Raw genomic sequence first — 72,089 nt, 5'->3', positions numbered from 1 at the left:
ACCCCATTTTGCAAACTACACCCCTCAGGGAATTCATCTAGGGGTATAGTGTACATTTCAAACCCCCAGGGGTTTCACCAATTTTGATACAACTGGGCAGTGAAAATGAAAAATGACATTTTTTTACACAAAAATGCAGTTCTGGCTCAAAATTTTTTATTTTCAGAAGGTATGAAGGAGAAAAAGCACCCCAAAATCTGTGCCCCAATTTCTCCCGAGTACGGCAATGCCTCACATGTGACCAAAAAATACCAGTTGGGTGCATGGCAGGACTCAGAAGGGAAGGAGTGATTTTTGGATTTTGCGGCTCAGATTCTGGTGGAATGAATGGTGGGTGCTATGTGGCATTAGCAAGACCCCCGAAGCACGGTGAAATTATGAACCTAATAATCCATAGATGTGTGGTATAATTTAAAACACTCCTTTATACATAGGCCGGGTTTGTCGGGGCAAGTGTCACACTGGAAAATAGTTTGCTTTTTTATTCCCTTTTTATAGCAAACTTTGCACCTTTTTTGTGTCCTGCCCTTTTTTCCAGTGGAGGGGATTTCATCAGGAAAATGCTGCCCTGGTACAATACGGGGGACAGTACTAGAAGTACTGGGGCCCTCTGCCTGCTGGTTCCCAAATATTAGGCCCTTTATGACTTCCTCTTGAAAGTGCATAAATGTCCCCCTCTGGCCGGTAGAACGGAATAGCACGTAAGCGTTATACAGTGCCATCTGGATGATATACACGGCCACCTTCTTGTACCAGATTTTTGTTTTCCGCAGGGCACTGTACGGCTTCAGTACCTGATCTGAAAGATCCACTCCGCCCATGTACCTATTGTAATCCAGGATACAATTAGGTTTTGAGGTGTGGGTACTGGTACCTCGTACAGGGACGGAGGTGGTACTGTCTCCGTGAATTGTTGTCAGTATAAGGACATCCCTCTTGTCCTTATATTTGACCAACAACATATTTTCGGTGGATTGTGCCCTGCTTTCACCCCTTCTCATTACTTGGGCAATGTGCGTTTTTGGGAGGCCTCTTTGGTTCTTGCGCACAGTACCGCAAGCTGCTGTACCTCTTGAACCAAGGGCCTTAAACAGGGGGATGCTAGTGTAAAAGTTATCCACATAGAGGTGATAACCTTTATCCAGGAAGGGGTGCACTAAATCCCAGACAATTTTTCCACTAACACCTACGAGGGAGGGGGGGCATTCTGGCGGTTCAATTCTTGAATCCTTCCCTTCATATACCCTAAACCTGTGAGTGTACCCTGAGGTGCTTTCACACAGCTTATACATTTTTATGCCATACCTTGCCCTCTTACTGGGAAGGTACTGGCGGAATTTAACCCTTCCTTTAAAATGTATAAGGGACTCGTCTATGCAAATGAATTTATCTGGGATGTACATCTCTTCAAATTTGGCACTGAAATGATCAATGACCGGCCTGACTTTGAATAGCCGGTCAAAGGTGGGATCATCTCTGGGTGGGCACTGTGCATTATCGTTGTAATGCAAAAATTTAAGGATCGTCTCAAATCGAGCCCGGGGCATGGCCATATGGTAAAATGGGGTGCTGTACAGAACATCTGTACTCCAATATTGCCTAATTTCTGGCTTTTTTACTATGCCCATATGAAACACCAGACCCCAAAACGTCATCACCTCTACTGCATCTACAGGGGTCCACCTAGCAAATGATGACGTGGGGTTTTGAGCAATAAACTGCTGGGCATATAAATTAGTTTGGTCCACCATTAAATTTATAAAATCATCAGAGAAAAATAATTTGAAAAAGTCAATTTCTTTGAGACCTGTGGAATCAAATTGGATTCCTGGCATGGCCAAAAACTCAGGAACCTGGGGCTCAAAATTGTCTGGTGGTGGGGTCCATACGAGATCAATTATTGGGGGGGGGGTCTCAGCTGCTCTACGGGGGCGTCTTTGAGGGTGTCCCTCATCACCAGAGGAGGAAGAGGAGCTTAAGGCGAATCCTTCAAATTCCCCGCTTGCATCACTGGCTGTGTCAGAGTCAGAAGCAAGCATGGCATATGCCTCCTCCGCTGAATACATTCTTCTGGATGACTGGGATGACATTTGGGATGACATTTGGGATGCCATTTTTATGTTACTGGTAGTGAAATGTTTCAACACGTGTATAGTGTAGGGGGGGGTACAAACTTTATTTCAACCCGGGGGGTATGTAGTGTGTAGTGTGCATGTAGTGCAGAAAAAAAAATGTTTTCTGCACTACATACACAACAAAAAAAAAAAAATTGAAGGGGTTAAAAAAAAAAAATTGAAGGGGTTAAAAAAAAAATTGAAGGGGTTAAAAAAAAAAAAAAAAAGGTCCTGCGCCAAAAATTGAGCACAGATGTTGGTCAGTAACGTCCGTCACTGAACAGCGCTCAAAGGCAACAGGAATTTGATCAAAAAAAAAAAATAGATCAACCCTGTGCCGAAAAAGCTGATCAGTGATGTACGTCACTGATCAGCGCACAGTGGCCACAGGACACCCACAAAATCACAGTGTGTGTAAAAAAAAAATTAAAAAAAGACCCCACAGCACCCACAAAAAAAAAAAAGGTGATCAGTGATGCGACACTGATTACCAGTGAGGGGCAGCAGGTGCACAACCTTTGGTGCAACTGACAGTGCAACTGGCAGCAACTGACAGGTATATATAAAAAAAAAAACCTCTGCACCCCCAAAAAGTTGCTGATCACCTCAGATATAGTGATCAGCACAAAAGGCGGGGGCAGCAGACACAAAATTTAGCACTCTCTATCACTCTCTGTCACTATCTCTTTCTATCTCTCTATCTCTCACTATCTATCACTCTATGACACTGCAGCAGCAGCACTGACAGTTATATATATGAAAAATAACCCCTGCACCCCCAAAAAGTTGCTGGGGGTGCACAAAAGGGGGGCAGCAGACACAAAATATAGCAGTCTCTATCACTCTCTGTCACTATCTCTCTATCTCTCTATCTCTCACTATCTATCACTCTATGACACTGCAGCAGCAGCACTGACAGGTATATATATATATATATATAAAAAAAACCTGCGCCCCCAAAAAGTTGCTGATCAGTTAATTTATACTGATCAGCACAAAAGGGGGGGCAGCAGTCAGTTATATAAAAAATATATAGCACAATCTGTCACTATGGGGGAAATTTACCAATATGAAAAACCTAGTTTTTCGTATTGGTTGTTTCCCTACGACTGCATACGACTGTTTAAGTCGTATGCAAAGTCGTGTTCCGGAGGGGGATTTACAAAGCAGTCAGATACGACTGCTTTGTAACCCTCCGATGGTGTAATGATTCGTATTAGCGGCCGTATATACGGCCGCTAATACGAATTATTTCTAGCAGTCTGCACGGATCAAGTCAGATCCGTGCAGGCTGCAAGGTGTAAAAAAAAATAGAAAAATAAATAAATTTAAAAAAAAAACGGCGTGGGGTCCCCCCCACAGCCGAAACCAGCCCCAGGCTGAAGGAGCCGGGGCCGGTAATTAAAAATCAGGGAGCCCGACAAATAGGGGTTCCCCGATTTTTAACAACCAGCCCCAGGCTCCAGGTCCGGGGCTGGTTCCCAAAATACGGGGGACAAAATGAGTAGGGGTCCCCCGTATTTTAAGAACCAGCCCCAGGCACAACCAGCCGGCAGGGTAATGTCACAGCCGGGGGACACTTATAATATAAGGTCCCGCGGCCAAAACATTCTCCCTACCGACCAGTCAGCCTGGCCAGGGGCCCTGGGGGAGTGGGGACCCCCCCAATAAAGGGGTCCCCCCCCTCCAGGACTTACCTGACCAGGCTGAAGCCTGGTGCTGTCCTCGATGCCCCTGGGCGGTGGGCATCGAGCTGATAAATGTTGTAAAAAAAAGATGAACCTATTGTTTTTTACTGTGGCACTACAAGTGCCAGCAAGCCTCCCCAGCAAGCTGGGACTTGGAGAACCACAAGTCCCAGCCTGCTGGGCATTAAAGGGCCCGCTGGCCCTTGTAGTTCTACAGTTAAAAAAATAGTGCACAAAACACACTGACACACTTTTAAAATAAAACTTTATTACACACAAAGCCCTTACATACTGATACTTACCTATCTTCTCTCCGTAGGTAGCCCTGATGTCCTGTGTCGGCGTCTTCTGGTCCTGTGTCGTCTTCTTCCTCCATGTCGACGTCGCTGTCGGCGATGGTGTCCCCGTCCGGATCCGAAGAAATCCATTTGGGAAGCTGTGGAAGGAAACCATACTCACCTGTCCCAGCGCGACGTAGTCCAGGTAAGGGTCTTTGCAAAAAAATAAACCGAAAACCCCGAAACCAGACCGGACACGACGGAGACACACGGTGTGTTTATTTACATCGTGCGGCTCCGCCTCCCGAATGCCGCTATTGGCCGCCTTGCGGCCTAGCGGCTCCTGATTGGCCGCTAGGCCGCAAGGCGGCCAATAGCGGCATTCGGGAGGCGGAGCCGCACGATGTAAACACACCGTGTGTCTCCGTCGTGTCCGGTTTGGTTTCGGGGTTTTCGGTTTATTTTTTTGCAAAGACCCTTACCTGGACTACGTCGCGCTGGGACAGGTGAGTATGGTTTCCTTCCACAGCTTCCCAAATGGATTTCTTCGGATCCGGACGGGGACACCATCGCCGACAGCGACGTCGACATGGAGGAAGAAGACGACACAGGACCAGAAGACGCCGACACAGGACCAGGGATACCTACGGAGAGAAGATAGGTAAGTATTAGTATGTGTGGGCTTTGTGTGTAATAAAGTTTTATTTTAAAAGTGTGTCAGTGTGTTTTGTGCACTATTTTTTTAACTGTAGAACTACAAGTGCCAGCGGGCCCTTTAATGCCCAGCAGGCTGGGACTTGTGGTTCTCCAAGTCCCAGCTTGCTGGGGAGGCTTGCTGGCACTTGTAGTGCCACAGTAAAAAACAATGGTTTATCTATTTTTTACAACATTTATCAGCTCGATGCCCACCGCCCAGGGGCATCGAGGACAGCACCAGGCTTCAGCCTGGTCAGGTAAGTCCTGGAGGGGGGGGACCCCTTTATTGGGGGGGTCCCCACTCCCCCAGGGCCCCTGGCCAGGCTGACTGGTCGGTAGGGAGAATGTTTTGGCCGCGGGACCTTATATTATAAGTGTCCCCCGGCTGTGACATTACCCTGCCGGCTGGTTGTGCCTGGGGCTGGTTCTTAAAATACGGGGGACCCCTACTCATTTTGTCCCCCGTATTTTGAGAACCAGCCCCGGACCTGGAGCCTGGGGCTGGTTGTTAAAAATCGGGGAACCCCTATTTGTCGGGCTCCCTGATTTTTAATTACCGGCCCCGGCTCCTTCAGCCTGGTGCTGGTTTCGGCTGTGGGGGGGACCCCACGCCGTTTTTTTTTTAAATTTATTTATTTTTTCTATTTTTTTACACTGCAGCCTGCACGGATCTGACTGATCCGTGCAGGCTAAAACGCAAATAGAACAGGAAAATGGTGTTCTATTTTCCTGTCGTATTTGCGTGGGTGTTTCACACCACTAAGCAGCCGTATTGTCAGTACGGCTGCTTAGTAAATCAGAAACCACCATTCTTTTGAATGGTGATTTCTGTCGTATCCTATCGATGGTGTAGGGCATTCGTATTTGTAACTACAAATACGAATGTTCCATCTTTAGGACTACGAATTGTTGTATTTTTGGGATTGTAAATCCCGAAAATACAAATTCGTAAAAAAAAGGTGTATTTCTCCCTACGAATACACCTTTTTTCTACGAATCCATTTTGGTAAATGTCCCCCAATCTCTCTATCTCTCTCTATCTCTCTCTCTCTATCTCTCTATCTATAACTATATCACACTGCAGCAGCACAAAATATAGCACTCTCTGACACTATCTCTCTCTATCTCTCTATCTCTCTCTATCTATCTCTCTCTATCCTAACGCTATTACACTGCAGCAGCACAAGTTCACAACACAGGAAGTCACAAGTAGTAACAGGATCCAGGAAGCATCCAGCACACTACAAGCAGTGATGAAGCAGTGATCAGGTAAGTATTTTGCTCGGTTCAGGTCAGTATACTGCGGCAGCTAGGCACGGTGACCGCACTGCACGCAATTCCAGACCGGAATGGCGTCTGCAGTGCAGTCACCGTTAGTTTAAATCCCCCTCCTTGGCTGTGATTGGTCCGTCGGTCCGACGAACCAATCACGGCCTTTGGGGGCGGGCGGGGTGAGGTGGGGTGACACCAGTGTCACCCTTACACCCCGCGGTGATTGGTGCTGTACTTTACAGCACCAATCACCTCCGATCGCGTGTCACCGGCGAACGTTATTCGCCGGTGACACAGAAAACGCTGTGAATGGCTGTTCACACTGAACAGCCAATCACAGCGATCGCCGATGGGGGGGCGGCATCGCAGCCCCCCCTGGGCATGCAGGGACATGTCTGCTGTCAGGGACAGCAGACATGTTGAAACTGTCACCGCGTCTATAGACGCGGTGACAGTTACAAGCCATGACGTACATTTACGCCATGTGTCGGGAAGTACTTCCCGACCATGACGTAAATGTACGTCAAATGTCGGGAAGGGGTTAAATGTCCCCCATCCCACCCTTCCCTTTCCACCTCTTCCCCTTTTTCCTGAAATAACCAAAGAGTCATTTATTTATGGCGAATTAAACAATATCTGCTGTAACTAGATGCTTCTTGGATGTTTCTCCTTGTTCGTCCAAGGGTGGGTGGGTGGGACAATCCTTTCTGCATCACCTGTTGCTATTTCTGATCCACCCCCTATACCTGTCCTGTCATTAAGTATGGGTATACGCCCCTGGGGAGGGGCCTGCTCCATATAGCCCTCTCTCACCTTCCCCCTTCTTTCCTCCCCTATCTCTTCCCTTCTATCTCTAATACCAGCAAGACAATGGGGCACACCTCCTGGCCTTGGGAGCCCAGACTAATAGTTTATGGTCTCTCTCTCGGCTAGTCGCCACTCGCTCCTATTAAACCTCTGAGCGTCTGATGCTCCCGCCACACTTTTACCCTTAAAGAGACTAAGAAACCCCATCCCCTTAAATGTCCCCCATCCCTCCCTTCCCTTTCCACCTGCTCCCCATTTTCCTGAAATAACCAAACAGAGACATTTATTTATGGCAAATTAACCCCTTGAGTGGTATGCCGGGAAATGTCCCGGGCTCAGCTGTGCTGCCGCAGCGGGCTGTCCAGGAAAATTTCCAGGCATACCACTAACATAGAATAGATGCGCGCCAGTGGTGTCCAGGTGTGCACCACTGGCGCAGCAACTCTAGAGCCCCCCTTTCCCGGTCACATCCTTTCAGTCCCCCCCAGCCATTGCTCCGGCGATCGGTGTACCGGAGCTCCCTGCCCTGACCCACCTGCCCTCACTTATTTTACAGTGATGTCGGCAGTATGCCGCGAACATCCCCCAGCCTGCCACCAACGTCACTGCTAAATGTGACAGGCGGCTAAGGCTGGCAGCAGGGACAGCGGCTGCAGGGAAGCTCCGGCGTACTAATGCCGGAGCGGAGGTGAGGGGGCTTCCAACTTCATGTGGTTGGTTTTGCTGGGGCAGGACAAACCTGCCCTGGTTGGTTTGCCCTGTCCCAGAAAAAACCCACCACCCAAGGAGTTAAAGGTCACATTTATTCATCAGATTACAAAATAATCTTACTCGCTTAGGAAAGCACTGCGGTTCACCAGCCCTCGAACGTAACTGAATCAAGCCGACCGTGAGGGGGAGGGGGGTGGACCCTTTCTCGAAACTGAAACCTATAACCGACCTGGGTCCCCAATTTGGCCCCCCCCGACGCCAGGCCTTTGAAGATCTACACCCCCTTTATTGGGTGCCTCCGCTTCCTGGCACCACACTTTGGCTGCGCCGCAGGTACATCCACCAACGCTAGGTTCCCAGAACCGTAGCACGCCACCTTACCGTGACCTTCCCTCACCCTATGACTCAAACCTTCATAACGACCCACTGCACACAAATTACATAAAATGACCAACCACAGGAGACCCTTTGCTCAGGCAGGGTGTTAGGTATGCATCAATTCCTTTCACCCAGATCTGATGTACTTCTTGTAGCTAGCTGAGCGCCCCCTCCCGATGCATTTTATCTCGTTCTCCGAACACTCTGCTTCAAACGCTGTGGTGGCTGCGCCAATTCTAAACGAGGACATACCATACTCCTTTTCCTGCTGACCGTTAGCCTTCACACATCACTTAAGGAGGATTTTAAATTGGTAAGCCGTGAGTGGGGACTCATCCGCGTGTGCCAAAAAAGCCTCAGACCCTCCCTTACCCTCGTTGGGGGTAACCTAACGGGGCATGTCACTGGGTTGCTTCCTTACCGCAATGCCACCCATTTTCCTTTGCCTTGTTGGTCTTTCTTAGACCTGTGTATTTTGCAGGCCACCACCGTTCCGCTCACTGATACTTTGCCCGCCAATATGCCTGACCCCTTGCAAGCTTTTGACGCTGCCACCAGCTCACTAACCCTAAATGCCCCATGGAATTCCATTGGAAATGCTGCCCTGAGCAACGCTGTTTCAAACACCCCTTTGCACATGTCTTTTGCTGCCGCCATGAGCTGCCCCAGCATTGTCTCTGTAATGGGCCGCCTAGTATCAGGCTCCGTTGGGCTCCTCCTGCCCCAACCTTTCATCATTTGGCTGATGGTAAAACTCTTTGTAATGTCCTCCTCCCCTGCTACCTTTGTAAAGATAGCAATGGCTGCCAGCGCTAGCTACCCTCGCTTGCGCCCTAGACTTCCCGTCTTTGTACATTCCCCACAGTAATACTTTTAGTGCTTCGCTTTCCAGCTTACCCTCCTTCGCTGCTGTTTTCTTTGTTACCCCCATTCCTCCCAAGCTGCCCTGTAGCTTCTCCATGTAGCAAACGCTAACGAGTATTTCACTAGCTTGTTCACGCCATCTTGACGACCTTGATACATGAGGAGGACATGAGGTGCCGCTTCCCTAAAGGCTTCCCACTTTCCCCTTGAGAGGGCATGAGCTATGATGTTATCTACCCCTGGGACATGCTTGGCGCGAAAGTTAATGAAGTGCCGCAGGCAAACCAATAGCAAGTACCTGATCAGATTGATCGCTGGTTGGGAGGAGGCACTCTGCCTGTTGATCGCCTGAACCACCCCCAGGTTGTCTTACCTGAAGGATATTTCCTTGTTGGCTAACCTGTTACCCCATATCTCCACCGCTCCTATGATCTGGAACAGCTCTAGCAGCAGCATGTTTCTGGTCAGCCTTGCTCCAACCCAGCTCTGCGGCCACTGCGATGCGCACCATTCTCCCTCAAGATATGCCCCAAAACCACAAGACCCTGCTGTATCGGTGCACATCTGCAGCCTCTTGCTCGACACAGATGTGAATACCATTGAATTCCCTTAGAGCGGTCTACCACATCAACACGTCTTCTCTGATTTCTGTTGTCTGCTTAATCTGATGATGCGGCTTTCTTACCTCTACTGTGGCCCTTTCCAGCTGTCAACAGAAGATTCTGCCCATTGGGATAACCCTGCATGCGAAATTCAGTGACCCCCACAACGATTGGAGCTGTTTTATGGTAATCTTGTTTGCTCTGGCATTCTCTCCAATCTGCCTCATAAGGCCGGCAACCTTGTCTTCTGGTAATCTACAAAGCCTGTCCATGGTATCTATTTCTATTCCCAGATACGACAGTTTGTTCGTAGGCCCCTCTGTTTTTCCCAGTGCTATGGGAACCCCAAAAGTGTGGAAAAGCGCCTGCGTGGATTTTAACAGCCGCTCGCATGTGTCAGTGTTTGCCTGGCCGACCATTAGAAAGTCATCCAGATAGTGCGCAATTGTCCTGCAGCCCATCCCCACTTCAACGCACCAGTGCAGGAACGTGCTGAAATTTTCAAAGAATGCGCATGAAATGGCGCCATCCATGGGTAAGCATAGATCCACATAATAACTGCTCTCAAACTTTAGTACTGTGAATCTGTGACTATGTGGGTGAAGGGGGAGGAGCCTAAATGCTGGTTCGATATCTGTATTCCCCAATTGGGCCCCTACCCCGCAGCTGCGCACTATTCTGAGCGCATCTTCAAAAGACTGGTAAGTGATGCTGCACTGTTGCTTTTCCAAGGCGTCATTCACTGATTTTCCTGCTGGGTATGACATGTGTTGGATGAGCCCGAATCTCCCATGACCTGGCCTTTTGGCATGCGCTTTGCACTCCCTGCGCTAACACATCTGACCTGCAGCTTCTCCGGGCCGCTGTCACTAATGCTTTCTTCGCTATGGCAAATGTAAGGCTCTAGCTACTTTATGCACATACTAACACAGCATGCGAGGAAATGTATGGGCCATTGGAACCTGGTTATACCATCATTTTTCCACCACACTAGAACTCATTCCTGTCAAGAAAGAGTACGTTTTCATACTACACTTTTGGCATTGCTGTAGCTCAGCGTCCGCTCAGGTCATCAGCCGGGCCACCCCCCCCCCCCATCCTTAGGTATCTGCAGGTGGAAGAGGAAGGGTTGCACTGCGAGGTGACATATTACACGTTAGTTTGTACTGTGTGTAAATACATTGCACCATGCAGCCTCCCAAACCTGAGCAATAATCCTATAATGCCGCCTTCCCTGCATCCTCCTTTTTCAATTTCCTACCCTGCCTCTATCTGATACAAGTGACTGAATAGCTACCCCCATGGAATTTATAACGTCCCATTAAGCCCTGTTGTCATTAGACTTTTCACTAAGCTTGTTCAGTAAATAGTGCATTACCTTTGTTCTAAATGACCGTGAAAAAGAACTTGTACTAAGCTTCAAAAGAAGGGGCTGATATCCCTTGTATTAGCATAAAGGTTGTAAGATGTTGCCACCACATTGCTGGCAGGTGCACTGCACATAGGTCTCCTTGCACCCTTCTGATTCCTGTACATAATTTGCTCTACACCCTGCTCATGCTATTGCACCTGTGACTGTTTACCACCCAAGTTACACAAAATGACTTAGATTTTGCTGTGATTATTCTGCTTTGCTTATTCCATTTCCAAATTTCCAGCACATTCCGCCTTATTGGCAAGCTAACGTGCACTGAGCGGTTATCTGCCCTGTGTAGTTATCCGTAACCCATTTTTTAAAATGTTTTTTTTTTTTAATGCGTAATCTGTTAAAGGGCCCATCTACTTTGCACCCAGCTTCAGCAATATTACTTCCCTGCTAAGTCAAAGCAAGTACCCCTTAAAAACTTAACTTAGTTGCTGTGAGAACTATGGTTCCACCCCTGTGCCCTAATTATATTCATTACTTCTTATACAATTGCATGAATTGACTTTAACCCCTTCCCGACGCAGCATGTTTTTGCCTTCCTGACAGAGCCCTTTTTTTCAAATCTGACATGTATCACTTAAGTGTGGATAACTTTTTTTTGCTTTTACTTATCCCAGTGATTTTGAGATTGTTTTCTCATGACACATTGTACTTTAAATTAGTGGTAAATTTTGGTCGATACATTTTTTTTTTTTTTGAAAAATACCAAAATGTCGTAAAAAATTGAACATTTTGCTATTTGCAAAATGTTAAATTTTCTTCTTGTGAGACAAATAATCATACCACTCAAAATAGTTCATAACTAACATAGATCATATGTAAACTTTATTATTACATCATTATTTCAACTTTCTTTTATTTTTTTGGACACTAGGGGGCAGCAAAGTCAAAATTATACACATAACACATAAAACGCTGCAATTGGCTGTTCACATTTGAACAGCCAATTGCAACGATCGCCGAACGGGGGGGGGGGGGGCATCGCTGCCCCCCCTGGGCAATGAGGGAAGATGTCTGCTGTCAGGGACAGCAGACATCGTCCCTCTGTCACCGCGTCTCTAGACGCGGTGGCACTTTAAAGTCATGACGTACATTTACGTCATGTGTCGGGAAGTACATCCCGACCATGACGTAAATGTACGTCAAATGTCGGGAAGGGGTTAACAGAATTCTAACAGCAAAAGATTTTGTATAAAGCAGCAGATTACCCCAAGCGCTTTTCAGGAAGTAACGTAAGTTGCTCTGGCCTGAACGTATGGCGATTCAGTATTCACTGACAGAGAGCAGTGAATAAATTACATAGGAAAATTGCATCTCATTGCATCGCATGTCATACAATACTGTGATTTCACTACATTTGCTTAAGTAGTAATATCAGGCGCCGTGCTAGGAAAAAAGTACCTATAAATACACTGTACTTGTTACTCGCTGTTACGATGTATTCCTAGTTTTATTTGTGTTATAATGATACAAATATTTCTTACAATGACAAGCTGACACATGTTTATGTATATTATTGGTGTTTTTGCTTATACTCATATTGATATATTTTATAAAAAATGTGATAAAATTCTAACTGCATTAAAGATTAAATTCATAAAATTACAGAGACGTTGGGAGTTTGTAACAGCAGATTGCAGCAGGGTGGCCGGGTGCCAAATATGGAATTAAGTAAAAGAATAAGAAGGAATACTTGCAAATAAAATATCCCTAGATACTTATCATAATATTTCTGGTTCATTCCTCTGCTGCTTTCTGGGTGTTCTTGCTGGATAAAGACAATCCTTTCTGCATCACCTGTTGCTATTTCTGATCCTCCCCCTATACTGGTCCTGTCCTTAAGTATGGGTATACGCCCCTGGGGAGGGGCCTGCTCCCTATAGCCCTCTCTTACCTTCCCCCATCTCTTCCCTACTATCTCCTTGCCCCATTCCTAATACCAGCAAGACAATTGGGCATACCTCCTGGCCTTGGGCACCCAGACTAATAGTTTTTGGTCTCTCCCGGCTAATCGCCACTTGCTCCTATTTCTGGGAATCAGTAGTTCAGTGGTTGCAAACTTAGATTCTTCACGGTGCATTCTCCCCCTATTTGTGGGGGATCTACCTGCAGTCTGTCCACTGGCATCTCTCCTGGATGCATTGCTGGGGGCATTTTATGCCTCACGAGGTTTCCTACCACTCACCCAGACCATACTCTCCAAAGACTCACACCTCCTGTCCTGCTTCTAGGGTACCTTGAAAGTGGGGATCTTCCTTGTTTCTTCCACTGCTGCCTCATGCTGTGGCTGCTTACCTTCCACTGATCTCTCCTGCTGCTCTCACACTGTGCTCTCCTTTCCATAAGGCCAGGGGCTATGGAATATAATACTGCCTGTTCTCCACACCCCCAGCCTGGGCTCTTACCCCTGGACATGCTCTCCTGTGTATTGTATTATCTTCCTCAGTTCACAATCAACTATAGCCTGTCCTTTTTTCTAAAACCGTAACATCCAGTCCTAACTCCCTTCACTTCCTGTCCTATCCCCTTACATGTAGTAGGATCTGGAAGAACTGGTTTGGGGATCATTAACTCCCCCACTCACTGATAAGTCTGCATAGCTATTCTAAAACCCCTGCAATGCCTGCAGTTCAGCTAAAGGCTGGGATGCCACATACACCCCTGCTATAATCTTGCATGTCCTCATGCAAACCGATCCTTAACATAAAACATGATAAACCAGCATAATTGGAGTATATAAGAGAGACTGCGAACCAAGAATACTGTTACAGCTGCTGTATATGGGAGTGTGTAAGGCTCCCTACTAAGTACGAATCAAGAAAAAGAAGGATATACAGCTCTTGGGTTAGTCTAATCCAAGTGCTGTATATCCTCCTCTTTCATAATTGGAGTATATATTAAACAATATAATGAGCACCTGAACAGGAAACATGATAAACCAGCATAATTTCAGTATATATTACACAACATAACGAGCACCTGAATAGGAAACATGACATGCAATACATCACATAAAACACATACTGCTTCCTTTTTACTGTGAATTACAGTCCTGAGTCACAGATTTTAAATGTTTGAACATCTTCTGGCAATTGCACTGAACACTAAAGGCCCCCATACACTATGCTGTTTGGTCCCAATTTCACCCGATTCAGATGGATCGGGCAGTGAAATCAGGCCAAATCGCAGGTTTAGACACCGGGTCCGACCCGATGCACGGTTCCGTGTGCATCGGGTCAGAGACGGCAGGTCGGACCGGCTGCACATAAGATTTGCTAAATCTTATGTGCAGCCAGGCAGGAGACACAGTTGTGGTAGGTGGCGGATACCGGCAAGGGAGGGGGCGGGGGATGCCGGATAAGGATTCGGGCAGGGGGAGCCAGAGCAGGGAGCTGTCAATTATCCATCTGGGCAGGTGGATGGAGCAGGGGCCAGGGGACGCTGCTAGTAGTGCAGAGGCAGCTGCCACTGCGGGGCACACAGGCGGTAGTAACATAGAGCCGAGCAGGGGGAGCTGGGAGCTGTCAGTACTGAAAAAAAAGCCCATACAATGAATGGGCAGCCTGTGATTGGCTGAGTGCTCTCTCGCCAGTCAGCAATTGGCTGAGAGAGCGATCTCCCAATCATTGTATGGGATTTTTTCAGTACTGACAGCTCCCGGCTCCAAAAAAAGGCACATTTGTCTTATAGTTTGCCCTCAGCAAACAAACCCCCTCTTATTCAGCTCCCGGCTCCCCCTGCCCGGCTCTATGTTACTGCCGCCTCTGTGTCCCCCAAAGTGTCCACTGCCTCTGCACTACTAGCAGCGTCCCCCCCAGCCGCCTCGCAGTGTCCCCCACCCGCCACCTCGATGTCCCCCGCCCCCCTGCTTCCTCCACCTTGCAGCTTCCTGGGAGTTGCAAATGATACATTATTTGCAAAACTTAGCACATCAAGTGCCAAAACGTGTGTCCCCCTCCCGGGGAGCTGCAGGGGGAAATCAGGTCCGACTTGTCCTTAGGACAAGCCGGAATAATGTATGGGGGCTTTTAGAACCTGCTTCTGCCGGTCCTTCCTCCCCAGTTCACTAAGTCAAAAGAGATAGGTGGGTTTCATGGGCCACTCCCAATAAAGTTTTCCCCAAATTGTCAAATAAATTGCAATGTTGTTTGCGGATGCCAAATGTGGTTCCCGGGCCGGGGGATTGGAGTGGAGGAAAGATTGGTAACAGCAGGCCATCTAGTCACAATCAGCAAGCAGTTTATTCACAGTACAGACAGAATTATTGTCATGGTTATCACATATTAATCCTTATTCTCTCTCCAGCACAATCTTCATATAGGTTACATCATATTGCAACAGTTCAGCTTTGACTCTCAGTCGCTTCAATGGCAACAGCAGCATAAACAATGATGGGACAGCAATACATTACATCCAAGTGCATTCTGGGAATCAGTACTGCGGCGGTTGCAAACTGAGATTCTTTTTGTTGCATTCTCCCTCTATTCACTGGGAGATCTATCTGCAGTCTATCTACTGGGATCTATCCTGGATGCATTGTGGGGGGCCTTTCATACCTCACGTGGTTTCCTTCCACTCACCCAGACCATCCTCTCCCAAGACTCACACCTCCTGTCCTGCATCTAGGGTACCCCTGGGGAAGTACATAGAAGTCTTGGTTGTATTGGTCAGACATTTCTAGCTGTGTAACGTCACATTATCTTGCTGGAAGATCCCAGCCACCCCAGCATGTATGGTTGCATGTTATTTGCAAGGATGGATTCATAACTAAATTGGTTGAGTGCTGCCACATGGATGACTGGGTCCAGAAAATGCCATGATAACATTCCCCAGACCATAACACTGCCGCCACCAGCTTGTGTCCATCCAACAATGGTTGCAGGGTGATTGTTCTCAGATGTTTCTCATCTGACATGCCAACGTCCATCCATTTGATGAAGCAGAAAACGTGACTCATCAGAGAAGGAAACCCATTGCCAATCAGCGGAGGTGTAATTCTGCTGGGAACATTGAAGCTTTTTTGCCAAAACACCTACTTCCACATAGATGCAGAGATCGTCATTAGTTGCAGAGCCCACATGCAGCAGGGATTGCTGAGCTGTCTGGTAGCCCTCAGGTTCATGTTGATGGTGAGCTGCTCCACTGTAGCACGTCAGATGTCCCTCATGCACCTTTGGAGCCAACGTTCACCTCTTACATCAACGGCATTTGGGTATTCTCAGTTCTTACATCAATTATTCACAATGGTCCCATCTGCCCAGTCACAATACACAATAACCACAGCGGCATGTTAACAGATCACAATCTGCGCTGTTTCAGAAATACTGCCACCCTTGCCCGAAGGCTGATAATTATCCCTCTTTGCACATCAGATAAATTCCCCCTTTTATTTATGACAGAATTGAGTGAATGACCTTATATACCCACCAAGCCAGTGTATGACACATGAAGTACTTCATGGGCTACATGCTGCTGTCATATGTAGGAGTTCATCATAATTATGTGACTCATTCAGAACATTTATATGGTTTCTCTCCTGTGTGACTCCTCAGATGTAGGACAAGCTGTGACTTCCAGGGAAAACATTTGCAGCATTCAGAACATTTATATGGCTTCTCTCCTGTGTGAATCCTCTGATGTAGGACAAGCTGTGACTTCCAGGGAAAACATTTGCTGCATTCAGAACATTTATATGGCTTCTCTCCTGTGTGAATCCTCTGATGACTGACAAGCTGTGACTTCTGGGGAAAACATTTGCTGCATTCAGAACATTTATATGGCTTCTCTCCTGTGTGACTCCTCTGATGTAGGACAAGATGTGACTTCTGGGGAAAACATTTGCTGCATTCAGAACATTTATATGGCTTCTCTCCTGTGTGACTCTTCTGATGACTGACAAGCTGTGACTTCTGGGGAAAACATTTGCTGCATTCAGAACATTTATATGGCTTCTCTTCTGTGTGACTCCTCTGATGTAGGACAAGATGTGACTTCTGGGGAAAACATTTGCTGCATTCAGAACATTTATATGGCTTCTCTCCTGTGTGACTCCTCTGATGTATACCAAGCTGTGACTGCCGGGAAAATTTTTTGCTGCATTCAAAACATTTATATGGTTTCTCTCCTGTGTGAATCCTCTGATGTATGACAAGATATGACTTACGGGGAAAACATTTGCTGCATTCAGAACATTTATGTGGCTTCTCTCCTGTGTGACTCCTCTGATGTCGGGCAAGATCTGACTTATGGGAAAAACATTTGCTGCATTCAGCACATTTATATGGCTTCTCTCCTGTGTGACTCCTCTGATGTAGGACAAGATCTGACTGCCGGGAAAAACATTTGCTGCATTCAGAACATTTATATGGTTTCTCTCCTGTGTGACTCCTCTGATGTACCAGAAGCTGTGATTTATAGGTAAAGCCTTTGTCACACTCAGAGCACACATGTGGTTGTTCTCCTGTGAGACTCATCATGTGTGAGACAGGAAAAATTAATTGTTCAATGTTTCTTCTATTCAGAAAATAAAGTCACTTCTGTTAATCCTCCAGGTGTAAGAATTAATGATGACTTTAGTTGGCTGGATCAGAGAACAACGTCCCTTTGAGCAGGATTTGGACTAAGAATATCAGAATATCCTGTAAGAAATGTAAAAAGTAAATAAAAAAAGTTAACATAGTCTAACTGTTACGTCTGGGTTATATTGTGTAAGGAACATTTTATATATATATATATATATATATATATATATATATATATATATATATATATATATATATATATATATATATACGATGAAGAATAGACGTGTCACTCCAGGGGTCTTTTTCAAATGGTTTTATGTATCAAACGAGCAAAGTAGTTACATGACAAGGTCAACGTTTCGATACTCAGAGGTATCGTTGTCAAGACAGCATGTAACAAGCCTGTTTGCTTGTTACATGCTGTTATGACAACGATACCTCTGAATATCGAAACGTTGACCTTGTCATGTAACTACTTTGCTCGTTTGATACATAAAACCATTTGAAAAAGACCCCTGGAGTGACACGTCTATTCTTCATCGTATCACACTCCTTCTCGTTGGCACCCGGGGCAATTTACTCCTTGGATACCTGAGTGCCGGTTCGTTTCCACGTTCTATATATATATATATATATATATATATATATATATATATATATATATATATATATATATATATATAATATATATAATATACATACACAAAAATAATGAAAAAGATACCTGTGGCCTCCTCCCTGCACTGATCCTCTTCCGGGTGCAGGGAGGAGGAGAGCCCGGCGCAGCAGCAGCAGCGCCGGGTGTGTGAGGGAGGGGGGAGCCGCCGGGACCTGCTGGGACCCGGCGACTCTCACCGCAAAGGACAGCTCTTAACGCAAGAGCTGTCCTTTGCTATAATTATCGCATTTGTTACAACATATGCGATAATTATAATTGCGAAGACAGGCGAAGGGGGGCGGAGATTCTTAGAGAATCTCCCCCCTGGTCCTCTGGTGAAGGATCCCGGCATCTTCTCTTCAAGTCGCGCTTCTCCCGGCTGCTGGTACCCGCTCAGACACTGGAGAGACGCAGAGATCCTTCATCTTCTGCGCCTCTCATCCGAATGATTCTATTGGCCAATCAGGAGCTGACTTTCTTGGCCTAAAGCCATGTCGTCCTAAAGTCATGTTGATCTAATTGCATGTCGAACTAGCCACATGTCGACCTTTCAGAATGTTGACCTAATGGTGTCGACCTAATGCTTGTTGACCAACTTGCTGTAGACAAAACGATCCCAACCTGCCCGGGGAATGCGCACTCGGCCACCTGAAGCCATTAGGTCTTGGGGGGCTGGGTCTCCAGATTGATTGATTGATAGATTGTTTTTTATATGTATGTGAATAAAACCAACTGTACTTCACTATATACATATATTTTTTTATCCTTTTATGCCCTACTTGAATGATGGAGGTATATCATCATTTTGACTTACCAGCGCAGGCTAAGTGTCATTATTCAAATTTTTATGTCTTGTGTATTTACGGGGAAGGAATAAGGAATCCTTTTCTTAGGATATTGCACACAGCGTATATCAGGGTTGCCTACTTTGTTATTCTCCTCTCCGGGAGAAGCCCGGAGAGGAGAGTTTCAGCAGCCGCTCAGGGGGCGGGGCTTAAGCGTGACATCACTAAGCCCCGCCCCATGATGCTAAACCAGAAAATTTACGGATCTCCGTGGAGGGGGCGGGGCTAAAATGCCGAGATTGTGTCATTTTAGCTCCGCCCCCTCCTCTGAGACCCGAGGATTGCGGGGGTGCCCCCTGAATCCGGGAGGGTTGCCCACCCTTCCGGGGGCCGGGAGGGGGGACACGATTTTGGGGAGACTCCCGGAAATTCCAGGAGGGTCGGCAACCCTGGCGTATATATACATTATACACTTTCACCCTTTTTCCCTCTTGCAAAGTATCTCACTCCCTGTATACTGTATATCCCCTGTATTACACTGTATCTCACTCCCTGTATACTGTATACAACCTGTATTACAATGCATCACACTTCCTGTATACTGTATACCTCCTGTATATGGCTGTATTCATGTAACACAACTGTCCTGTTACTCTCTGCTGAAGCAGTTACACAGCATATGCCCAGACCTGGGAATTACAATGTATCTCACTCCCTGTATACTATATACCCCCTGTATTACAATGTATCTCACTCCCTGTATACTGTATACCCCCTGTATTACACTGTATCTTACTCCTGTATACTGTATACCCCCTGTATTACACTGTATCTCACTTCCTGTATACTGTATACCCCCTGTATTACACTGTATATCACTCCCTGTATACTGTATACCCCCTGTAATACACTGTATCTCACTCCCTGTATACTATATACCCCCTGTATTACACTGTATCTCACTCCCTGTATACTGTACACCCCCTGTATTACACTGTATCTCACTCCCTGTATACTGTATACCCCCTGTATTACACTGTATCTCACTCCCTGTATACTGTATTACACTGTATATCTCTCCCTGTATACTGTATACCCTCTGTATTACACTGTATATCACTCCCTGTATACTGTATACCCCCTGTAATACACTGTACCTCACTCCCTGTATACTATATAACCCCTGTATTACACTCTATCTCACTCCCTGTATACTGTATACCGCCTGTATTACACTGTATATCACTCCCTGTATACTTTATACCCCCTGTATTACAATGTATCACACTCCATGTATACTGTATTACACTTTATATCTCTCCCTGTATACTGTATACCCCCTGTATTACACTGAATATCACTCCCTATATACTGTATACCCCCTGTATTACACTTTATCTCACTCCCTGTATACTGTATACCCCCTGTATTACACTGTATCTAACTCCCTGTATACTGTATACCCCCTGTATTACACTGTATATCTCTCCATGTATACTGTATACCCCTGTATTACACTGTATATAACTCCCTGTATACTGTATACCCCCTGTATTACAATGTATCTCACTTCCTGTATACTGTATACCCCCTGTATTACAATGTATCTCACTCCCTGTATACTGTGTACCCCCTGTATTACACTGTAAATCACTCCCTGTAAACTGTATACCCCTGTATTACACTGTATATCACTCCCTGTATACTGTATACCCCTGTATTACAATGTATCTCACTCCCTGTATACCCCCTATATTAAACTGTATCTCACTCCCTGTATACTGTATACCCCCTGTATTACACTGTATATCACTCCCTGTATACTGTATACCCCTGTATTACACTGTATATCACTCCCTGTATACTGTATACCCCTGTATTACAATGTATCTCACTCCCTGTATACCCCCTATATTAAACTGTATCTCACTCCCTGTATACTGTATACCCCCTGTATTACACTGTATATCACTCCCTGTATACTGTATACCCCTGTATTACACTGTATATCACTCCCTGTATACTGTATACCTCCTGTATTACAATGTATCACACTCCCTGTATACTGTATACCCCCGTATTACAATGTATCTCACTCCCTGTATACTGTCTACCTCTATATTACAATGTATCTCACTCCCTGTATACTGTATACCCCTGTATTACATTGTATCCCACTCCCTGTATACTGTATAACCCCTGTATTACGCTGTATCTCACTCCCTGTATACTGTATACCCCTGTATTACAATGTATCTCACTCCCTGTATACTGTATACCCCCTGTATTACAATGTAGCTCAGTCCCTGCATACTCTATACCCCTGTATTAAAATGTATCACACTCCATGTATACTGTATTACACTGTATATCACTCCCTGTATACTGTATACCCCCTGTATTACAATGTATCTCACTCCCTGTATACTGTATACCCCTGTATTACAATGTATCTCACTCCCTGTATACTGTATACCCCTGTATTACAATGTATCTCACTCCCTGTATACTGTATACCCCCTGTATTACAATGTATATCAATCCCTGCATACTGTATACCCCTGTATTAAAATGTATCACACTCCATGTATACTGTATTACACTGTATATCACTCCCTTTATACTGTATACCCCTGTATTACAATGTATCCCACTCTCTGTATACTGTATACCCCCTGTATTATACTGTATCTCACTCCCTGTATACTGTATACCCCCTGTATTACAATGTATCTCACTCACTGTATACTGTATATCCCCTGTATTACAATGTATCTCACTCCCTGTATACTGCATACCCCTGTCTTACAATGTATCTCACTCCCTGTATACTGTATACCCCTGTATTACACTGTATCTCACTCCCTGTATACTGTATACCCCCTGTATTACAATGTATCTCACTCCCTGTATACTGTATACCCCCTGTATTACACTGTATATCACTCCCTGTGTAATGTATACCCCCTGTATTACGCTGTATCTCACTCCCTGTATACAGTATACCCCCTGTCTTACAATGTATCTCAATCCCTATATACTGTATACCACCTGTATTACAATGTATCTCACTCCATGTATAACCCCTGTATTACAAGGTATCTTACTCCCTGTATACAGTGTATCCCCTGTATTACAATGTATATCACTCCCTGTATACTGTATACCCCCTGTATTACAATGTATATCACTCCCTGTATACTGTATACCCCATGTATTACACTGTATATCACTCCTTGTATACTGTATACACCCTGTATTACAATGTATCTCACTCCCTGTACACTGTATACCCCTGTATTACAATGTTTCTCACTCCCTTAATACTGTATACCCCCTGTATTACAATGTAGCTCACTTCCTGTATACTGTATACCCCTGTATTACAATGTATCTCACTCCCTGTATACTGTATACCCCTGTATTACAATGTATCTCACTCCCTGTATACTGTATACCCCTGTATTACAATGTATCTCACTCCCTGTATACTGTATACCACTGTATTACAATGTATATCACTCCCTGTATTCTGTATACCCCCTGTATTACAATGTATCTCACTCCCTGTATACTGTATACCCCCTGTATTACAATGTTTCTCACTCCCTGTATACTGTATACCCCCTGTATTACACTGCATCTCACTCCCTGTGCACTGTATACCCCTGTATTATAATGTATCTCAGTCCCTGTATACTGTATACCACCTGAATTACAATGTTTCTCACTCCCTGTATACTGTATACCAGGGTTGCCGTCTTTAAGATTCTCCTCTCCAGGAGAAACCCGAAGAGGAGAGTTTCAGCAGCCGCTCAGGGGGCGGGGCTTACGAGTGACATCATTAAGCCCCACCCCCATGCTGTTAAAGCAACAAATTCACGGATCTCTGTGGAGGGGGCGGGGCTAAAATGACGCAATTGTGACGTTTTAGCTCCGCCCCCTCCTCTGAGACCCGAGGATTGCGGCATTTTAATGCCGCGATCTGGGGGACAGCGGGGGTCCCCCCTGAATCCGGGAGAGTTGCCCATCCTACCGGGGTGCCGGGAGGGTTACCTGATTTTTGGGAGACTCCCGGAAATTACGGGAGGGTCGGCAACCCTGCTGTATACCCCCTGTATTACAATGTATCTCCCTCCCTGTATACTGTATACCCCCTGTATTACAATGTTTCTCACTCCCTGTATACTGTATACCACCTGTATTACAATGTATCTAACTCCCTGGTACTTGTTTCCTAGAACGGCCACAAATCTTGGCCATTGGGGGTAATTTTAGTGGCCTGCGACGCGACCGACGCGATGCCCCCGATTTTTCCATTGAAATGCATTGAAAACAGTGAAAAATCGGGTCGGTCGCGTCGTGTGCGCATAAAAATGCTTAAATGGTCCACCCGCGATGGCCGCGATTTCCCCATAGGAAACAATGTTAAATGGGTCAATTTACCCAAATCATCATAGGGAAGAATGGTAAATGGGCCAGAAAGCCCAAAAAAAACCCCTGACCAGTGAAATGTCCCCCAAAAAGTAGTTCACGCCACCCCGCGATGAACGTGAACCCGAAGCGTGGCGAGCGCAGCGAGTCCGCGAGGGGCGGCGGTACGCGTTGTGACGACCCCAGGCTCATACTGTGCATTACTTTTGCCTCAGGTATTTTCCGCCTTGAGAAAGGCAGCATTTACAGCTTTGCACGGGTCCTGGGGCCACACACGATTCTGCGATCACACAGAAAGCACGCAATAGCAAGGTCCAACGGAACCTTTATTACATAGAGACTAAATAAAACATGTAAACCGTAACCACACTATGTACATATATATACAGGTAGCATTAACATTAAACACAGTTATGAATAGACCAATATGACTAGAACCACACAAAGCAAGAACCCCTGCCCCTATACCGGGAATATCCACCTCAGGGAATACTTGCGTCTGCTGGATGTTGGTTGCTGGGAGGGCGATGATGGTGTCCTGCTGATCTTGGCCTGCGCCAATCACTACTCCTGGGAGTAGGGCACCATGCCAAAGTCACCCAGCTCCTGCTGGCACACTTAAGCCAGGCACCTGTGATGCTCTGGTGGGGGCAGTATGCTTGGCTGTGTCCCCATCTACCAGCACCAGGCGGACAGGCTTGGTTCCTGGCAGCCGCCTCTCTCTGCAGTCTCTCAAACTCAACAACCACCCCCACCCCTGGTGCGTGCCCTCTTCAAAACTTCCATCCTCCCAGAATGCTCCGCTCCCCTGGTGACCTCACGGAGTGTCCTGATTGGAGGGATTTCAATCCTGCTCTTTAGAAGGTGTCTCAGAGCTATGTGGAGACCCCCTGTGGTTTTGGAGACATGTAGTCTGCAATGACTGCCCTAAGAACAAAGGCCAGGTAATTATGCTGATAAGGAAAATGTCCACTTTGGGATTGTATAATGAGCCATGTTAACCCCTTGTAGTCATTTGTGATGTCACAGCCCCCTCAGCTGATTGCTGCTTCCTGTGCAGGGGGGTTGTGAGCGCAGGGGGAGAGGGGGGGTCAGTCCTGGCTTTCCCATGTATCACTCACACACTGGATGGCAGGAAATTGCACACATGCAATAAACAGTACATTACGGAGACAGACATCTATCAGGCTCAGGGGTATATGCCCTGATAGGCACAACACTTATAAGAACAAGGGACTACTTCCCGAAACAACTGGTATCTAATAAAGTCACATTTTATTACTATAGAACACACAGTCCTGTGGATAGCTCCATTAGTGTGAGAGGCACAGCTCCCAGGAGGTTGCAGTCTATGAATTCAGCTAAGAGGGTGTCTGTGTCTCTGGGCTGTATTTAGGAATTTTGGGGTGTCTACCCCCTCATGATCCAGGTGCGGGGGTGCCCAAATGATGGTTCATGACACACCTCCCCCTTCCTAAATCCGGTCAGAGGGGCTAGCTCCGCGATCGGAGCCAGTCAGGATGACCGGGCCCAGAGATCGCATGCGGGCATGGTCCCGCTCATCCTGTCGGGACAACCCACAACCCTTTGGGTGTTCCTTCTTCCTCTTGGGTTTGGCGAATCGTCCCAGGGGCTGCGGGTCAGGTATAACCACTACCCCTGTGGCCTGGGCCGACATCACCCCTTTCCCGCCTGGGTCACCCCAAGGTGTGCATATGTTACCCTTGGGGAGGACCGGCTCCTGTTCCGGGTGAGTGGGGTCTGAGGTCAGCAGTTTACCATTTGTAACACACCTTCCCGCATCCCCGTGACCGGGTTTTCCCCTGTCATGTGGAAAGCTTTCCTCCTCGCCTTCCCTTTTGGTTGTTCCTCCTCCCTCCGCCTCTGGCGCAACTGGGAGGGGCCTGATCTGCGCACTCAGACCAGCATCATGGAACCTGGCCGCTCTCAACAACAGTGCTGATGTTGGCTGTAGAGGAGTGGTGGGTACCGACAATGTTCCTCCCTCCAACGCCTTCACATCCACCCCACTTGGGTCGGAAACCTCCCCCAGCCCCGGAAACTGCTGGGCCTCCACTGGGCAACCTTCCATCCATGTCTGTTCATCCACCTCGCAGGGCTTCCGCACACTGTGCCCCCACCTGCCCCTAGCAATAGGCAGTGGCCCAGGGAATTCTCCTCCACCCCATGGCTGCAGAAGAGCAGGGGGTATCCGCAATCCTTCTCCTGCTCTTCCCTCAAAAGCTTCCCCCTTTGGGTCGAACACCTCCCCCAGCCCTTGGAACAACAACTGCTGGGCCTCCCCTGGGCAAACTTCCATCTTCCCCAGGGTGCACTGCTTCCCCAGCCTGGCTATGAGAGGGACTGGTGGGGTGGCATTGTACGGCAGCACTGCTGGCATCTCCCACACAGCCCCAGGTGCAAACTCACATTCTCTTGCTCGTGCCATGCTGGGTGGTGAGGTGTCTTCCTCTGAGGCGCAGGGGGGTGATGAGCTATGCCTCTGACCATCCCCTCCATGTTTGCTTGCTTGGCTGCCTGTTGGCTGCAGCGGCTCCCCGGGCACATAATTACAGTCAGTCACTCTTGCAGGGGACTCACAGAAGCGCTGCACCCCAGCCTCTACTCCCTGCTCTGGCACCCCGGTCACATACCTGCCTTTTGTCTTCAGATCCTCCTGGCTCTGATGGCTAAGTGGGAACAGTCCTGGATAATCCGCCTGGGGGGGTGGAGCGGCGGAGCACACACCAGACACATTTTCTTCCATCTCCCCCTGCTGAATATGCTGGGGATCCTGTGGCAAGATGCCCTCATTCGCTGGGCCGCTGGTGGTCCTGTAAGGGAGAATTATTGCCCCCTCGGCTGGGGCACAATCATTGCAGACCCCCTGGCCGCTAGTTTCAAAGTCTCCATCTCCCACATCTGCAAAAGGGAAGATGTACTGCCATTCTTCCTGGGGTGCCATTTTTGTGTGCACCCCCATCCTTTGGCTAGCCGCTTGGAGCAGTGGCTGACCATTGGTTTGTACCTCCTGTGGCGAGGACTCAGCCATCCCAGTCCCAGCCTCCAAGATCTGCTCTGCTCTGGGGCTATTCTCGGAGGCAGCCCCTGCACTGTATACTGGTACTGCTCCATCTATCACGGGCTCCATGTGCGCCAGTCCGTCACCACCATGTGGGGCCACAGTGCCCAGCTCTGCCACACTACTTGGCACAATGCAGGGGGAATAAATATCCCCTTCCCAATGTCCATCTGCAACAGACACAGTCCATGATGATAGGGCTCCTTTAGAGTCCCGGGTCCCTGGTGCGATATCGCAGGGACACTCCACAGCTCGTTCCTCATTTCCCAACTCGCTGAATGGGAACAGTTCTGTGATTTCTCCCGGTGTCAGAGGGGAATTTAGTTCAGTGTCTCTGTGCGGATGCACAAGCTGCAGCAGCCGACGTTCCTCTGCCTCTACCCTCTGACACTGGTCCAGCCACTCTGAAGAATTCAGCTGCCCCTGTGCTAGGGCGACCCTCTCTGCGTTCTCATAGCAATGCAGGAGACACTGCAACTGCTCCTGGACACTTCTCAGTCCCCCTGGACACAGGACCCAGTTTCTATACGCGCTGAACGCATGTAGCGGGTCCTCTTGCTGCTCGTACACCCATCGGATAAGAGTGCAGTGTGAGCGGCCTTCGGGGGGTGTGCTGCATCGTAGCCTCCATTCTGCAATTAGGTCCTCCAGACTCATTCTTGCTAATGGAGCTCCAGATTCTGCAGGCCACAGATCCTCCGCCTCCCCCCCTGGGATATCGGTAGTGGACCCCTCGGTCATCCACCCCGGTGGCACCATCAACTCCTCCTCCCTTTGCGTTCTCTTCGCGGGCTCCTTCCCAGGAGCCGCTTTACCCGGTGCTGGCACGCTGGCCTCAGCGACCCGGCTTCTGTGCATTAGCTCATGCGTGGCGTTACTTACTTCTGTGACAAAAGCCTTCCACGCCACCGTATGCAGCAGGTTCCCTGCAGCAGCCTCAAATACATACTGCTCAAATTCATCGGTCAGGTAAGCTGCTTTCTCCTCTGTAGTAGCTCCTGTCCACACATTAATCCACCGACATGCTGCTTCCCAATCATCCCAGAGGGGCTGCATCTTTTCGGCTGGACTGCTCAGGTCCCACTCCTCGGCCAGACGCCTCCATGAGGATTCCTCATCTATGAGCCTCACTGCTCTGGGCGACTGTGGGCACCTCTTGCCTCTCTTTAGACGTTTCTGTCCTTTTCCTGGCCCCATTCTCCAAACGTGCTGCACTAGTAGGGCTTGGCCAGCGTCACTTGCTGAACCCCCTCACTTCAGCTTCCGTTTCTGGGCCACGCACACTCCACCGTTCCCACGCTTGCAGGGAAAGTCCCCTGGACAAGCAGGCACTTAAGCGGAATTCTTCCCTCGCTTAATGCCCTCGCACAGGAACCTTTTTCTTCCTCCCCGGCGTTCCAGCTAGGTTTATAAGAGCTCTGCTCTGTGTGGTTCTATACTACTGGGTTACGGACTATTGCGCCTTTAGAGCTTGGCCGCATACCGATACGGACCCCTGGCTCTGCCCGGACGTCGGGCCTGTGTGATCCCACCGCTGCCACCAATTGTGACGACCCCAGGCTCATACTGTGCATTACTTTTGCCTCAGGTATTTTCCGCCTTGAGAAAGGCAGCATTTACAGCTTTGCACGGGTCCTGGGGCCACACACGATTCTGCGATCACACAGAAAGCACGCAATAGCAAGGTCCAACGGAACCTTTATTACATAGAGACTAAATAAAACATGTAAACCGTAACCACACTATGTACATATATATACAGGTAGCATTAACATTAAACACAGTTATGAATAGACCAATATGACTAGAACCACACAAAGCAAGAACCCCTGCCCCTATACCGGGAATATCCACCTCAGGGAATACTTGCGTCTGCTGGATGTTGGTTGCTGGGAGGGCGATGATGGTGTCCTGCTGATCTTGGCCTGCGCCAATCACTACTCCTGGGAGTAGGGCACCATGCCAAAGTCACCCAGCTCCTGCTGGCACACTTAAGCCAGGCACCTGTGATGCTCTGGTGGGGGCAGTATGCTTGGCTGTGTCCCCATCTACCAGCACCAGGCGGACAGGCTTGGTTCCTGGCAGCCGCCTCTCTCTGCAGTCTCTCAAACTCAACAACCACCCCCACCCCTGGTGCGTGCCCTCTTCAAAACTTCCATCCTCCCAGAATGCTCCGCTCCCCTGGTGACCTCACGGAGTGTCCTGATTGGAGGGATTTCAATCCTGCTCTTTAGAAGGTGTCTCAGAGCTATGTGGAGACCCCCTGTGGTTTTGGAGACATGTAGTCTGCAATGACTGCCCTAAGAACAAAGGCCAGGTAATTATGCTGATAAGGAAAATGTCCACTTTGGGATTGTATAATGAGCCATGTTAACCCCTTGTAGTCATTTGTGATGTCACAGCCCCCTCAGCTGATTGCTGCTTCCTGTGCAGGGGGGTTGTGAGCGCAGGGGGAGAGGGGGGGTCAGTCCTGGCTTTCCCATGTATCACTCACACACTGGATGGCAGGAAATTGCACACATGCAATAAACAGTACATTACGGAGACAGACATCTATCAGGCTCAGGGGTATATGCCCTGATAGGCACAACACTTATAAGAACAAGGGACTACTTCCCGAAACAACTGGTATCTAATAAAGTCACATTTTATTACTATAGAACACACAGTCCTGTGGATAGCTCCATTAGTGTGAGAGGCACAGCTCCCAGGAGGTTGCAGTCTATGAATTCAGCTAAGAGGGTGTCTGTGTCTCTGGGCTGTATTTAGGAATTTTGGGGTGTCTACCCCCTCATGATCCAGGTGCGGGGGTGCCCAAATGATGGTTCATGACACGCGTCCTCCGACCTTTTCTTAGCCCCACTATCCACTAGGGCGTGGAGTGAGAATAGAATAGTGTGGCGAGCGCAGCGAGCCACCGAGCCCGAAGCGTGGCGAGCGTAGCGAGTCCCGCGAGGGGACGCGGATACCTTCACAGGTAAATGCGTCCCTTTGCGGGCTTCACAGGTATCCGCGTCCCCTCGCGGGGCTCGCTGCGCTCGCCACGCTTCGGGCTCGGTGGCTCGCTGCGCTCGCCACACTATTCTATTCTCAACTCCACGCCCTAGTGGATAGTAGGGGTATGAAAAGGTCGGAGGACGCGTACCGCCGCCCCTCGCGGGCTCGCTGCGCTCCTCACGCTTCGGGTTCACGTTGATCACGTGGTGGCGTAAACTACTTTTGGGGGGACATTTCAATGTTCAGGGGTGTTTTTGGCCCATTTACCATTGTTCCTATGATAATTTGGGTAAATTGAGCCATTTCACATTGTTCTCTATGGGGAAATCGCGGGCATCGCCTATGGCCCATCGCACCCGATTTTTTTGCGCATGCGATGCCCGCGATTTTACCCCCGATGACCGCGATTATGATCGTTGTGGCCGTTCTAGGAAACAAGTACCAACTCCCTGTATCCTGTATACCCATGTATTACAATGTATCTCACACCCTGTATACTGTATACCACTGTATTACAATTAATCTCACTCCCTGTATACTGTATTCCCCCTGTATTACACTGTATCTCACTCCCTCTATACTGTATTCCCTTGTATTACACTGTATCTCACTCCCTGTATACTGTATACCCCCTGTATTACAATGCATATCACTCCCTGTATACTGTATACCCCCTGTATTACACTGTATATCACTCCCTGTATACTGTATACTCCCTGTATTACACTGTATATCACTTCCTGTATACTGTACACCCCCTGTATTACAATGTATCTCACTCCCTCTATTCTGTATTCCCCTGTATTACACTGTATCTCACTCCCTGTATACTATATACTATACCCCCTGTAATACAGTGTATCTCACTCCCTGCATACTGTATTACAATGTATCTCACTCCCTGTATACTGTATACCCCCTGTATTGCAATGTATCTCACTACCTGTATACTGTATACCCCCTGTATTACAATGTATCTCAGTCCCTGTATACTGTATACCCCCTGTCTTACAATGTATCTCAATCCCTGTATACTGTATACCCCCCTGTATTACAATGTATCTCACTCCCTGTATAACCTCTGTATTACAATGTATATCACTCCCTGTATAACCCCTGTATTACAATGTATCTCACTCCCTGTATAACCCCTGTATTACAATGTATCTCACTCCCTGTATACAGTGTATCCCCTGTATTACAATGTGTCATGATCCACCCTCTGGGCACCCCCACCTGGATCATGAGGGGGTAGGCACCCCAAGATTCCTAAATATAGCCCAGAGACCCAGACACTCTCTTACCTGAATTAACAACATTTTTCCAATATAATACCCTGCCTGCCATCTCATGGGAGCCGTGCCTCTCACACTAATAGAGCCTTCCACAGGACTGTGTGTTCTATAGTACTAGGACAGGACTTTATACATACCAGATGTCTGCCTGCGATGGGAAATAGTACCGCGTGTTTATAAGTATTGCGCCCATCAGGGCATATACTCCTGAGCCTGATATGTCTCTATCACAGTAATGTATGGTTTATTGCATGTGTGTAATATCTTGTTGGCTAATGCGGACAGCCGACACCCCCCTATCTCATCCCCCTCACAGGAAGCATCAGCAAGCTGAATAGGCTGAGACTTCACAACCAACAACAGGGTCTGTTTTGACTTCACACCTGGGCCGCCCCCTTATCAGCAATGGTTCCTGGCCTTTTGTTCTCCCCGGGGACTTGTTATAGACTGGCCGGCACCAGACCAGCAGGGGGCCAGAGAGTCCCAGAGAACAGCAAGTTGGCAGGGCTACAGCAGCAGCCAATCCCTACACAGGACTCAGGGGCATTTACATCTCAGGCTTCAAGCAACAACCAATCCGGTCGCAGAACTCAAGGATAAAATGGGCTGAAACAACAGCTCTGGGTTCAACTTTCTGCATCCATCCAGGATCCCTGACCCGGCGAGGCAGGATCCCAGGGGAGGAAGCTGAGTTCCCTCCAGACCCCACCAGAACATCAGCAGTGGGCAGTCGGCCCTGGCGCAGTGGACCCCATACCACAGCCAGCGGTTGCATCCAGCGTGCCAGCACCCCGACGGCACCCACAGGCCAAGCGGCTGGGATTCATCACCTGCAGGACCAGCAGTGGGCAGTCGGCCCTGGCGCAGTGGACCCCATACCACAGCCAGCGGTTGCATCCAGCGTGCCAGCACCCCGACGGCACCCACAGGCCAAGCGGCTGGGATTCATCACCTGCAGGACCGGCAGCGGGCATCGGCCCTGGCTCAGTGGAGCCCGTACTTCCGCTGGGGTTCTGCATTCCCCCCTCACCAAGGCCCCACCAGCCTCAGCTCAGAGACTGCCCAAGGTGACTATTGTCTGTGGAAGGGAAGGGGAGGTGTTCACCTTTGTGTGGTTCTGATATAGTTAGTGTGTGCTGTGTATATTGTAGGCTACCTGTATTGTGTAGTGTTAGTGGTGTGGTTATGGTTTTCATGTACTGTTAATATGAAATAAAGGTGCGTTTTGTACCTTGCTTTTGTGGCCTTACTGTGTGATCCGCGAACTGAAGTTCTCCCGGGACTGTGCAAATGCTGTAAACACTGCCTTTCTCAAGGCGGATACGAGCGATAGGTCCCGACATGCACCCATGAGCCCGGGAGTCCTTACAATTGGTGGCAAGCAGTGGGGATCACACAGTCCTGTAGACCAGGCAGAACCAGGGGCCCGTATCGTTATACGGCCAGGTTCTGTTGGCGCAATAGCCCATAACCAGTAGTATAGAACCACACAGAGGTGAGCTCTTGTAACCCTAGCAGGGATGCCGGGGAGGAGAAAAAGGATAATTTGTGAGGGCATTAAGCGAGGGAAGAATTCCGCTTAAGTGCCGGCTTGTCCAGGGGACAATCCCTGCAAGCGAGGGAACGGCGGAGTGTGCCGTGGCCCAGAAACGGAAGCTGACGTAAGGGGGTCCAGCAAGTGACGCTGACCAAGCTCTACGAGTGCAGCCCATGTGGAGAATGGCTCCAGGAAAAGGACAGAGACGTCCAAAGAGAGGCAAGAGGTGCCCACAGTCACCCAGAGCAGTGAGGCTCATAGATGAGGAATCGTCATGGAGTCGTCTGGCTGAGGAATGGGACTGGAGAAGCCCATCCACGCTGATGCAGCCCCTCTGGGAGGATTGGGAAGCAGCATATCGGTGGATTAATGTATGGACAGGTGCTACTACAGAGGAGAAAGCAGCTTACCTGACCGATGAATTTAAGCAGTATGTATCTGAGGCTGCTGCAGGAAACCTGCTGAATACGGTGGCGTGGAAGGCTTTTGTCACAGAAGTAAGTAACGCCACGCATCAGCTAATGCATAGAAGCCGGATCGCTGAGGCCAGCGTGCCAGCACCGGGTAACGTGGGTCCTGGGAAGGAGCCCGCAAAGAGAACTCAAAGGGAGGAGGAGTTGATGGTGCCACCAGGGTGGATGACTGAGGGGTCCACTACCGAGATCCCAGGGGGGGAGGCAGAGGAACTGTGGCCTGCAGAATCTGGAGCTCCATTAGCGAGAATGAGTCTGGAGGACCTAACTGACGAATGGAGGCTACGATGCAGCACACCCCCTGAAGGCCGCTCACACTGCACTCTCATCCGATGGGTGTACGAGCAACAAGAGGACCCGCTACATGCATTCAGCGTGTATAGGAACTATGTCCTGTGTCCAGGAGTACTGAGAAGTGTCCAGGAGCAGTTGCAGTGTCTCCTGCACTGTTATGATAATGCAGAGAGGGTCGCCCTGGCACAGGGACAGCTGAATTCTCCAGAGTGGCTGGACCAGTGTCAGAGGGTGGAGGCAGAGGAACGTCGGCTGCTGCAGCTTATGCATCCTCAGAGAGCCACAGAACTAGATCCCCCACTGACACAGGGAGAAATCACAGAACTGTTCCCATTCAGTGAGTTGGGAAATGAGGAACTAGCTGTGGTGTGTCCCTGTGATATCGCACCAGGAACCCCGGACTCTAAAGGAGCCCTAACATCATGGACTGTGATTGTGGCAGATGGATATCGGGGAGGGGATATTTATTCCCCCTGCATTGTGCCAAGTAGTGTGGCGGAGCTGGGCACTGTGGCCCCACATGGTGATGATGGACTGGTGCACACGGAGCCCGTGATAGATGGAGCAGTGCCAGTATACAGTGCAGGGGCTGCCCCAGAGACTAGCCCCAGAGCAGAGCAGATCTCGGAGGCTGGGACTGTGATGGCTGAGTCCTCGCCACAGGAGGTACAAAGCAGTGGTCAGCCACTGCTCCAAGCAGCTAGCCAAAGGATGGGGGTGCACCCAAAAATGGCACCCCAGGAAGAATGGCAGTACATCTTCCCTTTTGCAGATGTGGGAGATGGAGACTTTGAAACTAGCGGCCAGGGGGTCTACAATGATTGTGCCCCAGCAGAGGGGGCAGTACTTCTCCCCTACATGACCACCAGCGGCCCAGCGAATGAGGGCATCTTGCCCCAGGAGCCCCAGCATATTCAGAAGGGGGAGATGGAAGGAAGTGTGTCTGGGGTGCGCTCTGCCACTCTACCACCCCAGGAGGATTGTCCAGGACTGTTCCCACTTAGCCATCAGAGCCTGGAGGATCTGGAGTCAAAAGGCAGGTATGTGACCGGGGTGCCAGAGTAGGGAGTAGAGGCTGGGGTGCAGCGCTTCTGGGAGTCCCCTGCAAGAGTGACTGACTGTAATTATGTGCCCGGGGAGCCGCTGCAGCAAACAGGCAGCCAAGCAAGCAAACATGGAGGGGATGGTCAGAGGCATAGCTCATCACCCCCCTGGGCCTCAGAGGAAGACACCTCACCACCCAGCATGGCACGAGCAAGAGAATGTGAGTTTGCACCTGGGGCTGTGAGGGTGATGCCAGCAGTGCTGCCGTACAATGCCACGGCCCCAGTCCCTCTCATAGCCAGGCTGGGGAAGCAGTGCACCCTGGGGAAGAGGGAAGTTTGCCCAGGGGAGGCCCAGCAGTTATTGTTCAAAGGGCTGGGGGAGGTGTTCGACCCAAGGGGGGGATTGTGGGAAAATCAGGGGGAGACTTGCGGATACCCCCTGCTTCTCTGCAGCCATTGTGTGAAGGAGAATCCTCAGGACCGCTGCCTGCTGCTGAGGGCAGGTGGGGGCTGGGTGTGCTCAGGCCCTGGGAGGTGGGGGAGAAGGATCCCACCAGCATGGCCCTTCAAGCATCACGTAAGGGTCCAGAGGACCATCTAGAACTGGGGGAGGTGTTTGTGGGGGCTGTGGAGGGAAGAGCAGGGGAAGGATTGCGGATACCCCCTGCTCTTCTGCAGCCATGGTGTGAAGGAGAATCCCCAGGACCGCTGCCTGCTGCTGAGGGCAGGTGGGGGCAGAGTGTGCTGAGGCCCTGCAAGGTGGATGAACAGACATGGATGGAAGGTTGCCCAGGGGAGGCCCAGCAGCTTCAGGGGCTGGGGGAGGTTTCAGGCCCAAGTGGGGTGACGGTGAAGGCTTCTGATGTTTTGGGAGAAGCATCGTTGTTACCCACTGCTCCCCTGCAGCCAACGTCGGCGCTGTTGTTAAGAGCAGAATCCGCAGCCAGGTTTCCGGATTGTAGCCTGTGTACACCGATCGGGCCCCTCCCAGTTGCGCCAGAGGCGGAGGGAGGAGGGTCAACCAAACAGGCAGGAGAGTAGGAAAGATTTCCACATGACAGGGGCAAACCCTGTAACTGGGGTACGGGAATGCGGGTTACACATGGTGAACTGCTGACCTCGGACCCCCCTCATCCAGAGCAGGAGGAGCGGAATCACGCCTCCAGGAGATCACTGGGCCCGGTCATCCTGACTGGCTCCGATCTGGGAGCCAGCCCCTCGGACCGGATTTAGGAAGGGGGAGGTATGTCATGATCCACCCTCTGGGCACCCCCACCTGGATCATGAGGGGGTAGGCACCCCAAGATTCCTAAATATAGCCCAGAGACCCAGACACTCTCTTACCTGAATTAACAACATTTTTCCAATATAATACCCTGCCTGCCATCTCATGGGAGCCGTGCCTCTCACACTAATAGAGCCTTCCACAGGACTGTGTGTTCTATAGTACTAGGACAGGACTTTATTACATACCAGATGTCTGCCTGCGATGGGAAATAGTACCGCGTGTTTATAAGTATTGCGCCCATCAGGGCATATACTCCTGAGCCTGATATGTCTCTATCACAGTAATGTATGGTTTATTGCATGTGTGTAATATCTTGTTGGCTAATGCGGACAGCCGACACCCCCCTATCTCATCCCCCTCACAGGAAGCATCAGCAAGCTGAATAGGCTGAGACTTCACAACCAACAACAGGGTCTGTTTTGACTTCACACCTGGGCCGCCCCCTTATCAGCAATGGTTCCTGGCCTTTTGTTCTCCCCGGGGACTTGTTATAGACTGGCCGGCACCAGACCAGCAGGGGGCCAGAGAGTCCCAGAGAACAGCAAGTTGGCAGGGCTACAGCAGCAGCCAATCCCTACACAGGACTCAGGGGCATTTACATCTCAGGCTTCAAGCAACAACCAATCCGGTCGCAGAACTCAAGGATAAAATGGGCTGAAACAACAGCTCTGGGTTCAACTTTCTGCATCCATCCAGGATCCCTGACCCGGCGAGGCAGGATCCCAGGGGAGGAAGCTGAGTTCCCTCCAGACCCCACCAGAACATCAGCAGTGGGCAGTCGGCCCTGGCGCAGTGGACCCCATACCACAGCCAGCGGTTGCATCCAGCGTGCCAGCACCCCGACGGCACCCACAGGCCAAGCGGCTGGGATTCATCACCTGCAGGACCAGCAGTGGGCAGTCGGCCCTGGCGCAGTGGACCCCATACCACAGCCAGCGGTTGCATCCAGCGTGCCAGCACCCCGACGGCACCCACAGGCCAAGCGGCTGGGATTCATCACCTGCAGGACCGGCAGCGGGCATCGGCCCTGGCTCAGTGGAGCCCGTACCTCCGCTGGGGTTCTGCATTTCCCCCTCACCAAGGCCCCACCAGCCTCAGCTCAGAGACTGCCCAAGGTGACTATTGTCTGTGGAAGGGAAGGGGAGGTGTTCACCTTTGTGTGGTTCTGATATAGTTAGTGTGTGCTGTGTATATTGTAGGCTACCTGTATTGTGTAGTGTTAGTGGTGTGGTTATGGTTTTCATGTACTGTTAATATGAAATAAAGGTGCGTTTTGTACCTTGCTTTTGTGGCCTTACTGTGTGATCCGCGAACTGAAGTTCTCCCGGGACTGTGCAAATGCTGTAAACACTGCCTTTCTCAAGGCGGATACGAGCGATAGGTCCCGACATGCACCCATGAGCCCGGGAGTCCTTACACAATGTATCTCACTCCCTGTACACTGTATACCCCCTGTATTACAATGTTTCTCACTCCCTGAATACTGTATACCCCCTGTATTACAATGTAGCTCACTCCCTGTATACTGTATACCCCTGTATTACAATGTATCTCACTCCCTGTATACTGTATACCCCTGTATTACAATGTATCTCACTCCCTGTATACTGTATACCACTGTATTACAATGTATATCACTCCCTGTATTCTGTATACCCCCTGTATTACAATGTATCTCACTCCCTGTATACTGTATACCACCTGTATTACAATGTTTCTCACTCCCTGTATACTGTATACCACTGTATTACAATGTATATCACTCCCTGTATTCTGTATACCCCCTGTATTACACTGTATATCACTTCCTGTATACTGTATTCCCCCTGTATTACAATGTATCTCACTCCCTGTGCACTGTATACCCCTGTATTATAATGTATCTCAGTCCCTGTATACTGTATACCGCCTGTATTACAATGTATCTCACTCCCTGTATACTGTATACCCCTGTATTACAATGTTTCTCACTCCCTGTATTCTGTATACCACCTGTATTACAATGTTTCTCACTCCCTGTATACTGTATACCAGGGTTGCCGTCTTTAAGATTCTCCTCTCCAGGAGAAACCCGAAGAGGAGAGTTTCAGCAGCCGCTCAGGGGACGGGGCTTACGAGTGACATCATTAAGCCCCACCCCCATGCTGTTAAAGCAACAAATTCACGGATCTCTGTGGAGGGGGCGGGGCTAAAATGACGCAATTGTGCTGTTTTAGCTCCGCCCCCTCCTCTGAGACCCGAGGATTGCGGCATTTTAATGCCGCGATCTGGGGGACAGCGGGGGTCCCCCCTGAATCCGGGAGGGTTGCCCATCCTACCGGGGGGCCGGGAGGGGGACCTGATTTTTGGGAGACTCCCGGAAATTTCGGGAGGGACGGCAACCCTGCTGTATACCCCCTGTATTACAATGTATCTCACTCCCTGTATACTGTATACCCCCTGTATTACAATGTTTCTCACTCCCTGTATACTGTATACCACCTGTATTACAATGTATCTAACTCCCTGTTTACTGTATACCCATGTATTACACTGTATCTCACTCCCTGTATACTGTATACCCCCTGTATTACAATGTATCTCACACCCTGTATACTGTATACCCCCTGTATTACACTGTATCTCACACCCTGTATACTGTATACCACTGTATTACAATTTATCTCACTCCCTGTATACTGTATTCCCCCTGTATTACACTGTATCTCACTCCCTCTATACTGTATTCCCTTGTATTACACTGTATCTCACTCCCTGTATTCTGTATTCCCCCTGTATTACAGTGTATCTCACTCCCTGTGTACTGTATACCCCCTGTATTACACTGTATATCACTCCCTGTATACTGTATACCCCCTGTATTACACTGTATATCTCTCCCTGTATACTGTATACTCCCTGTATTACACTGTATATCACTTCCTGTATACTGTATACCCCTGTATTACAATGTATCTCACTCCCTGTATACTGTATACCGCCTGTATTACACTGTATATCACTCCCTGTATACTGTACACCCCCTGTATTACAATGTATCTCACTCCCTCTATTCTGTATTCCCCTGTATTACACTGTATCTCACTCCCTGTATATTGTATACCCCCTGTATTACACTGTATCTCACTCCCTGTATACTATATATTATACCCCCTGTAATACAGTGTATCTAACTCCCTGCATACTGTATTACAATGTATCTCACTCCCTGTATACTGTATACCCCCTGTATTACACTGTATCTCACTCCCTGTGTACTGTATACCCCTGTATTACAATGTATCTCAGTCCCTGTATACTGTATACCCCCTGTATTACAATGTATCTCACTTCCTGTATACTGTATTCCCCCTGTATTACAATGTATCTCACTCCCTGTGCACTGTATACCCCTGTATTATAATGTATCTCAGTCCCTGTATACTGTATACCGCCTGTATTACAATGTATCTCACTCCCTGTATACTGTATACCCCCTGTATTACACTGTATATCACTCCCTGTATACTGTATACCCCCTGTATTACAATGTATATCACTCCCTGTATACTGTATACCCCCTGTATTACACTGTATCTCACTCCCTGTATACTGTATACCCCCTGTATTACTATGTATCTCAGTCCCTGTATACTGTATACCCCCTGTATTACAATGTATATCACTCCCTGTATACTGTATACCCCTGTATTACATTGTATCTCACTCCCTGTGCACTGTATACCCCTGTATTATAATGTATCTCAGTCCCTGTATACTGTATACCGCCTGTATTACAATGTATCTCACTCCCTGTATATTGTATACCCCCTGTATTACACTGTATATCACTCCCTGTATACTGTATACCCCCTGTATTACAATGTATATCACTCCCTGTATACTGTATACCCCCTGTATCTCACTCCCTGTATACTGTATACCCCCTGTATTACTATGTATCTCAGTCCCTGTATTCTGTATACCCCCTGTATTACACTGTATATCACTACCTGTATACTGTATTCCCCCTGTATTACAATGTATCTCACTCCCTGTGCACTGTATACCCCTGTATTATAATGTATCTCAGTCCCTGTATACTGTATACCGCCTGTATTACAATGTATCTCACTCCCTGTATACTGTATACCAGGGTAGCCGTCTTTAAGATTCTCCTCTCCAGGAGAAACCCGAAGAGGAGAGTTTCAGCAGCCGCTCAGGGGACGGGGCTTACGAGTGACATCATTAAGCCCCACCCCCATGCTGTTAAAGCAACAAATTCACGGATCTCTGTGGAGGGGGCGGGGCTAAAATGACGCAATTGTGCTGTTTTAGCTCCGCCCCCTCCTCTGAGACCCGAGGATTGCGGCATTTTAATGCCGCGATCTGGGGGACAGCGGGGGTCCCCCCTGAATCCGGGAGGGTTGCCCATCCTACCGGGGGGCCGGGAGGGGGACCTGATTTTTGGGAGACTCCCGGAAATTCCGGGAGGGACGGCAACCCTGCTGTATATCCCCTGTATTACAATGTATCTCACTCCCTGTATACTGTATACCCCCTGTATTACAATGTTTCTCACTCCCTGTATACTGTATACCACCTGTATTACAATGTATCTAACTCCCTGTATACTGTATACCCATGTATTACACTGTATCTCACTCCCTGTATACTGTATACCCCCTGTATTACAATGTATCTCACACCCTGTATACTGTATACCACTGTATTACAATTTATCTCACTCCCTGTATACTGTATTCCCCCTGTATTACACTGTATCTCACTCCCTCTATACTGTATTCCCTTGTATTACACTGTATCTCACTCCCTGTATTCTGTATTACACTGTATCTCACTCCCTGTGTACTGTATACCCCCTGTATTACACTGTATATCACTCCCTGTATACTGTATACTCCCTGTATTACACTGTATATCACTTCCTGTATACTGTATACCCCTGTATTACAATGTATCTCACTCCCTGTATACTGTATACCGCCTGTATTACACTGTATATCACTCCCTGTATACTGTACACCCCCTGTATTACAATGTATCTCACTCCATCTATTCTGTATTCCCCTGTATTACACTGTATCTCACTCCCTGTATATTGTATACCCCCTGTATTACACTGTATCTCACTCCCTGTATACTATATACTATACCCCCTGTAATACAGTGTATCTCACTCCCTGCATACTGTATTACAATGTATCTCACTCCCTGTATACTGTATACCCCCTGTATTACACTGTATCTCACTCCCTGTGTACTGTATACCCCTGTATTACAATGTATCTCAGTCCCTGTATACTGTATACCCCCTGTATTACAATGTATCTCACTTCCTGTATACTGTATTCCCCCTGTATTACAATGTATCTCACTCCCTGTGCACTGTATACCCCTGTATTACACTGTATCTCACTCCCTGTATACTGTATACCAGTGACGTGCGGTGGTGGCTGTGAACAGAGAGGCACTGTCACAGCCACCACCACACCGCAAACCCCCCCCCCCTCCTGGCTGCCGCCGACACCCGCTGCCCCCCTCCTCCAGCAGCAGCCAGCACCCGTCCCCTGCCGCAAACCTCCGTCCCCGCCCGCTGTACCCCCCCCCCCCGAAAAAAAATGATACTCACTGGGCAGGGGAGAGGGGAGAAGCAGCCACACAGGCAGGGAACCGGGACTCGGGAGCCGGCAGTGGCACGGGTCACAGCGTGGGGAGCAAACGCGGCACTGTCGGCTTACATGACAGGGGCTGCTGTGATTGGACAGCAGCTGGATCTGCTGTCCAATCACAGCAGCCCCTGTCAATTAGGCACTTCTAGAAGTGCCGCTTTTAGTGTTATTTTTAATGGATTTTTTAGACCACTGCTTAGCCCTGCCCCACGCCCCGCCCCCTGCTTCATCCCCTTGCAGTTCTGTGTGGGAGGCACGCTTATCGAGCCTCCCAAACTAGGTTAAATAATTCAAACTAGTAAAATAATATAAAGAAAATACTTATGACACAGAATATGTGTCATAGGTATATTCTTTTTATTATTTTAAAACAAATTGACAGGGGAAGCACTGCCTCCCCTGCCTCCCCTGACTGCACGTCCCTGCTGTATACCCCCTGTATTACAATGTATCTCACTTCCTGTATACTGTACACCCCCTGTATTACACTGTATCTCACTCCCTGTATACTGTATACCCCCTGCAGTGACGTGCGGTGAGGTTACTGGTCAGTGAGGAACTGTCTTGGTGGGGCCAGTACCAAGGGACTCTGTGGGGAACGCTGAGTCCTGGTTGCTTCTGCGCTGACAGGCTATTGTAGGAGCTGCCACCTGCATAAGCAGCAGAGACAGGCAAAACAGCTTCTGCCTGTCAGCGCAGAAGCAACTTGAAACTGACACAGCAAAATAAATAATGCAGGGGTTGTAAGGAATGTAGTTGGAGTGTATACTGTGGTCAGGGAGGTGTGGGGTGGGGGTGGGGGGGGGGGAGAAGGCATGAAGGAAAAGAACAATGAAAGTGCACAGTGCAGGGAAGTGACAACTTACCTCCAGTCTGTGCCTGCGGGTATCAGGAGGGAAGTTCAGCAGCACGGCCAGCATTAGGTGCTGTTACAATCCATGTGAAGTCACTGCCTGGGTGGAGATGGAGCAGCAGGGGTGGTCGGCGGCCAAGGCATCAGGGTACATTAGTCAGGGGTTGGTGGGTGAAGCAGCTGCTGGAGCACAAAGTATGGGAGCCGGACATTGGGGGGGGGGGAGTGGCTCAGTCATCACAGTATGAGAGCCGGGGGTTTGTAGGATAATGCCGCCGGGGCATCACACTGTCAGTAGGGGGGGGGGGGGGGCGCTTTAATGCCACACACCCGCTCTTTATGCTGACAGCCTGACCTGTCACAGCGGCAGCTACAGGTCACAGACACAGCATCGTAAGCAGTGCAGGGAGAGCGCACCTCCAGCCTTGCTCCTCCCTTCACTGCGGAAGCTGAGGGGAAGCATCGGCGGCAGCAATGATTAAAAATTAAAACATTTTCAGAGGGTGCAGGGGATTGCCTTTGGGGCCAGGACTAGTGACTCTGGGTTAGTTGCTGCGTCGCCTAGCCGGCATCTGGCACCCATTGGCGGGGTTAGGTAAGCCACCCAACTTCCCTGCTGTCAGCCCCCACTGTCCACACAGTCAGAGCCGCGTGAGCCGGAGACACGGAGCGGGCGGCGAGTACACAGCAGGCGGCGAGGAGCAGTCGTCAAAAGGCAGTTAAGCAGCCTTGGACGCCGCCTGTAGATACTCCCCTGGAAGTGCCTCAGTGATAGTCAGGGACGTGCTTTCTCCGTTATGAATGCACGCCCCTGTCACAGAGGCAAATGTGCTTGCCCAATCACATCTCCCTCAGTGACAGAGGCGTGCTTTCATATAGGCAGAAAGCACGTCCCGGTCACTGAGGCACTGCCACAGGTGCCGTTTCCCCAGCTTTTTTGAATGGGCTTTTACAGCCCAGTGCTCGGCTTTGCCCACTGCCCGCCCCCTGATTCTGGCCATTTACATTGTTAGCGGGAGGCACCGCACTTGGTGCCTCCTAGACCAAGATATACTGTATATTATTTTAAAGGGGTAAAAATGATTATAATATAAAGCATATACTTATGACACATAATATGTCATAAGTATTTTCTTTGTATTATTTTAATTATGGTTAATCATTAATGACAGGGGAGGCACTGCCTCCCCTGCCTCCCCTGACTGCACGTCCCTGACCCCCTGTATTACAATGTATCTCACTCCCTGTATACTGTACACCCCCTGTATTACACTGTATCTCACTCCCTGTGTACTGTATACCCCCTGTATTACACTGTATATCTCTCCCTGTATACTGTATACTCCCCTGTATTACAATTTATATCACTCCCTGTATACTGTATAATCCCTGTATTACAATGTATCTCACTCCCTGTATACTATATACCCCCTGTATTACAATGTATCTCAGTCCCTGTATACTGTATACCCCCTGTATTACAATGTATCTCACTCCCTGTATACTGTATACCCCCCTGTATTACAATGTATCTCACTCCCTGTATACTGTATACCCCCTGTATTACAATGTATCTCACTCCCTGTATACTGTATACCCCCTGTATTACACTGTATCCCTCACCCTGTATACTGTATACCCCTGTATTACAATGTATCTCACTCCCTGTATACTCTATACCCCCTGTATTACACTGTATCTCACTCCCTGTATACCCCCTGTATTACAATGTATCTCTCTCCCTGTATACTGTATACCCCCTGTATTACAATGTATCTCAGTCCCTGTATACTGTATACCCCCTGTATTACATTCTATCTTAGTCCCTGTATACTGTATACCCCCTGTATTAAAATGTATCTCACTCCCTGTATACTGTATATACCCTGTATTACACTGTATATCACTCCCTGTATAACCCCTGTATTACAATGTACTCACTCCCTGTATACTGTGTTCCTCTGTTTTACACTGTATCTCACTCCCTGTATACTCTATACCCCCTGTCTTATACTGTATCTCACTTCCTGTATACTGTATACCCCTGTATTACAATGTATCTCAGTCCCTGTATACTGTATACCCCCTGTATTACAATGTATCTCACTTCCTGTATACTGTATTCCCCCTGTATTACAATGTATCTCACTCCCTGTGTACTGTATACCCCTGTATTATAATGTATCTCAGTCCCTGTATACTGTATTCCCCCTGTATTACAATGTATCTCACTCCCTGTGCACTGTATACCCCTGTATTATAATGTATCTCAGTCCCTGTATACTGTATACCGCCTGTATTACAATGTATCTCACTCCCTGTATACTGTATACCAGGGTAGCCGTCTTTAAGATTCTCCTCTCCAGGAGAAACCCGAAGAGGAGAGTTTCAGCAGCCGCTCAGGGGACGGGGCTTACGAGTGACATCATTAAGCCCCACCCCCATGCTGTTAAAGCAACAAATTCACGGATCTCTGTGGAGGGGGCGGGGCTAAAATGACGCAATTGTGCCGTTTTAGCTCCGCCCCCTCCTCTGAGACCCGAGGATTGCGGCATTTTAATGCCGCGATCTGGGGGACAGCGGGGGTCCCCCCTGAATCCGGGAGGGTTGCCCATCCTACCGGGGGGCCGGGAGGGGGACCTGATTTTTGGGAGACTCCCGGAAATTCCGGGAGGGACGGCAACCCTGCTGTATATCCCCTGTATTACAATGTATCTCACTCCCTGTATACTGTATACCCCCTGTATTACAATGTTTCTCACTGCCTGTATACTGTATACCACCTGTATTACAATGTATCTAACTCCCTGTATACTGTATACCCATGTATTACACTGTATCTCACTCCCTGTATACTGTATACCCCCTGTATTACAATGTATCTCACACCCTGTATACTGTATACCACTGTATTACAATTTATCTCACTCCCTGTATACTGTATTCCCCCTGTATTACACTGTATCTCACTCCCTCTATACTGTATTCCCTTGTATTACACTGTATCTCACTCCCTGTATTCTGTATTCCCCCTGTATTACAGTGTATCTCACTCCCTGTGTACTGTATACCCCCTGTATTACACTGTATATCACTCCCTGTATACTGTATACTCCCTGTATTACACTGTATATCACTTCCTGTATACTGTATACCCCTGTATTACAATGTATCTCACTCCCTGTATACTGTATACCGCCTGTATTACACTGTATATCACTCCCTGTATACTGTACACCCCCTGTATTACAATGTATCTCACTCCATCTATTCTGTATTCCCCTGTATTACACTGTATCTCACTCCCTGTATATTGTATACCCCCTGTATTACACTGTATCTCACTCCCTGTATACTATATACTATACCCCCTGTAATACAGTGTATCTCACTCCCTGCATACTGTATTACAATGTATCTCACTCCCTGTATACTGTATACCCCCTGTATTACACTGTATCTCACTCCCTGTGTACTGTATACCCCTGTATTACAATTTATCTCAGTCCCTGTATACTGTATACCCCCTGTATTACAATGTATCTCACTTCCTGTATACTGTATTCCCCCTGTATTACAATGTATCTCACTCCCTGTGCACTGTATACCCCTGTATTATAATGTATCTCAGTCCCTGTATACTGCCTGTATTACAATGTATCTCACTCCCTGTATACTGTATACCCACTGTATTACACTGTATCTCACTCCCTGTGTACTGTATACCCCCTGTATTACAATGTATCTCACTCCCTGTGCACTGTATACCCCTGTATTACACTGTATCTCACTCCCTGTATACTGTATACCCCCTGTATTACACTGTATCTCACTCCCTGTGTACTGTATACCCCTGTATTACAATGTATCTCAGTCCCTGTATACTGTATACCCCCTGTATTACAATGTATCTCACTTCCTGTATACTGTATTCCCCCTGTATTACAATGTATCTCACTCCCTGTGCACTGTATACCCCTGTATTACACTGTATCTCACTCCCTGTATACTGTATACCAGTGACGTGCGGTGGTGGCTGTGAACAGAGAGGCACTGTCACAGCCACCACCGCACCGCACCCCCCCCCCCCCTCCTGGCTGCCGCCGACACCCGCTGCCCCCCTCCTCCAGCAGCAGCCAGCACCCGTCCCCTGCCGCAAACCTCCGTCCCCGCCCGCTGTACCCCCCCCCCCCCCCCCCCCGAAAAAAAATGATACTCACTGGGCAGGGGAGAGGGGAGAAGCAGCCACACAGGCAGGGAACCGGGACTCGGGAGCCGGCAGTGGCACGGGTCACAGCGTGGGGAGCAAACGCGGCACTGTCGGCTTACATGACAGGGGCTGCTGTGATTGGACAGCAGCTGGATCTGCTGTCCAATCACAGCAGCCCCTGTCAATTAGGCACTTCTAGAAGTGCCGCTTTTAGTGTTATTTTTAATGGATTTTTTAGACCACTGCTTAGCCCTTCCCCACGCCCCGCCCCCTGCTTCATCCCCTTGCAGTTCTGTGTGGGAGGCACGCTTATCGAGCCTCCCAAACTAGGTTAAATAATTCAAACTAGTAAAATAATATAAAGAAAATACTTATGACACAGAATATGTGTCATAGGTATATTCTTTGTATTATTTTAAAACAAATTGACAGGGGAAGCACTGCCTCCCCTGCCTCCCCTGACTGCACGTCCCTGCTGTATACCCCCTGTATTACAATGTATCTCACTTCCTGTATACTGTACACCCCCTGTATTACACTTGACAGGGTATTGTCTAATCGCTGTGCCCAATTATCCCCCCACAAATGACATAACTCTCTTGTTGGATAAAATTGGCCACAGCAGCCATCTTTATTGAAACAATACAAAATTAACAATAATCAAAAACATTCCCCACGGAAGGTGGTCCCCGAGGCCCTCAATAAATCAATCCACACCTCTAAGCACTTCCAGGAGTTGTTACCCCCAGCCGATAGCGATTGGCTCGAGGGCACCAATTGTCAACACCCAGTGCTCATTAATTAGCCTCACCCAGGGGAGTCCAGCCCCCTCATGGGGCCCTCCCCGCCGCATAATTAAGCCTCAATGCCACCAACCTCGAGGACCCCCCTCCGCACAGGCCACTGTGACAAAAGACAACCTATCAATAATTCTTCCTAAAAATTATAAAATTAGGGAGGGTGGGTGGGAGCTTGTTCAGAAAAATCTCCCAGTGACCCCTATTTCCTGCCTGCACTCTGCTTATATACCCTTACTACACCCCGTTAAGCCCCTCCCCCTATGACCCTCTCCTTAGACACCCCTTCTATGACTGTCCAGCTAGTCAGCTCCCTACAAACCCTGTCAGGGGAGCCTACCCCCAGGCTTTGCCTCCAGTCCGGCTCCTACATGACAGGGTATTGTCTAATCGCTGTGCCCAATTATCCCCCCACAAATGACATAACTCTCTTGTTGGATAAAATTGGCCACAGCAGCCATCTTTATTGAAACAATACAAAATTAACAATAATCAAAAACATTCCCCACGGAAGGTGGTCCCCGAGGCCCTCAATAAATCAATCCACACCTCTAAGCACTTCCAGGAGTTGTTACCCCCAGCCGATAGCGATTGGCTCGAGGGCACCAATTGTCAACACCCAGTGCTCATTAATTAGCCTCACCCAGGGGAGTCCAGCCCCCTCATGGGGCCCTCCGCGCCGCATAATTAAGCCTCAATGCCACCAACCTCGAGGACCCCCCTCCGCCACCAAGCACGGGGTTAAGCCCTTGACCCCGGGCGACCCCCCCACATCCGGAACGCTGTTTCTATCCCTTCCTGTAGTCCCAAGGACCAAACATCGATCCCTACAGCGTTCAAATGCACACCGTCTCCTCTCCAAAAAGCACCGGCACCAGACTCAAGTTCCCTGTGCCTCACCACCACCGCGCCGTTTCTAGCCATAAAACGCCCAATTGCCCTGTTGACTTTTATCCGTGCCTTATTGATCTTGTCAGCCGACCTTGCATCCCTCCAATAATGGCGCGGCACAATATCCGACCAAACTGTGATCACCTCTGGAAACATTGCCCATAAACGTAGGAGATCAAACTTGATAACCCGTATCAACTCCCTAAATGGTCTGCTCCCAAGGTCATTCCCTCCCACGTGCAACACTAATATGTCGGGAGCCCTATCGAGCCGAACAAAACGGTGAAATTCCTGTAACATTCCACTCCATACCATACCGCGCTTCCCCAGCCATCGAACCACTGCCTCCTCTCTATCCAAACCTAGCTGGCGGCCGTTCGGTCTGACATCAGCCCGCAAAGCTCCCCAAAAGACATATGAATGTCCTAAAATCCAAATCAGGCACGGGGGATGCCCTAAAATTAGAAAGAACACAATCAGCCTCAACAATCCCCTAAACGAACATATGAACGAAAACGAGACGATTCCCATCGCCCAATGCGCTTAATCAGCTCATCTCCCAAACCCATCCTAGCAGCCTCAGTTGCGGCCCCGATGCGGAAAGAGTGACCCGCGTATTCCTCCCCCTTGAGGCCCAACGTCCGCAGGACTGCTCTAAACACGCTTGTGAACTGGAACCGTGATAAAAAGGACCCATTCGCATGCATCAGCAAAGGATCCCTTTCTCTGCCCACTCTGACTTCCTTAAATATCCTCAGCCGTGCTACCGGGCACATATCTGAGCCCGGTACAGAGAAGAGAACTACCTTCTTCCCCCTCCCTAATTGATCCGTCTTAGACCTCCTCACCACTAGATGCAACCCTATCCGAGTATAAATCCACATCCTCCCCTAACAAACCTCCCGGCCTAGAGACGCTTGGACTCACGAGTTCACCAATCCGCAGTGCCCCGAAGAAGGCAAGCGAAAAGGCTACCCTGAACAACCTTTCCTCGAAATTGGAACTACAGACCTCACCCAACTTCCTGCCCATATTCTGCAACAACTGGAAGGACACCGGCCTTCTCTGATCCTGTACTACATGTCCTTTTCTCCAGCCTTTTAAAGCCTGCGCAATCAGGAAATTCTTTGTGACATCAGGCCTCCCACCTGCACGAAACCCAAAAGCTAAGCCCGCCATACAGCGCGTGATCTTAGCCACTGACCAACCAATCTCCTTACAATGGCCTATGTATAGCAAGACAGCCAACTCGTCATCATCCTCTTTCAAACCTACTACCTCACGCCATTCTAACCAGCTCCGCCATTCCTGGTTGTATGCCGACCATGTATTTGGGGCCAAGGATTCCCTGATGAGCTGATCGACTACCCGTCCAGCAGAGCCCAGAGCCGACTCGGGAACCCGGTCCCCTCCCTGTCCGCCTCTGGCGCCAACTCCCGGAATCGTTCCCACTGTGAACGAGATAAAGAATCCGCAATGCCGTTAGAGACACCGGGAACGTGCCTAGCCACAACCCACAAATTCAAAGCCAGACATTCCAATACCAACTGCTGCAAAATAGTAACCACCGGAGGTGAAGATGCCGACAATTGATTAATAGCCATGACCACCCCCAAATTATCGCAGTAGAAACAAATCTTCCTATCGCGGAACAGCTCACCCCAAACAACAACTGCAACCAAAATAGGAAACAATTCCAACAATGCTAAATTTTTAACCAAGCCTCTCTGCACCCAAGACTCCGGCCACCGGCCCACACACCAATGTCCCTGGCAATAAGCCCCAAAACCGCCACTCCCAGCGGCGTCTGTGAAAAGGTCTAGCTCTGTAGCCACGCACGTATCTGACATCCACAACGCCCTGCCATTAAAGGTTTCCAGAAAAGAAGTCCCCTTTCAACTCACTACCTAATCTGACAAAATGATGAGGAAGAACCACCCCTGCTGTCGCTGCTGCCAGCCTCCTGCTGAAAATGCGGCCCATCGGCATAATGCGACACGCAAAATTCAACTTACCCAGCAAGGACTGTAATTCCCTCAATCTGATTTTCTTCAACAGCAACGCCCTCCCTACCTCGGCCTTCAAACCCAGTAACTTTTCTTCAGGCAAGCGACACTCCATATTCACAGTATCAATGACAATACCCAAAAAACTGATCACAGTCGCAGGGCCCTCCGTCTTTCCCGGAGCAAGCGGGACCCCAAAGTCTGCCGACACCCTTTCAACAGTCCTCAACAATAAATCACATACACCGGTCCCCCCGGGACCAATACATAAAAAATCATCTAGGTAATGAATAACTGAACTGCACCCAGAGACATCCTTAACCACCCACTCCAAAAAGGAACTAAAGGCCTCAAAATAAGCACACGACAAGGAGCACCCCATCGGTAAACAACGATCAACAAAAAACTCCCCATCCCAACAACATCCCAACAAGCGCAAACTGGTTGGATGAACAGGCAGCAACCGGAATGCCGATTCAATATCAGTCTTTGCGAACATGGCCCCTTTCCCAAACCGCTTCACCCACTTAACGGCCGCATCAAAGGATGTATAAACCACCGAGCAGATGTCGGGGTCAATGCCATCATTGACCGACGCCCCTTTTGGGAAGGATAAATGGTGTATCAGACGAAACTTGTTCGCCTCCTTTTTTGGCACCACCCCCAACGGAGAGACTATCAAATCTGGCCACGGTGCCGCCCTAAACGGTCCAGCCATACGACCCAGCTGCACCTCCTTAAACAGTTTTTCCTGCACCACTTCAGGATGCTCCCTAGCAGACTTCAAATTCCTCCTAAAACTTCCTGACACCTGCACGTCAGAAGGTATCTTAAAACCTTCCCTAAACCCCTCCTCCAACAAGGCGGCTGTCCGCTGGTCAGGATACCTACGCAGATAACCCAGCATCCTTTCCAGCCGAACTGGTGTCGCCCCCTTTTGAACTACTGTCTCGGGACTTCCCTCTGAAGCATTTATTTGCCCCATGGTTCCCTCCACCTGATGAACATTCATGCTTGAATTTGCATTTTGCTCCAAACCGGCATGACCCGTCGTTGAAGGCAAAGCAGAGTCCCTTCTGCATGGCCGTCCCGCTTGTGGCCTCTCTCGGCCCCCCCCCATCCCCACGAAAGGGCTGCCCACTTTTTATGGGGGCCGTTACCTTTAACCATAAAGCAATATCCTTATGATCCCAACGAATGTTGGGGCGAACCGCCTTCCTCTGCCTAAACTGCTCATCATACCTGAGCCAGGCCATGCCCCCGTACACACGGTATGCCTCTCCTATCGCATCCATGTAACAAAATAAGCCTGAACAATTGTCAGGTGCCTTTTCCCCAATCACACTAGCTAAAATAGCAAATGCCTGTAACCAATTTGTGAATGACCGCGGTATCAGCCGATACCGCCGCCGTTCCTCCTCCTCCTTTTTCTCCTCCTTGCGGGGCCTATCCAGGTTAAAACGCTCTAAGGGTAGTAATGAAAATATATCCACATATTCCCCTTTCCAAATCTTCTCCCTCACCTCCTGCTTCAGGTGGGCCCCCAATGGCCCCTCAAAACATACATACACCTCCCCTTTCGCAGTGTCACTAAGCCTCCCACTCTCATCCTGCGTCACCACACTGCCCCCTTCAGCCCCTGCCCTGCTGCTGCTTTGCTCCCCGCCGGATACCAGCACCACGCTGCTCCCCGGCACCCCACTGCTAACCGGCACCCCACTGCTAACCGTCACCCCACTGCTAACCGGCACCCCACTGCTAACAGGCACACTATTACTGACCGGCACACTAATGCTAGCTGGTGTGTCCGAATTCTGCGATGCCCATGCTGCCGCCGGGGACGGCCCCGCCCCCTGCCGCAAACCCACCAGCCAATCTGCAAAACCACTCAATAATTCGGTAAAGCCCCTACTCATTTCCCCCTGGGGGGCTAACCCTCCCCCCCCCTGACTTTGTGCTAAAGCATTAATAGACATAGAGACAGACTCACCAGGCTGCCTGGGGGCTGTGAACCCAGCAGCCACAGGTCCAGTGTCCTGACGGGTCCCAGATGAAGAAGGACCAGGTATCTCTCCATCGTCTGCTGACGCTGCCATCTCTCTTCTCCTGTCCTCCCGACCTTCAGGTATAGCACCAGCCGGCGTGACCGCGTTGGAGGCGGAGCCAGCTGTGCGTCTCTCGCTCCGTGTACCAGGCCTGCGGTCCGCAGCCTGTACTTCTGCCCCCCTGGCACGACTCACCCCGCGCTGGGCAGCAGCATGCCCCGCATGCCCCGCCGCTCCAGGTCCAGACCCACGTGACGCCGGATCTTCTTGCACGTGGGGGGGGTTCCCCCCGCGCGGAGGGTTCCGCCTGCATGTTGGATTCCTCCCAGACCTGGTCCTGCGGGCGGAAGGTGCCCGGCCCGCAGCCTGGCCTGGAGGGTCCCTGACGGGGCTCCTAGAACGGCGCTGAACCCTGGGGGACACGGATGGGCTGAAGCACTCCGGAGGCCTGGACCTCCGAGGCCGTGCGCCCGCTGGAGCAGCCTCCTGCGTTGCTGCTCCCAGTCCCCCCAGCAGACCTGACATCTGCTGCTGCAGCCACTCTGTCCCTCTGGTGCCTGCTGCCTCCCTGAGGGCAGCCAGCGCTGCAGATACCTCAGCATCAGCGTTTGGGGAAGCCATGGGAGATGCAGTGCTGCTTAGCTGTTCAGAAAAATCTCCCAGTGACCCCTATTTCCTGCCTGCACTCTGCTTATATACCCTTACTACACCCCGTTAAGCCCCTCCCCCTATGACCCTCTCCTTAGACACCCCTTCTATGACTGTCCAGCTAGTCAGCTCCCTACAAACCCTGTCAGGGGAGCCTACCCCCAGGCTTTGCCTCCAGTCCGGCTCCTACAGTATCTCACTCCCTGTATACTGTATACCCCCTGCAGTGACGTGCGGTGAGGTTACTGGTCAGTGAGGCACTGTCTTGGTGGGGCCAGCACCAAGGGACTCTGTGGGGAACGCTGAGTCCTGGTTGCTTCTGCGCTGACAGGCTATTGTAGGAGCTGCCACCTGCATAAGCAGCAGAGACAGGCAAAACAGCTTCTGCCTGTCAGCGCAGAAGCAACTTGGACACAGCAAAATAAATAATGCAGGGGTTGTAAGGAATGTAGTTGGAGTGTATACTGTGGTCAGGGAGGTGTGGGGTGGGGGTGGGGGTGGGGGGGGGGGGGGAGAAGGCATGAAGGAAAAGAACAATGAAAGTGCACAGTGCAGGGAAGTGACAACTTACCTCCAGTCTGTGCCTGCGGGTATCAGGAGGGAAGTTCAGCAGCACGGCCAGCATTAGGTGCTGTTACAATCCATGTGAAGTCACTGCCTGGGTGGAGATGGAGCAGCAGGGGTGGTCGGCGGCCAAGGCATCAGGGTACATTAGTCAGGGGTTGGTGGGTGAAGCAGCTGCTGGAGCACAAAGTATGGGAGCCGGACATTGGGGGGGGGGGGGGAGTGGCTCAGTCATCACAGTATGAGAGCCGGGGGTTTGTAGGATAATGCCACCGGGGCATCACACTGTCAGTAGGGGGGGGGGGGGGGGGGGCGCTTTAACGCCACACACCCGCTCTTTATGCTGACAGCCTGACCTGTCACAGCGGCAGCTACAGGTCACAGACACAGCATCGTAAGCAGTGCAGGGAGAGCGCACCTCCAGCCTTGCTCCTCCCTTCACTGCGGAAGCTGAGGGGAAGCATCGGCGGCAGCAATGATTAAAAATTAAAACATTTTCAGAGGGTGCAGGGGATTGCCTTTGGGGCCAGGACTAGTGACGCTGGGTTAGTTGCTGCGTCGCCTAGCCGGCATCTGGCACCCATTGGCGGGGTTAGGTAAGCCACCCAACTTCCCTGCTGTCAGCCCCCACTGTCCACACAGTCAGAGCCGCATGAGCCGGAGACACGGAGCGGGCGGCGAGTACACAGCAGGCGGCGAGGAGCAGTCGTCAAAAGGCAGTTAAGCAGCCTTGGACGCCGCCTGTAGATACTCCCCTGGAAGTGCCTCAGTGATAGTCAGGGACGTGCTTTCTCCGTTATGAATGCACGCCCCTGTCACAGAGGCAAATGTGCTTGCCCAATCACATCTCCCTCAGTGACAGAGGCGTGCTTTCATATAGGCAGAAAGCACGTCCCTGTCACTGAGGCACTGCCACAGGTGCCGTTTCCCCAGCTTTTTTGAATGGGCTTTTACAGCCCAGTGCTCGGCTTTGCCCACTGCCCGCCCCCTGATTCTGGCCATTTACATTGTTAGCGGGAGGCACCGCACTTGGTGCCTCCTAGACCAAGATATACTGTATATTATTTTAAAGGGGTAAAAATGATTATAATATAAAGCATATAATTATGACACATAATATGTCATAAGTATTTTCTTTGTATTATTTTAATTATGGTTAATCATTAATGACAGGGGAGGCACTGCCTCCCCTGCCTCCCCTGACTGCACGTCACTGACCCCCTGTATTACAATGTATCTCACTCCCTGTATACTGTACACCCCCTGTATTACACTGTATCTCACTCCCTGTGTACTGTATACCCCCTGTATTACACTGTATATCTCTCCCTGTATACTGTATACTCCCCTGTATTACAATTTATATCACTCCCTGTATACTGTATAATCCCTGTATTACAATGTATCTCACTCCCTGTATACTATATACCCCCTGTATTACAATGTATCTCAGTCCCTGTATACTGTATACCCCCTGTATTACAATGTATCTCACTCCCTGTATACTGTATACCCCCCTGTATTACAATGTATCTCACTCCCTGTATACTGTATACCCCCTGTATTACAATGTATCTCACTCCCTGTATACTGTATACCCCCTGTATTACACTGTATCCCTCACCCTGTATACTGTATACCCCTGTATTACAATGTATCTCACTCCCTGTATACTCTATACCCCCTGTATTACACTGTATCTCACTCCCTGTATACCCCCTGTGTTACAATGTATCTCTCTCCCTGTATACTGTATACCCCCTGTATTACAATGTATCTCAGTCCCTGTATACTGTATACCCCCTGTATTACAATGTATCTTAGTCTCTGTATACTGTATACCCCCTGTATTAAAATGTATCTCACTCCCTGTATACTGTATATACCCTGTATTACACTGTATATCACTCCATGTATAACCCCTGTATTACAATGTACTCACTCCCTGTATACTGTGTACCTCTGTTTTACACTGTATCTCACTCCCTGTATACTCTATACCCCCTGTCTTATACTGTATCTCACTTCCTGTATACTGTATACCCCTGTATTACAATGTATCTCAGTCCCTGTATACTGTATACCCCCTGTATTACAATGTATCTCACTTCCTGTATACTGTATTCCCCCTGTATTACAATGTATCTCACTCCCTGTGTACTGTATACCCCTGTATTATAATGTATCTCAGTCCCTGTATACTGTATACCCCCTGTATTACAATGTATCTCACTCCCTGTATACTGTATACCCACGGTATTACACTGTATCTCACTCCCTGTATACTGTATACCCCCTGTATTACAATGTATCTCACTTCCTGTATACTGTGCACCCCCTGTATTACACTGTATCTCACTCCCTGTATACTGTATACCCCCTGTATTACAATGTATCTCACTCCCTGTATACTGTACACCCCCTGTATTACACTGTATCTCACTCCCTGTGTACTGTATACCCCCTGTATTACACTGTATCTCTCTCCCTGTATACTGTATACTCCCCTGTATTACAATGTATATCACTCCCTGTATACTGTATAACCCCTGTATTACAATGTATCTCACTCCCTGTATACTATATACCCCCTGTATTACAATGTATCTCAGTCCCTGTATACTGTATACCCCCTGTATTACAATGTATCTCACTCCCTGTATACTGTATACCCCCCTGTATTACAATGTATCTCACTCCCTGTATACTGTATACCCCCTGTATTACAATGTATCTCACTCCCTGTATACTGTATACCCCCTGTATTACACTGTATCCCTCACCCTGTATACTGTATACCCCTGTATTACAATGTATCTCACTCCCTGTATACTCTATACCCCCTGTATTACACTGTATCTCACTCCCTGTATACCCCCTGTATTACAATGTATCTATCTCCCTGTATACTGTATACCCCCTGTATTACAATGTATCTCAGTCCCTGTATACTGTATACCCCCTGTATTACAATGTATCTTAGTCCCTGTATACTGTATACCCCCTGTATTAAAATGTATCTCACTCCATGTATACTGTATATACCCAGTATTACACTGTATATCACTCCCTGTATAACCCCTGTATTACAATGTACTCACTCCCTGTATACTGTATACCTCTGTTTTACACTGTATCTCACTCCCTGTATACTCTATACCCCCTGTATTACACTGTATCTCACTCCCTGTATACCCCCTGTATTACAATGTATCTCTCTCCCTGTATACTGTATACCCCCTTTATTACAATGTATCTCAGTCCCTGTATACTGTATACCCCCTGTATTACAATGTATCTTAGTCCCTGTATACTGTATACCTCTGTATTACACTGTATCTCAGTCCCTGTATACCTCTGTATTACACTGTATCTCACTCCCTGTATATAAACATTTGCTGGGATCTGTGCAGTAAATCAGTCAGCAGCTGTCTCCTTGTTTCCTTATTTAGTCTGCCTGGTTACAGGACACAAGTGCAGCCCTACAGTGACCACCAGCTGTTACCTAATGTAAATGACCTTTTTAAAATCTAATACTAGATTTTGGATGCATATAGAATACAGGGGGCAATTCAGAACAGCTCATATGTCCCAGATGTACAGGGGGCAATTCAGAACAGCTCATATGTCCCAGACATACAGGGGGTAATTCAGAACCGCTCATATGCCCCAGACATATGGAAGCAGCAGCATGTCAGTGTGATGCATACTGTATAAAGCACCCCCTAACTATTCCCTGTACTCCAGCTCTGGGTCCTCTCATCTTCTCCCCATACCAGATATGACCCTGCAATGGTGATTACACTGACCAGGACATTCCCATAGGAGTGTAATAAAGCAGATATCCTACCTTATTTCTGCCCTCATAGAACCGTGCAGCCTCACTCGCTTCTCCGCTGGACACTGCCACAGGGAACAGCCAACAGTACAAGTAGGAGGTATGATGGGAAGCAGCAGCTGCAGTCTGTGTGTGTCTATAGCACCTCCTCCCCCTACCCATTTCATCTTACCCTACCACAGCTTTATCTCACCAGGGATGGCATAATACCTTGTACCCTGGTTCTCCTGGTGCCAACTCATAAATAACAATATTGTTAAATAATAAATAATGAAATAAATAATAAATATTATGGGTGTCTAAATACACAGAGACATTGTTTTTCCATATGTGTGACAATCTACAGAAAGAGCATTAATGACATGAATCCATTCTCGGATTCAGGGTCTGTGATGCGCATGGAATCTAGGTGTCAGGGTCTGTGATGCGCATGTAACCTAGGTGTCAGGGTCTGTGATGCGCATGTAACCTAGGTATCAGGGTCTGTGGTGTGCATGTAACCTAGTTGTCAGGGTCTGTGATGCGCATGTAACCTAGGTGTAAGGGTCTGTGATGTGCATGTAACCTAGGTGTTAGGCTCTGTGATGTGCATGTAACCTAGGTGTCAGGGTCTGTGAGGCGCATGTAACCTAGGTGTCAGGGTCTGTGATGTGCATGTAACCTAGGTGTTAGGCTCTGTGATGTGCATGTAACCTAGGTGTCAGGGTCTGTGAGGCGCATGTAACCTAGGTGTCAGGGTCTGTGATGCGCATGTAACCTAGCTGTCAGGATCTGTTATGCGCATGTAACCTAGCTGTCAGGGTCTGTGATGCGCATGTAACCTAGGTGTCAGGGTCTGTGATGCGCATGTAACCTAGCTGTCTGGGTCTGTGATGCACATGTAACCTAGGTGTCAGGGTCTGTGATGTGCATGTAACCTAGGTGTCATGGTCTGTGATGTGCATGTAACCTAGGTGTCAGGATCTGTGATGTGCATGTAACCTAGGTGTCAGGGCCTGTGATGCGCATGTAACCTAGGTGTCAGGGCCTGTGATGCACATGTAACCTAGGTGTAAGGGTCTGTGATGCACATGTAACCTAGGTGTCAGGGTCTTTGATGCGCATGTACCCAAGGTGTCAGGGCCTGTGATGCACATGTAACCTAGCTGTCTGGGTCTGTGATGCGCATGTAACCTAGGTGTCAGGGTCTGTGATGTGCATGTAACCTAGGTGTCAGGATCTGTGATGTGCATGTAACCTAGGTGTCAGGGCCTGTGATGCGCATGTAACCTAGGTGTCATGGTCTGTGATGTGCATGTAACCTAGGTGTCAGGGTCTGTGATGCGCATGTAACCTAGGTGTCAGGGTCTGTGATGTGCATGTAACCTAGGTGTCAGGGTCCGTGATGTGCATGTAACCGAGGTGTCAGGGCAAGTGATGTGCATGTAACCTAGGTGTAAGGGTCTGTGATGTGCATGTAACCTAGGTGTAAGGGTCTGTGATGTGCATGTAACCTAGGTGTAAGGGTCTGTGATGTGCATGTAACCTAGGTGTCAGGGTCTGTGATGCGCATGTAACCTAGGTGTAAGGGTCTGTGATGCGCATGTAACCTAGGTGTAAGGGTCTGTGATGCGCATGTAACCTAGGTGTCAGGGTCTGTGATGCGCATGTAACCTAGGTGTCAAGATCTGTGATGTGCATGTAACCTAGGTGTCAGGGTCTGTGATGTGCATGTAACCTAGGTGTCAGGGTCTGTGATGCGCATGTAACCTAGGTGTCATGGTCTGTGATGTGCATGTAACCTAGGTGTCAGGGCCTGCGATGCGCATGTAACCTAGGTGTCAGGGCCTGTGATGCACATGTAACCTAGGTGTAAGGGTCTGTGATGCACATGTAACCTAGGTGTCAGGGCCTGCGATGCGCATGTAACCTAGGTGTCAGGGTCTGTGATGCGCATGTAACCTAGGTGTCAGGGCAAGTGATGTGCATGTAACCTAGGTGTCAGGGCCTGTGATGCGCATGTAACCTAGGTGTCAGGGCCAGTGATGCGCATGTAACCTAGGTGTAAGGGTCTGTGATGTGCATGTAACCTAGGTGTCAGGGTCTGTGATGCGCATGTAACCTAGGTGTCAGGGTCTGTGATGCGCATGTAACCTAGGTGTCAGGGTCTGTGATGCATATGTATCATAGGTGCCAGGGTCTGTGATGCGCATGTAACCTAGGTGTCAGGGCCTGTGATGCGCATGTAACCTAGGTGTCAGGGCCAGTGATGCGCATGTAACCTAGGTGTCAGGGCCTGTGATGCGCATGTAACCTAGGTGTTAGGGCCTGTGATGCGCATGTAACCTAGGTGTCAGGGTCTGTGATGTGCATGTAACCTAGGTGTAAGGGTCTGTGATGCGCATGTAACCTAGGTGTCAGGGTCTGTGATGCGCATGTAACCTAGGTGTCAGGGCCAGTGATGCGCATGTAACCTAGGTGTCAGGGCCAGTGATGCGCATGTAACCTAGGTGTAAGGGTCTGTGATGTGCATGTAACCTAGGTGTCAGGGTCTGTGATGCGCATGTAACCTAGGTGTCAGGATCTGTGATGCGCATGTAACCTAGGTGTCAGGTCCAGTGATGTGCATGTAACCTAGATGTCAGGGTCTGTGATGTGCATGTAACCTAGGTGTCAGGGCCTGTGATGTGCATGTAACCTAGGTGTCAGGGCCTGTGATGCGCATGTAACCTAGGTGTCAGGGTCTGTGATGTGCATGTAACCTAGGTGTCAGGGCCTGTGATAAGCATATAACCTAGGTGTCAGGGTCTGTGATGCGCATGTAACCTAGGTGTCAGGGTCTGTGATGTGCATGTAACCTAGGTGTCAGGGTCTGTGATGCGCATGTAACCTAGGTGTCAGGATCTGTGATGCGCATGTAACCTAGGTGTCAGGGTCTGTGATGCGCATGTAACCTAGATGTCAGGGCCAGTAACAAGGTTGACAGGATCAAAAGGTCAACACAGAAAAGGTTGACAGGGTCAAAAGGTCGACACTGAAAAGGTCGACAGTGTCAAAAGGTCAATATCCAAAAGGTTGACATGATTTTTTATGTTTTTAGTGTGTCTATGTCGATATAGTTTCAACATGGACACTGCCTACCTGTACCGCTCCCTATTGGATGGTATGGTATGAAATATAGCCTGTCGGCATATGTCGGCTGAAAGTTTAGTAAAAGAAATGCATGTCGACCCTTTTCATGTCGACCTTTTGACCATGTCAACCTATTGCCTGTTGACCTTTAAACCCTGTCGACCTTTTGACTGTCTACCATTAGTGGTCGACCATATGACTGTCTATCATGAGTCAGACTATGATCAGTCCGGATACCGGGGGAACTACCGCTGGTGCAGACGGTGCAGTGCACCGGGGCCCAAGGTGTTACAGGGGCCCGGCTCTGCCGTCCGCCCGTGTATTTACAAATATATTTTATTGAACCTCAAAAGACAAAGACAATGAGGAGAGTGATATGCAATGGTAAAGCACTGTGAGTCCTATTGGGAGAAAAGTGCTATATAGAGATCATTATTATTATTATTATTATTATTATTATTATTATTATTATTATTATTATTATTATAATAGAGTACTAATGAGGGTCAAGAGCCATTTTCTACAGTTTTCCTTAACAAATAACACTATAAAGATGAATGAAAGAGTTATCTCGTATCCTCACAGAATCAGAACTGGGGGGGGGGGGGGGGGGGGGGGGGGGCTGTTTAAAGTTCCTGAATCGCAAATAGGAAAAAAATACCTCTAAGTGTTAGATCAGCATAGACATCAAACCAATATAGTGTTACAAATAAAATAAAAACTAGAACAATAAAATAAATATATATAACAAAATACTTGCCCAACAACCAACCAGGAGCTCTGATCCATCCACGGACAGATCCAGCCAATCAGCTGGAAACAAATATAGGAAAGACAGGGAGTATGGGGTGAAAGAAAAAGGAGGAAAGGCGTAAGATGACATAAGCAAGCCATTGTCAAGGGATACCAGATTATTTTAAAATAATGTACGCGGGCAGCGGGGGGACAGGTTTCTGGTGCATAGCCCACTCTATTGGCCTGTCCTGTAGTCCCACCGCACTCAGCTGCTACTGCTAGTGTGTACGGGCTCAGCAGCACTGCAGCAGCGCAGCGGAGACAGTGACTCTGGAGGGAGGGCGGTTGCTGCTGTCAGGACAGGATCTGACTGACTGGCCAACCACTGAGAGATCTCGGTCCCCTTGAACTTGCGGCTCCACCTGCATCCATCCCCACAACCATCAGAACCGGTGCAGAGAGAGGCCTATGATGTCCTGCCTATGCCATACCTCCCAAATTTTGTTCTAAAGAAATAGGGACACTCGCGCGGCGAAGCCGCGCGAGCGCCCGAAAAGGGGGCGAGGTGTATGCAAATGAGGGTGCGGCTTATGCTAATTAGCCGCGACCTCATTTTCATACGAGAATAGACGCTGTGTGCATGCGCACAGCGTCTATTCTACTAGATTGTGGGGGTCTCCCAACTGCCACCCCCCGCAGCGGGACAATGCCTACCGCGGGTGGGACAGAGGGACAGGACCCGAAAATCGGGACTGTCCCTCTAAAATCGTGACAGTTGGGAGGTATGCCTATGCTGATACACCCCAGGCCCGCAGCTGCATGTCAGAGCTTAGCCTGAGGTAGTGAGGTGAGCCAGCTTCATCATGAATGGGCTGCCCCCTGCCCACTGATTGTCCACTCTATAAAGTGTATGAAACTAACTCATAGTTACCTACCCTCCTGCATTTTGCAGGAGACTCCCTGAAATAGCAGCAATCTCCCTCTCTCCCTCATTAGTCTAGCAATCTCCCTCATTTCACCTAGCCCACATTACACTGTTACTTTTTTGGGGAAAAAAGGAATGAGAGAAAGATACATTTACATTGAATCATCAGCACCATTTCCCAGCACTTTACCAAGTATAGTATCTCTTACTAACTGCTCTGGGGCTCATCTACATTTGGATAGAAGTCATTTTACAAGATTCCTCTCAGATGTAGCAGTACACACCCACACTTCTAGGTGCCACGTTCACAATCTCTTTTCAAAATCTCTCCATATGTGGAACTAGACACTCCCCCTCAATGAGGCGCTGTGCAAAATTCTACTACCAACTATAATCTCCCTGAAACTGGTTTTCAAAAGTAGGCAAGTATGAACTAACTACTGTATGTATATAACCCTATGCAGTGTAACCTATCCCCCCCCCAATGCATTGCAGTGTAGTGTGACCCCATGTGAGCATGTGCTGGAACAGTTCAGTGTAGCCATGTGTGTGTATGTGCTGAAGCAGTTCAGTGTAACAATGTGTGTGTGTGTGTGTGTGCTGGAGCAGTTCAGTGTAACCATGGGGCCCATTTATCAAACCATATTTGAGGCTAAATCCCCCAAAAAAGGCACGTTTTTGGGGTTTAGCCGCAAATACTAAGTATCCCCTAAATGTATCATAGGGGGACCGCAGCAGGAATCTCCGATCCCTGCTGCGATCCTCCCTGCAGCACCGCCGGCCACATCCCCCATAGGATTCTATGGGGGATGCGAAACTACCCGTTGTATCATCATCGGGCAGCCCGGCATCGCACCCCATGGCTATCGCCATTCTGGGATGGCGATAGTCCATTGTAGCCTATGGCTACACATCGCACTGCCCGAGCAGGGCAGTGCGGTAAGAGTGGTCAGCGCATAACCACACATGCGCAGACCCCCCCAGCTTCCGGCTTAGCATTTCGCAGGGACAGGCTCCTTTCGGGGCCCTGTCCCTGCAGTGCCAGGGATGATACATCCCAGTGATCTGATCGCAATTTACAATGCGATCCTGGGCGGTAATATTCCGACAAGATCGCATTGTAAATGTGATCATGATAAATGTGCCCCCATGTGTGTGCTGGAGCAGTTCAGTGTAACCATGAGTCTGTGTGCTGGAGCACTTTAGTGTAGCAGTGTGTGTGTGCTGGAGAAGTTCAGTGTAACCATGTGTGTGTGCTGGAGCAGTTCAGTGTAACCATGTGTGTGCTGGAGCAGTTCAGTGTAACCATGTACAGTATGTGTGTGTGTGTGTGTGTGTGTGCTGGAGCAGTTCAGTGTAACCATGTGTGTGTGCTGGAGCAGTTCAGTGTAACCATGTACAGTATGTGTGTGTGTGTGTGTGTGTGTGTGCTGGAGCAGTTCAGTGTAACCATCAGTCTGTGTGCTGGAGCACTTTAGTGTAGCAGTGTGTGTGTGCTGGAGAAGTTCAGTGTAACCATGTGTGTGTGCTGGAGCAGTTCAGTGTAACCATGTGTGTGCTGGAGCAGTTCAGTGTAACCATGTACAGTATGTGTGTGTGTGTGTGTGTGTGCTGGAGCAGTTCAGTGTAACCATGTGTGTGTGCTGGAGCAGTTCAGTGTAACCATGTACAGTATGTGTGTGTGTGTGTGTGTGCTGGAGCAGTTCAGTGTAACCATGTGTCTGTGTGCTGGAGCAGTTTAGTGTAGCCATGTGTGTATATGTGCTGGAATAGTTCAGTGTAACCATGTGTGTGTGTGTGCTGGAGCAGTTCAGTGTAACCATGTGTGTGGGCTGGAGCAGTTCAGTGTAACCATGTATGTGTGTGTGTGTACTGGAGCAGTTCAGTGTAACCATGTGTGTGCTGGAGCAGTTCAGTGTAACCATGGGGGACATTTACCAAAATGGATTCGTAGAAAAAAGGTGTATTCGTAGGGAGAAATACACCTTTTTTTTACGAATTTGTATTTTTGGGATTTACAATCCCAAAAATACAACAATTCGTAGTCCTAAAGATGGAACATTCGTATTTGTAGTTACAAATACGAATGTCTACACCATCGATAGAATACGACAGAAATCACCATTCAAAAGAATGGTGGTTTCTGATTTACTAAGCAGCCGTATGGATAATACGGCTGCTTAGTGGTGTAAAACACCCACGCAAATACGACAGGAAAATAGAACACCATTTTCATGTCGTATTTGCGTTTTTGCCTGCACGGATCAGTCAGATCCGTGCAGGCTTCGGTGTAAAAAAATAGAAAAATTAAATAAATAAAAAAAAAAACGGCGTGGGGTCCCCCCCACAGCCGAAACCAGCACCAGGCTGACGGAGCCTGGAGCCGGTAATTAAAAATCAGGGAACCCGACAAATAGGGTTTCCCCGATTTTTAACAACCAGCCCCAGGCTCCTGCTCTGGGGCTGGTTCCCAAAATACGGGGGACAAAATGACTAGGGGTCCCCCGTATTTTAAGAACCAGCCCCAGGCAAAACCAGCCAGCAGGGTAATGCCACAGCCGGGGGGAGACTTTTTATGCAAGTCCCCCCGGCCAAAGCATTAACCCTACCGACCAGTCAGCCTGGCCAGGGGCCCTGGGGGAGTGGGGACCCCCCCAATAAAGGGGTCCCCCCCCTCCAGGACTTACCTGACCAGGCTGAAGCCTGGTGCTGTCCTCGATGCCCCTGGGCGGTGGGCATCGAGCTGATGGTTTTGTGTAAAAAATAGAATAAAAACCATTGTTTTTTACTGTGGCACTACAAGTGCCAGCAAGCCTCCCCAGCAAGCTGGGACTTGGATAACCTCAAGTCCCAGCCTGCTGGGCATTAAAGGGCCCGCTGGGTCTTGTAGTGCCACCGTAAAAAAAATAGTTAAATAAAACACACTGACACCCGTTTTAAATAAAAGTTTAATACACACATTACATACATACTGATACTTACCTTTCTTGATCCCGTAGGTAGCCCTGGTCCTGATGTCCTGTGTCGTCCTCCAGGTCCATGTCGGCTGTCTGCGTCGTCCTCCAGGTCCATGTCGACGGTCCGTGTCGTCCTCCAGGTCCATGGCGGTGTCCGGGTCCGAAGAAATCCATGTTGGAGCTGTGGAAGGAAATCCTACTCACCTGTTCCTGCGCTGAAGAAGTCTTCTCTTGATCCGACGTAGTCCAGGTAATCTTCCTGCTGTCGCCGGTCCCCGCTGTCTGCGCTGTCCGTGCATCGCGCTGAGGAGAGATGCTGAAGTTTCATATTCGGCGCCTCTCCTCAGACTGAATTCTATTGGCCGCCTAGCAGGCCAATCAGGAGCCGAGAAAGTCGGCTCCTGATTGGCCTGCTAGGCGGCCAATAGAATTCAGTCTGAGGAGAGGCGCCGAATATGAAACTTCAGCATCTCTCCTCAGCGCGATGCACGGACAGCGGAGACAGCGGGGACCGGCGACAGCAGGAAGATTACCTGGACTACGTCGGATCAAGAGAAGACTTCTTCAGCGCAGGAACAGGTGAGTAGGATTTCCTTCCACAGCTCCAACATGGATTTCTTCGGACCCGGACACCGCCATGGACCTGGAGGACGACACGGACCGTCGACATGGACCTGGAGGACGACGCAGACAGCCGACATGGACCTGGAGGACGACACAGGACATCAGGACCAGGGCTACCTACGGGATCAAGAAAGGTAAGTATCAGTATGTATGTAATGTGTGTATTAAACTTTTATTTAAAACGGGTGTCAGTGTGTTTTATTTAACTATTTTTTTTACGGTGGCACTACAAGACCCAGCGGGCCCTTTAATGCCCAGCAGGCTGGGACTTGAGGTTATCCAAGTCCCAGCTTGCTGGCACTTGTAGTGCCACAGTAAAAAACAATGGTTTTTATTCTATTTTTTACACAAAACCATCAGCTCGATGCCCACCGCCCAGGGGCATCGAGGACAGCACCAGGCTTCAGCCTGGTCAGGTAAGTCCTGGAGGGGGGGGACCCCTTTATTGGGGGGGTCCCCACTCCCCCAGGGCCCCTGGCCAGGCTGACTGGTCGGTAGGGTTAATGCTTTGGCCGGGGGGACTTGCATAAAAAGTCTCCCCCCGGCTGTGGCATTACCCTGCTGGCTGGTTTTGCCTGGGGCTGGTTCTTAAAATACGGGGGACCCCTAGTCATTTTGTCCTCCGTATTTTGGGAACCAGCCCCGGACCTGGAGCCTGGGGCTGGTTGTTAAAAATCGGGGAGCCCCTATTTGTCGGGTTCCCTGATTTTTAATTACCGGCTCCAGGCTCCGTCAGCCTGGTGCTGGTTATGGCTGTGGGGGGGACCCCACGCCGTTTTTTTTTTTAATTTATTTTTTTTTCTATTTTTTTTACACCATGCAGCCTGCACGGATCTGACTGATCCGTGCAGACTGCTAGAAATAATTCGTATAAGCAGCCGTATATACGGCCGCTAATACGAATCATTACACCATCGGAGGGTTACAAAGCAGTCGTATATGACTGCTTTGTAACTGATCCTCCGGAACACGACTTTGCATACGACTTAAACAGTCGTATGCAGTCGTAGGGAAAATACCAATACGAAAAACTAGGTTTTTCATATTGGTAAATTTCCCCCCATGTGTCTGTGTGCTGGAGCAGTTTAGTGTAGCCATGTGTGTATATGTGCTGGAGTAGTTCAGTGTAACCATTTGTGTGTGTGTTGGAGCAGTTCAGTGTAACCATGTGTGTGTGTGTACTGGAGCAGTTCAGTGTAACCATGTGTGTGTGTGTGTGTGTGCTGTAGCAGTTCAGTGTAACCATATGTGTGTGTGTGTGTGTGTCATACTTGCCTACTTTTTAAAACTAGTTTCAGGGAGATTATAGTTGGTAGTAGAATTTTGCACAGCGCCCCATTGAGGGGGCGTGTCATGCTCCACCCAAAGGGTGTGTCTAGTTACATATATGGAGAGATTGTGAAAAGAGATTGTGAACATGGCACCTAGAAGTGTGGGTGTGTACTGCTACATCTGAGAGGAATCTTTGAAAATGACATATCCAAATGTAGATGAGCCCTAAAGCAGTTAGTAAGCGCTACTATACTTGATAAAGTGCTGAGAAGTGGTGCTGATGATTCATTGTAAATGTATCTGTCTCTCATTCCCTTTTTTTCCCAAAAATGTAAAAGTGTAATGTGGGTTAGGTGACATGAGGGAGATTGCTAGACTAATGAGGGAGAGAGGGAGATTGCTGTTTTTTCAGGGAGTCTCCTGCTGAATGCAGGAGGGTAGGTAACTATGATGTAACAGTGTAATGTGGGCTAGGTGACATGAGGGAGATTGCTAGACTAATGAGGGAGAGAGGGAGATTGCTGTTTTTTCAGGGAGTCTCCTGCTGAATGCAGGAGGGTAGGTAACTATGATGTAACAGTGTAGTGTGGGCTAGGTGACATGAGGGAGATTGCTAGACTAATGAGGGAGAGAGGGAGATTGCTGCTATGTCAGGGAGTCTCCTGCAGAATGCAGCAGGGTAGGCAACTATGGTGTGTGTGTGTGTGTGTGTGTGTGTGTGTGTGTGTGTGTGTGTGTGTGTGCTGGAGCAGTTCATTGTAACCATGTGTGTGTGCTGGAGCAGTTCAGTGTAACCATGTGTGTGTGTGTGTGCTGGAGCAGTGAAGTGTGGCATAATATGTAATTGGCATTATGGTATGTGGTGTAAAATGTAAGGGGCATTGCAGGAAGGGGGCGCCAGAAACCTTTTTGACAAAGGGATCAATATTTATAGTTACACCACTGCAACAAACAGTGTGCTATGTATTCCAAATGTGGCTGCACAATCCGATTCGCTTGTGATCCGGCAGCACATAGACAGCGCTCCCCACCCTGGTGCAGCTCCGTGATGGAATAGAGAAATATAGGTGAGGGGGAGTTTTGTAATTCTCTCACCTGCTGACCTTGCTGCCCTGGTTTTCCCTTGGTGTTCGCTGCGGTATTCCCTTCCCTCTTCACAGCGGCCGCCCTGTCCCCCCTGTGGTCAGCGGAGCTATGTTTTCATCATGCTGCCAACATCTGTGCCCCTGAGGCTGGGGCCTGTGTACCCCCGCTGATGGGTATGGGGCCTGTGTGCCCCCGCTGATGGGTATGGGGCCTGTGTGCCCCCGCTGATGGGTATGCGGCCTGTGTGCCCCCACTGATGAGTATGGGGCCTTTGTGCCCCCACTGATGGGTACGGGGCCTGTGTGCCCCCGCTGATGGGTATGGGGCCTGTGTGCCCCCATTGATGGGGAGAGGGGCTGTGTGCCTCCTGCTGATGGGGAGAGGGGCTGTGTGCCTCCTGCTGATGGGGAGAGGGGCTGTGTGCCGCACCGCTGGTGGGGAGAGGGACTGTGTGCCCTTAGGGATAGTGGCTGTGTACTCCTGCTGTGGGGAGAGGGGCTCTGTGCTCTTTCTGTGGGGAGACGGGCTGTGAACCCCTGCTGTTGGGAAGGGGGCTGTGTGTTCCCCTGGATGGGGAGAGGGGCTGTGTTCTCCCACTGAGGGGGAGAGGGGCTGTGATCACCCGCTGATGGGGAGAAGGGCTGTGTATCCTTGCTGTGTGGATCAGGAACTGTGTACTCCTGCTGTGGGGAGAGCAGCTGTGTGCCCCTATGGATAGTGGCTGTGTACTCCTGCTGTGGGGAGAGGGGGTCTGTGCTCTTGCTGTGGGGAGAGTGGCTGTGTGCCCCTGCTGTGGGGAAGCGGGCTGTGTTTCCTTGCTACTATACAGTATGTATGGTGCACGATCCTTAGCTTGTAGCTGTCAAGTGGAGGGGGTGAAAGGGATGGTGTGTTTGCAAACAACACAGGGTGTGGGAGGTGTTAAACAGGGAATTGCCAGGAGCATGGGATGAAAGGGGTAACAATGTCAAAGCTACAGGGGGAAAAGGGATGCCAGTGGTACAACGAGTCATAGGGTTAACAGGGGAATGTGGCAAAAGGGGTGTAACAATGCTAGGACCACAGGTGTGATAGTTGTAACAGGGGCTCATGGGGTGTCAGAGGAGTAGCCCCATATACACTAAGCAATTTTTTTAAATGATATTGCTCATTTTTCCCCTTCTGAGCAATATCATTAAACCTCTGAGCGTCTGATGCTCCCGCCATACTTTTACCCTTAAAGAGACTAAGAAACCCCACCCCCTTAAATGTCCCCCATCCACCCTTCCCTTTCCACCTCTTCCCCTTTTTCCTGAAATAACCAGAGTCATTTATTTATGGCGAATTAAACAATCTCTGGCGTAACTAGATGCTTCTTGGATGTTTCTCCTTGTTCGTCCAAGGGTGGGTGGGTGGGACAATCCTTTCTGCATCACCTGTTGCTATTTCTGATCCACCCCCTATACCTGTCCTGTCATTAAGTATGGGTATACGCCCCTGGGGAGGGGCCTGCTCCATATAGCCCTCTCTTACCTTCCCCCTTCTTTCCTCCCCTATCTCTTCCCTACTATCTCTAATACCAGCAAGACAATGGGGCACACCTCCTGGCCTTGGGAGCCCAGACTAATAGTTTATGGTCTCTCTCTCGGCTAGTTGCCGCTCGCTCCTATTAAACCTCTGAGCGTCTGATGCTCCCGCCACACTTTTACCCTTAAAGAGACTAAGAAACCCCATCCCCTTAAATGTCCCCCATGCCTTTCCACCTGCTCCCCATTTTCCTGAAATAACCAAACAGAGACATTTATTTATGGCAAATTAACCCCTTGAGTGGTATGCCTGGAAATGTCCCGGGCTCAGCTGTGCTGCCGCAGCGGGCTGTCCAGGAAAATTTCCGGGAATACCACTAACATAGAATAGGTGCGCGCCAGTGGTGTCCAGGTGTGCACCACTGGCGCAGCAACTCTAGAGCCCCCCTTTCCCGGTCACATACTTTCAGTCCCCCCCAGCCATTGCTCCGGCGATCGGTACGCCGGACCTCCCTGCCCTGACCCACCTGCTGTCACTTATTTTACAGTGATGTCGGCAGCACGCCGCGAACATCCCCCAGCCTGCCACCAACGTCACTGCTAAATGTGACAGGCGGCTAAGGCTGGCAGCAGGGACAGCGGCTGCAGTTAAGCTCCGGCGTACTAATGCCGGAGCGGAGGTGAGGGGGGGCTTCCAACTTCATGTGGTTGGTTTTGCTGGTGCAGGACAAACCTGCCCTGGTTGGTTTGCCCTGCCCCAGAAAAAACCCACCACCCAAGGAGTTAAAGATCACATTTATTAATCAGATTACAAAATAATCTTACTCGCTTAGGTGGCAAAGAAAGCACTGCGGTTCACCAGCCCTCGAATGTAACTGAATCAAGCCGAACGTGAGGGGGGGGGGATGGACCCTTTCTCGAGACTGAAACCTATAACCGACCTGGGTCCCCAATTTGCCCCCCCACCCGACGCCAGGCCTTTGAAGATCTGCACCCCCTTTATTGGGTGCCTCCGCTTCCTGGTACCACACTTTGGCTGCGCCGCAGGTACATCCGCCAATGCTAGGTTCCCAGAACCGTAGCCCGCCACCTTACCGTGACCTTCCCTCACCCTATGACTCAAACCTTCATAATGACCCACTGCACACAAATTACATAAAATGACCAACCACAGTAGACCCTTTGCTCAGGCAGGGTGTTAGGTATGCATCAATTCCTATCTCCCAGCCATGATGTACTTCTGGTAGCTAGCTGAGCACCCCCTCCCGATGCATTTTATCTTGTTCTCCGAACACCCTGCTTCGAACGCTGTGGTGGCTGCGCCAATTCTAAACGAGGACATACCATACTCCTTTTCCTGCTGACCGTTAGCCTTCACACATCACTTAAGCAGGATTTTAAATTGGTATACCGTGAGTGGGGACTCATCCGCGTGCGCCAAAAAAGCCTCAGACCCTCCTTTTCCCTCGTTGGCCCTGAGTGCCAAGTATTCCTTTACCAACCTAACGGGGCATGTCACTGGGTTGCTTCCTTCCCGCAATGCCACCCATTTTCCTTTGCCTTGTTGGTCTGTCTTAGACCTGTGTATTTTGCAGGCCACCACCGTTCCGCTCACTGATACTTTGCCCGCCAATATGCCTGACCCCTTGCAAGCTTTTGACGCAAAATTGGAGAGAGAGAAAAAAGTAGACTCTTTTTGTGGGGCACTCTTTTGTTTCTGATTCTATTAAAACTTAGCTTTTAATGTGTTCAAGTAAGATAAAGTAGACATGCATACACAGACAAACAAACAAACAAAAAATCCGAATCTGTGCCTATAAGGAAACACTTAGATTCTGCAGTGAGCTTTTAAAATATAGGCTATGCAAGAATTTTAATGAGAATCAATCTTGTATCTGAACAGAACATATATGATTTTTCAGCGCAGCTAATTGCTGTTTAGTGCTGGAAATTGCAGTGAGCTTCTAAGAAGTACTATGCAAATAACGAGATTGGGTTCTATGTCAGTACAAAATATATGATTGTTGTGATGAATCTAGCAAAGCCAATTGCTGTTTATGCTAGAGATCGTCTGAAGGTTTTTATTTGAAAAATATTTTAGCGGGGAAAATTTCCCAACTTAGACTGCACATTTGATCATGACTGCTACTGAGCGTTTATAATGATGTGTCAGATTTTTGGAATAATTTGTCTGAAAATATACTCTATCTGGCAGTGCCTGCTAAGAGTTTCTTATGTCAGAAATGTCCCAAAACACATCAGTATATGCTCCTGGCCTCAAAGGTCACTTTCCACATATATAGTTGTAGTAACAGTGAGGGATTACTTATATATCGTGACGTTGTTGCACTCTTGGTTGAGAGACACTGATACAAATTAATTTACTGTACACATAGATTATTGTATATCACACAAAAATGCTCTGTCTCCATTAACCAGTGTTTTCCACTATCAGTGAAAAAAATTAGATTATTGCGAAACCAAACAAATGACCAAAATCTTGCTATGCAGCAGACCACTAGGTAATTAATTCCTGTATCGCAGAGCACCTGGCTCACACCATTGCACAGAGGAAAGAAGTCTGGTCTATTGTTATGCCACAAGAAAAATATATTGGTCAGCGTACTAAAGGAAAGATAACCAGCAAGAAAGTTTACATTGGTTATGCAGGCTAGTGTGATAAATTGTTGCGATAAATTGTATCAAAAAAGGTCTCAATGTTTATAGATTGTTGCAAACAATTAGTAAGTAATCCTGATCTCACAAGAGTGACCTTCTAGCGAGTCAGATTGGACCTACTGTTGTCTCTGAGTCTTGCATACGTGCATAGGGCTCAGGATGAGAGAGTCCGTCTCTGTGCTATAGGGTCAGGAGAGATAAAGTAGTGGCCCTTCTGCTGTTGGAGAAGCTGCGGGAGAACTGCCTTGTTATGCTGACATTGCAATGATGATCAAGCCGTAGGAAGGCGAAACGCGCGTCATCCCCCACACTGCCCGTCGGCGCCGGCGGGACAGTGTACCTTAGACTGCCAGGCAAACAGCCGCACTACCAAGGACCTGAAATATAGCGGAGGACGTATTACACCGAGCCTGCATGATTCC

General features: G+C 49.0%; 1 protein-coding gene across 1 annotated transcript; it reads right to left on the bottom strand.

The window, feature by feature from the left end:
* Positions 1-14,899: 14,899 nt before the first annotated feature.
* On the bottom strand, positions 14,900-56,904 carry LOC146075875 (uncharacterized). The gene is made up of 2 exons (XM_083185544.1): positions 56,786-56,904; positions 14,900-17,474 (listed from the first exon to the last, which is right to left on the bottom strand). The coding sequence occupies exon 2, from the start codon at positions 17,310-17,312 to the stop codon at positions 16,344-16,346; it is 969 nt and encodes a 322-aa protein (XP_083041670.1). The 5' UTR covers positions 17,313-17,474; positions 56,786-56,904; the 3' UTR covers positions 14,900-16,343.
* Between the last annotated feature and the right edge of the window lie 15,185 nt (positions 56,905-72,089).

Source organism: Crinia signifera, chromosome 4 (assembly GCF_055691185.1).
Source record: "Crinia signifera chromosome 4, ASM5569118v1, whole genome shotgun sequence".
Lineage (NCBI taxonomy): Eukaryota > Metazoa > Chordata > Amphibia > Anura > Myobatrachidae > Crinia > Crinia signifera.
The sequence above is the reverse complement of the archived record's forward strand: the minus strand, read 5'-3'. Positions and strand labels throughout refer to the sequence as shown.

Excerpts from the sequence above, each read along its gene's own strand:
- LOC146075875 (XM_083185544.1), bottom strand. The coding sequence starts at position 17,312 with ATGATGAGTCTCACAGGAGAACAACCACATGTGTGCTCTGAGTGTGAC.